This window comes from Larus michahellis, chromosome 6 (genome assembly GCF_964199755.1).
Source record: "Larus michahellis chromosome 6, bLarMic1.1, whole genome shotgun sequence".
Classification (NCBI taxonomy): domain Eukaryota; kingdom Metazoa; phylum Chordata; class Aves; order Charadriiformes; family Laridae; genus Larus; species Larus michahellis.
This window is the reverse complement of record NC_133901.1, coordinates 66499180-66571268: the sequence shown is the minus strand read 5'-3', so window position 1 is coordinate 66571268 and position 72089 is coordinate 66499180. Positions and strand designations below refer to the sequence as shown.

The window sequence follows — 72089 nt, the reverse complement described above, 5'->3', positions numbered from 1 at the left end:
TACGTTGGGGCAAAATACCTACAGATGAACTAACATATCTTTAAGTCAAAAGAGATTCAAGAAAATACAGAAAAGTACAGTTCTCCTCTTGGGTTGAAGGGGATAAAAAGACGTAACAGGCTGTGTGAACCTCTTCACTTGATGATGAAAAAAGGAAAAAAAAAAGTGCCTCTTACTGAAAAAAAAATTGTTATGTTGTGATCCTTAAACCATCTCCTGGTCAAGTTAATGTGACACTAGACATTCACGGCTTCCCTGCCTGCTTGCTTTATAGTCTCTACCCTTTACTCACAACAAAATGGATGACAGTTTCATTACAGAACGGCATCACTTGTCAAACTTTGAATTACTGATCGTAAAAATATCAGTTATTCTTTGAAGGATTGTTTGAGCACTCTTTTTTTTTTTATCAGCATTACTGTTTAGTGCAACGTACACAAGGGGTTGAGGGGGGAAGCGATGGTGGAAAGAAATCAAACCTGGCTGAAGAGCTATGAGTTTGCAATACCCTACCCATACAAACAAGCTTCTATCGCAGTCATAGACAGCAGAAATAAAAGGGAGCTTTTTGGCTCACAGCTATAAAAAAAAAAATTATCATAGTGATGAAGTTCCTCAGCCATCAACAGAGCTGTGATAACGCTGTTTGATGATGATTTTCCCATGAATGTTAAACAGCCGCCACTGCGGAGGAAAAGGAGCTTATCTGCACCTAATACTGATCTCTAATTCCTGCCCTTCTTGAACCATCCATTTTCTAACAGCATTAACTGGCAAATTTACATCCCATCTTAATGCTGCTAAAGAGGACAGGAGATGAAGAGTAAATGACAGCAGTGTAATGAGGATGGCTTTTTTCTCCTTTCTCTTTAATGGCTGAAGATTTACACAATTGTCTGTAAGCTTATATAGAGAGCTTACCTGAACCTTTTGCCAGCATGGATTCAACTTACAGGAGCTTTTGTTAACTAAATACACATAAATATTTTTAAGGAGGTTTAATATTGTGACTTCAAAGAAAGCTAAAAGACAGGATGAGAAAAAATATTTTTTAGCATTTTGATTATGGATAAAAATTGCTAATATTTCTTTCTTAAGCAGATGCAGTTGTACTTCCAAAATACAAAAATCAGATTTTAATAAAAATTCTTTTTCTGCTAAAAAATACTTTTCTTTTTTTTTATCATGTAGAAGAAGAATCTGTTTTCAGGTTACAGAATTTTAGCGAAGAATTATCTCCAAAACTCAGAAATCAATGGTTATCCAAACACATTATGTAGAGCTGTGTTTCACATGTCACCCACAATATGGATTGCTTTCTGATCATGTAGCTTCCATCAGAATAGAAGGCGCTACACTGCATGGCAGAAGGGAGAGTAAGAATGGAATGTTCTAATATAGGAAACCACAGCAACAATACTTGGCCAGATTCAGTCAAAGTATTTCTATACATCCAGATGATAATTTCAATGGAAATTAGAACCACTTCAAGATGTGCCGTTGATATTCAAAAGGCTCTTGGTCTGGCTCAGGCTTTAGCTCAGATACAAACGACTAAATTAAATTAGCAAGAATTTTTTTTTAAGATAGCTTTTTTTTTTCCCCCAATTCTTAATTTATTTCATATATATTACTTCTCCAGGGTGTGTTAGAAAGGCTGTAGCTGAAAGGGAAAACACAAAATATTGTTTAGAAATGCAAGGGTGGAGCAACTCCCGCTCCATGAGTATAACCCAGGGCAGCATGTCTGAAAGAAACGCAAGACAGGCGACTTGCTGTTTTTCAAAGACTTTTGTTATAATCTATTACATTTACTCTTCAGAAATTTCAGTGTTTCTTTAATACACATTGCCACTATTTCCATATCAGGCGTGTCACAAGTATTTAATACATACAGTCATACACATATGTAAGTATAATATTGTATCAAATGCATATGACAAAAATAAACATCTAGCATAATAAAATATTAAAAATTAATTTTTATTCTTCTTCCAGCAACATTGGTGTATGCTTCCCCTCCCTTTCTCAATGGGAAAACTGTAAATGTACCTTGAGAAGAGGTTCTCAGCAGTGTCCTGCATGTCTGCCCGTACACCTATCATTGCTCCTCTAATGAAGGTTCAAGAGCCCTGACCCATTGTTGTTTTAGAAATTGAGAAAAGACAGCAGTCCCAGGCCAATGACTATCACTATGCTGACCGTGGCAACATATATTCTTGGAAGCACATGTATCTCACAATACAAACTTTCTTTATGCTTCAGATAACATTTGGCATTTACATTTATAAAACATACTCGTCGAAGAATCCAGGGCCTAGATTTTAAAAGACGTGTAGGTTTCTAAACTGCTTTACTACCTTGGATTATTTAGGGTTATATTTTAAGGACATTAGGACATGCTGTAGGTAGAACCCAAGATATGCAACACACAACGTACAGGATGATATACTTTGCCATTAGGTATAAATGGAAATTCGGGTGGTTGTCTTCTGTTCCTCTACATTAATCTCTTAGTCCTAAAAGGCTGATAATATAAAGTAAGTTATTTCGTAATCTGTCATTACTGTCCAAAATAACTTAAACGATTTGTGCTTCAATTCGATCTACTCAGCCTCAACCACAATGAATTGTCCATAACTTTCTTCTAACCTCTTAAAGACACTTTAATTACTTGCTATAACTGGATCTCAGAGGGTAAAATAAAAGCAATCATGCCCAGAATCGTATGAGTGCTTCTGTTTATTGATCAATTCCCACCACAAAACAGACTTTTTTGCTAATGATAACCGGTTTTAAGTAGTATCTTGCCATGACTCAACACTACTTAGATTCCAGAATCACTAATGAAGTTGTCACATAGAAGTCTCCACAGAAGAAACAGAGAAGCCTGCATTTTGTGATGTAGAGATCAGACCAGTTTCATAGGCTAGGAAGGTCTGTATAATCCCGTTTTATTTTTTTCCTTTGAGCATCATCCAAGCCTTCACTACGGTTGGCTTTTTGGCAGACAGAAGTGTCCTGTCACAGACTAGTTTGCCTCTTCCAAATAGGTCCCAAATTGAATCACTTTGCCCACCTTTCAGATCTGAAATAACCACATGCTTATTAATCCAGCTATCTGCATGACATATTAGTGCTCTCCAATCTAACTTTCCTGGCAGCTCATTCTTCTACATTGCATGCAACTTCGTCAAAGAACAAGGACACAAAGGAAGAGGCCTGAGCTCAGAAGAAAATTGAGAATATTAATACACAGCAGGATATAGATGTAGAGGACATCATTGGAAAATAATCTATGAAAAACAACTGGTATCCATGTCTCACTGTCTCTCCAGGGCTGTAATCCTGAAAGTATCTCACTACAGCTAGGTGAGAATTTTTTACAGAATGCTATTTCCAGGAAAAAAGTGCTCTTTTCATAAGAATCAAAACATTACCATTTTCTTATAAAAATGGAATTAAATATATCCATCAGGCGGAAACTCCCTTTGAAATAACTGGAAAAAGTCTGGGGTTTCCTTTTTTTTTTTTAAATTAAATTGAAACTGATTCATTTAAAACATTAAATTATACTTCCCATGAATCACTGCAGTACATTACGAAGGAAAACACAGTTCAGTGTTAAACTATGCCATAGAAAACATCTGCGTGGTCTAACTAACAAAAATGAAACATTTTAACATTTTTAAATTGTTTCTATAACTACCCATTACACTGAAAAATCAGTCTGAAATAATGAATCTAGAAACATCAAAACTTTGGCATAGAAATTATTTTTGTTTTCAGCCAATTCTTCCATACATGCACACAAACTTAGATCTACATTTAAAATTGGTTTACAGTTGGCTGCATGGTGAGAAGGCAAAACCCGAGGTCAGCATGGCAGTGTTGCCATTGCAACGAATACCCCGTTTTCATTTTGCTGCCCACCATAAATAAATATAACAATATGAAAGAAAGAAAAGTAGGGAAGCAACAGTAGAGGTCCACCTGCATTGCACACTTGAAATGAGATTAAAAGATGAAATCTAATTAAAATATCATCACAAATTTTCATTGTCTCCTCATGTTGCAGCATGTACTGTCAGAATCACTGTTGGTAATGCAGCATGGCAAGCGTACCAAAACTGTACCTTACTAGAAATTGCATATTTTTTGTGTGTATATAACAAACATTTTAGCATAACAGGACATAGTAAAGATGCACCTCCAACTGTACTTTGCAAAATATTTTCTCCTGGGCTGCATATTTGGGAAGAGAGGGGACAAGGAAATAATGGGAGAAAAACTATAGACAGAAATTAGGGTTTATAAAGAAAGTGCAGACACACTTTTAAAACAACAACAAAAAAGCTTTAAATCCCATCCAAATTGCTTGAATACATCATGATGCCCCAGATTCTGTTAACACTAAGCCTTACAAAGAGAGATGGGAAATATGATGTGGCATAACTCTGCATTTAATCAAGGTGAATCCCTCTCTGCTGATTATCAAGTGAGGATAGATTTCCTGCTCCGCTCTCTATCCTTACACATGAAGAAAGATACTGTGACCGATAACATCTAAAACCATAATAAGAAAAAGAGATTATGTTAACTGTTGCTTAAGAAGTTTCTTTGTACCAGAGAAACAAACAAATTGAAGGCTTTAAAAATCAAAGGGCAATTTAATGTTGCAGTTCTACATGAACACAAAAGGACTAATAAAGAGCTGCCGCCTCTTGTTGCAGGTAGATCACAGAACTCTCACTGTTTCGAGCATGTCAGCAGTGGCTTCCTACTACCACCACCTTATACCAACCCTGGCTGGCTAGCTTAATCTTCAAAACTGGATTATAGGCTGCCTATGCTAGTTTTATTATTGTAACTGAGAGAAGAAAAATACAAGGCGGCTATCCTTCTGGGAAGAACAGTCAATGTACCTCAATAGGCGAGGTCTCTTTTTCAGATGTGATATGGCTCTTTGTGCCCCACCACCTATCCGGAATATCGAGTCAGAGTTCCCTCCCAGACTACAATGATACTAGATTGTATAATGGAAATGGATTTTATTTAACAGAAAAAAATAAACTAAATACAGAATGAACAGTCTGCATCCGAGACCCCTAAATCGGGATCCAGAGCAATAAAAATCCCAATAAACTGGACTGAACCAAAAATCCCTTCTCACATAGAGACTGTTCTGGGGAATGTCTGAAGCTATAATATTGCATGCTTGAGAAAGACAGTGACCAACCGTATCCTGCTGTAGTAAGAAACATATCTGACTCCAACAAAGCAAGGAAGCGATTTGCAGTTGAGAGATAACAGTGACCTGTAGTCCCACAAGACATTGCAAGGACATCGCAAGATTATCCTGAGCAAAGTGTGCAGTTCATCTCAGGTCATCTCCCTGATCTTTGTCTCTCTCTCCCTTCCACACACTGGCTCACAGATGAGGATGTGGATGTCCAGAAAGTTCAGTACCGTCAGCTTTACTGTTTGTTATTTGATACAGCCCTAGTATGCCCTAGAACTCTTCGTGATCCTCATATGGCCACCCTTACTTGTACAGTATGTTAAGATATGTGCCTGGCCTTAATTTGCAAACCCATATATTCATTTCAGTCAATGTGATTAGGAAATCAAAGAAAAAAGAAGAGGGAGTCATGCCAAGGAGTGACTTTATATCTAACCACTCAATAGTGGGCATCCAGACTTGATCAAACAGATGGAAGCTGTAAGCAGTAAGCACAACAAAAGAGAGGAGTAAATATTAAACAACCGCAGTTGATGTTTTTCACACAAAAACCATAGTGTTTTGCTGCAGACTTAAATTCATTTTTGTGAATGTGTCAAATTATGATGCTTAAAATGCAGTATTGTGAATTCAGCCTGTGCAAAATATCACCAATGACATTTTTAAGTGGTCCAGTTTGAAAATATGACCCTTAGAGACTTGATGAATAAAATTAGTCAACTCCGTAACTTTAAAATAGCTCTTTTCTAATTAAAGTGTGATGAAGCTTTCAGCCTATCTAGCTTGGGATGCAGAGTGCACGAGCAAGCCAATTAGAGATAGTAGCAAAAACAAAATGGTGTCACAAAAAGATTTACCACATCAGTCCCTCCAGTAGCTGTACCATTTCTGCTGATAAAGGTGAAACAACAGCTACTGCTGCAGCTAAGGCTGAAGCTAATGTTAAGCTGACAAATCAACTTTTAGAGTCTTGGGAGATTCAGCAGAGCTATCAAGAGGCACAAAGGCTACTAATGCTTATGTCATACTTCTCAACTCTCACATTTTACCCAGGAGACGCCAGATTTTTTTGGCTTAAATTTTTTTTGATTTTTGTATTCTCCTGGGCAAAAAATCAAAGAGGCCCATTAATTCAATGAGAATTTCACATATCTCGCTGCTTGATTATTTTTTTTTTTCCACAAGTCTCACACTGTTTGAGGTTGAGAAGTATGCTCTACTTTGATAATGACACCCTGAAGGATAGCACTGGTAGAAAGATGAACATGCAACAAAATCCCAGCTGCTGCTATTCAATGCAAACATTCAGTACACGTTGATGCTTGCATTCAGGTGGAGAGACCACCATATATCATTACATTGCCGTTCAGGGAAGCCTACATAATAAGAAACAAAGACCAATTCAGCTCGCATTTGAACCTGCATAGCACAGAAAAGAGAACAGACTGGTCTGACTCTTGTAAGCAAGCGAACAGCTAGTAATAATCTGTCAAACATTTGCACGCCTTGTGGTAATCTGGTTCACCACTTCTTAGAGGACGTGATTACATGCTTACTTGAACAAATCTCCCTGGCTGTCTAGTGGTGAGCATTAGTAGAAATGGGAAGAGACAAACAGATATGATGCTGCAAAAAGAAAAAGCAATGATTGTTACGATTTTCCTCCTGTTGTTCCAATCTTTCATATCTTAAAGTGCTGTGGGGGAAAAAAATCAAATTTTTGCAGAACTTAAACTTCTAGACAAAAGCTAAAAGCAAAGCAAGTGTTAGAGGACAGACCAAGGTCTTGCAAGTAAAGTATTTCTCATGTTACATTCAAATTATAGTCAAAAAACCAAGAATACGGCTCCTTTGGGGTCAAAAGCACATGTGTTCGGGCACCTGAGGGCAGAATTACTAGCTCTTCTGCATACTCTGTGTTACCAAAACAACCCAGTGTACTCTGTATTTACATTCAATCATATTCCATAGGACAGAATCTTAGTAGCATAAGATGTGTGGTAAAGACCTAGGAAAAGTATGTAGCTCAGATTTTGAAAATCTATATCCAGCTTCAAAAAAATCTGTTCTCCTTTGCTTCAGCTGCTTATAATTTTGTAAAGAAACAATATGTGCCTAATACATATATTATGCAGAAATTAAGTAGAGCTATAAAATAGAAGTACAGATGCAAAGTTTCAGGACTCAGTATCTCAGTGTAATTCACCTGTAAAATTCAGATCTGAAACTGAACTCAAATTGTGTGTGTGTGGCTCTTCAAAGCCATAGATTTAATTCAAGCTTAGCTGCAACATTATTATTATGAAGAAATAGTAATTAGAAGACTAAGTTAGCCAGAGGAATTGGGAAAAAATGTAAGGCAAAGCATAATTTTAAGATGTAGTTAAACACGGAAGAATGATGTCTAGTTAATTACATGCAGAAAAATGGAAATAATACGAGTTAGGAGCATGATATTATTGAAGGTAATAACACCCAGTAATACATCATAGATTATATGAGATAAATTGAAGAACAGTAGACTCTTTACAGGTGCAATCAGAAAAGGTTACAAGTAAGTAACCACCGTAGAGTCTGCCATCTATGGATGTGATGTGAAAACTGGCCGTACTTCAGGAAATAGCACAGGGATGGTGGCTGAAAACCTACATGATCACCACGCAGTTTTTCAGAGGAGGCAGAACAAAATCTGACAGAAGATTTTCTGAATCATTGGATTAGGAATACTTGCAAAACAGTGAAAACATCTGCATTTGACATAAAATGATGTCATCATTGTGGAGGGGTCCTTTGGAAACAGGGAACCATACAATGGACTTGGTGCTGGTAACAGGAACTAGAGGGGAGAGTTCCTAAACTCTTAAAAACTCAGAAAAAGTGATAAATTCCTCAAATTAAGATTTGATTTTCAGTCTGCAAGTAGCAGAGGAAAGATGCCAGAAGAAATATTACTAAGCGTCCAACAGAAATACATTTCTAATTGACTGAGGCCATTCTGCCTTTATAATGCTGATACCTGTATTTCTGATTTTGTCTTACCAAAGATGTTCTCTAAAACTGTCAGTTTAAGCAGCACGCGCAAAATACAATCTGGTTTTTTTTCCTGGGGCCAGCATTTTTTTTTCAGAGCTCTGAAAGCATAGCTCTGATACAAATCTACATCTATGTGTGCCTGCTGCATTAGTGATCATACGCAATGGCCTGTCTGCTGTGCGAGATTATGGGGATACTGCAGGCAGGGGGCAAAGGATCAGCCAGGATGTGTACAAACTTCAAATTGCTGGCTACACCCCTGACTGAAGTCTACATAAATTATGTCCACCACGTTCCCATCATTTATTTCTTTTGTCATTCCTTCAAAGAACTCGGTCGTATTCTGTCTGACAGGATTTATTCATGGTAAAACCATTGCTGATCTTCTTTTAATAACCCTTTCTCCTATAAATACCCAGCGCTTTCATCCCTAATGATTGATTCTCATATCTTAACTTTCAGCAATATATCTGAGGATAGCTATTGAAAAGCAAGTTTCATCTGCCAAGGCAAGTATAAGATGAACTCAGGTGGCTCTATGCTTAAATGTCTATGTATCTATTTATCATCTGCTAAGGTACAAACAGCTCACCATTACAACAACAACCACTGAAGATGAAGATGATATCCTTCACTCAGTCAATTCTAAATCAGGAATCCAGTGTCTGGAAATAACAGTTTAACTTTTTTGAACATGAAACGGAAAAAACAATCCTTTATCACAGGCATTTTTACGTCAGAAAACCATTTCCCACCCTTTCCATCAATCCATCATTTCCCACTGTCTCCATCAATACACGTCTACTACAGCTAACACATACGTACTAAAAAATGTAATTAGTTTGTTCTAATACAGACTCCTAACTTTTACAGTTTCAAGCTCCAAAATATACTGGTTTACCCTATGTGGTGAGATTTTATGATAAAATTGCAGATAACAGTTAAGGCTGTCATATATTGTAGTATTCATATTCAGCTAGTTACCGAGTGGTTTATTTCCTCCTGTTTTAAAACACAGAGAAAAAAACATGGTACCTGCTCTTAGCTAATAGAAGTTTGCATGCCTGTGTCCACTCTAGAACTAGCTAATGCAATTCCATGTCAGCATTTTGTAGGTCTTACTATTGCACTGATGAAGAAACTTCAGCTAGTCTGGAACTCAGCTGCTGAAATTTTGACTGACACCATGCATGAAAATCACATTACCCTGGTTGTAAAAAACCTTCTCTGGCTACCTGTAAAGTACAGGATTATGTGTAAAGTCCTAGTTATTAACTTACAAGTCCTTAAATTGACTTGGGTTTGAATACCTCAGAGACATTCTGGAACCATACATCCCCAGTCGTTTTCTTTGGTCTCAGTCAATTGGATTAGTTCTTTTTGGCTGAAGACATTGAGCTACAGGGCATTTTTAGTGTTTGCTCGCTCCTCATGGAATTCATTAACCATGGAGGTCAGACTAGCTGACTCTCTAACATGCTCTAAATCTGAACTTAAGGTATACATTTGCTGATTGCTTATTAGGATGTATAAAAGTCATATAATTCTTTCTATTAGGTTTCTATAGTCTTTTCACATACCACTGAGCGTCAGTATTTCAGAGCTAGAATTAGTCTTGTCTCAGGGTTATTTCTCCCCTATGCACTGCAAGAAAAAAACACTATTTTATTGCAATGTTTCCGAATAACTTTGCAAGGATCCGCACAGAAGAGACTTGGCAGATGGAAATCCAATGCATAGACAAGACATTCCTATTTTTTAAAGCACATTTGACAACATGATCTAGATCAATATTTCCAGGAAGCACAGCAGGCAAAATAGAGAGCAACTCTCTTTTTAAGTTTTTTGAAGCCTTTCATTCAAATATTATGAGTATTTGCTTTTAAGATATTTATAACTGTCTTGCTTTTTCTCACCAGTACACATCCAAAGAAGCTCACTTGGTTTTAGCTGGTGTGCACCACGGTAGACAAGCACTGAATTCAGGCATTAGATCAAATTAAGTTCTGATCTAAATAATTAATAAGACTAGATCAGATCATCATTTTACTTTATTAACAGGCATTCTTATGAAACCCTGTGTGGTGTGATGATACTTACATTCCACAGTGGTACTGCAGGTGGACGTACTCTAAATTATAAAAGCATAACAAACTCAAAAGGTTGACTAATGAGATGCACAGCCTAAGGGTATTTGATTTGGCCCTCCTCCTGTGTCCTAGGCAGAAGTCTTAACTAGCTACTCGGAAGATGATGCAACCAAAAAAGGGAGCCATGGCTGCATCTAATCCATGAATGTGCTCCCTATATTGGTATGTCATATAAAGAACAATTCCCTATCAGCAGTGTATGAATAACTGTGTCTTGAGCTTGCATGCCAACAGTTATGGGTAGATGTCATCACTTTAAAAAATAAAAGCTGTTTCTATAGACATGCAAGACAGATTGGTGAATTTGCCTGGTTTAAATTAGGCTGAGTGGTTCATGATGGTGTAAGGAGGGGAAAGATATTTTAATAAAACCAGCCAAATCAAACCTTCCCTGCCCAATCGACTTTTCACAGAACAGGTTGACAGGGTATTAAAAGCTGTTCCATTGCATTCTGCATGTGAAAAGGGTGCCTAAGCATCTAGATTTAATAGAGCCCTAAATAGCTATAGATAATTTATTCTAGTTATAGCTTTAAGTTCTGTTTTTCAGAGAATATGAGTCTTACAAAAATGGTTTCCATGCAAATCAAAACCAGCTGAAAGCTTGCCAAGGCCAAGATGTAATTTAAGATGGCATTTAAGCTGCTCTGTCTTTTCTGTCTCTAGAGATATCATCATAAAATAAAAGAATTCATCAGGTAATGTTTTCTTCATTATTCAACTGCACAATTCTGAAGTGAAAAAGATAATTAGACATACAGTGCTGTCGACACATAGTTTATGAGGAGATTCTGATTAATTAGCTATGGTAAAAGGTTTTTATATAGTCATAATTAATTTATATTTCAAGAAAAAAGGCAAACAGACAGTACACAGATTTTAATATTTCTTTCCTCTGACAGATTTATCAAAGTAATTCTGAAGTTCTGTTGAACCTACTGCACTTCATTGTTACTTTATAAAGCAGGAAACAGACATCTAACAGCACAACTAATATTGACTTTCCTGGGAGTCAGACAGCTTAACACTCTTACACCACTTCGAAAAACGCACTTTTTCTCTGCTGAACCAGCAAGTGAAACCACTGCGAACTGCTCGCCAAGACACACCTTGGTCTGGAATACATTGAATCAGTAATGCAAAATTTGGATGTAACACACAAGTTGCCTTCTAAGTTCTATCATACTTCTACTGAATAGACATGATTTATAGTAGGACTGAGGTCAAAAGGTGATTATTCCATATTTCTTTTACTTTTGCATATTGAGTATTAGCTAAAAGAGTTAGACGCATTGTCTTCATATATGTCCTGGTTGCCATGTTAGCTCTAGACTCGTGCTCACACTCAAATCTAAACTCCCCCAACTGACCTCACAGGCTACACATTGATTTACGCTTTGTTTAACACCGGCGTGAGCCAACCAGCGCTGCAGGCCAAGAGAAGGATGACGCAAACTCGAGCAAATTCAAGTGTGTAGAAGAAATGCAACTTGTTCAAACCATATGGTACAGAAATAGTGAGCCTATACTCAGGCACACATAACAAAGACAAAGCCACAGAGACTAACTTGTGGACCTTCAGGGTAAATTACTGGCAGGGATTAATTTAATCCAAATAAGAGAGATGAAAACCTCACTGATCTTTGAGACAAACTTTAAACTTCATCACTGTGTGTTCAGGTATATTAGCCATAGCACCTATGTAGTATGACTTAAAGTTTCATTTTTTCTCAAACAAACACATTATGAATTCATGTTTGGATGAGGCTAAAGGTACAAGCAATCACCAGATCAGGGATTGCTTTTCACTTCTTTTAGTCACTTATTCTGAGAGAGACTTAGAGGTAAAGTCTCCTCTTGGGACACTCATCAACAACCACTGGAGACAGCAGCAGTCTTTCCAATATAATTTGGCTCGGTCCTTTGAAAATGCTCAGGTGGCACTTCAGCTACTGGCAGAATTAGAGAGACTGCCAAAAAACCTGATTCTTCTCTTGTTTCAGCAAGAACCTTAGTGATAAAAAGTAGCTTAAAAATCCTAAACTGCAAGATCCCAAGTAATGTCCATTCAATTGCTGGTTAAGCTTATTTGATGCAGTATATTACTCAGAATGATTTGGAGCTATAAAAAATGCTACAATAGGGAAGATTCCTGAATAAATAATTCTCAATTAAGTGTTAGCACCTAATTATATTAACTTACAGTAATTACTGATTCAATTATGAAATTGAAGATTAACCTGAAAATGCAGACTGGCTAATTTATTTTTATGATAGCTATACACTAATAGCACATGTAGTTGGGCTTCTCTAGGCACAAGCAAGGTGAGGGTTATTTTAACATTCGTTTAGGAAGCTAGATTATCTTGCAACACTTGAAGAAGATCTGACTAGAATACCTACCCACCGAATTGTGTCTGACACAATGTTGCATTTTATTATTCTATAGTCTCATGTACCTTGCACAGAAACAGGGGAAGAAATAGACCTTGATATTTATCATCTCTGTTTATGATTTTTATTTTTTCCAGTCAAAATTTGCACGGGGCGTTTCATGTCAGAACCTGGCTTTTATAATACATAAAAGAAGCAAACATATTTCCTAACACACTTGTGTTTGGATTTCGTCTCAGCAACAGGAAAGTTAGAGAATGCTCTATGATTCAAAATTGGGTAGAGGGGAGAATAGGTTCGACTGTTGGTCCGAATTATTTTAGTTAAGTATTTAGGGAAAGCTCTTGACTATGAAGAACAGTGAGATAGAGTGAGGTGAAGATGACACAGGTAAAGCTTCATTTGGCTCAGGAAAGATGGACTAGATGAACTCCCGAGGTTCCTTCCAGACCTCAGATTTTAAGAAGGTCTATAAAATAAGACTTTTGGTATTTCGGTCTCCCATGTAATCTCATGATTATAATTTTTCAAAAATGCAGTAAAATAAAAGACATCATTGAAAAAAAATTATAATTTTAGTATAATTAGCGTAGCAGAATAATGGCTAACCTTCCATACTGTGTGTGACTAAGGACAAAGTTTTGCCACAGATTTCGACTTTAAAACCACATGACTAGGAAAATAACAGCATGCCTTGGAATCTTAAACAGGTAATTTCTTCCAAGTCAAATTTTCAGTGATGATTTACTTATTGTGCTACTTACAATAAATATCATGATTCTCAACTACAAAGATAACAAGCTGTATTTGTCAGCGGTGCATGTCGCATATTTAAGAAGTAACAAAGCAGTAAAGATTACTTCACGTGTACAGATTATGTATTATTTGTTAGTGTGTCACTTCCAGTACTCTTTCTTTTCCAAGCGAAAGTATAAAAAACATGTGATTAGCTATGACACTTTATGTGTTAGCTTTTACCCAGATAAATGTCAGATTTAGATAATCCTATGGGATCTATGCTTCAAATGCATAGAAACATGACTCTGGAAGTTTAAGAAAATATATACATACATATTATTGAGATTAGTATACCAAATAGTACAGTCCTGCAATAATAATGTATGGGGCAGGATTGAGTTTAGCAACCATCTCCAAACATTTCCTATGTGAATTAGTGGAAACCAAGCATATGGTAAAGGGGAGTGGATTATTCAGTAAAGACGACTGTTAAATATATCATTTCTCCCTAATCCATCTCCGTCCTAGCATGTTTTTTAACATTTCAATCTCAAGTACATTTGTAACTTTCAGGAAGATAAAATATAGTATATATGGTTTCCAAAAGTGTCTGCTGTGGATAATTCTTTTTATTCTAATGCATGGGCTTTTACACATAATTGGTTTTTCCTCTACCATTCCTTCTTGTTTATATTTTTCCCATTTTAAATACCAAATATCTATAGAGTTGTCAGACAAATAAGCACCAGTACAAATACCGCTGCTGCAAAGGCAAAAGATTTTTCTGTTGTAAGAGGAGTTCCTTCAACTGATCAACTTTTTGGGCTCATCTTAGGCTAAATATCTGTTAATATTCTGCAAACCTTCTGAAGTATCGTATTTATTAGCCAAGACATTCTTGGGAACTGAACCTTGCAGGAAAATTTTGTAATTAATTCTCAGGCATCAAAATTCTTTTCAAAAATTAATTTTTCTTTTGAATTTTGACTTTTAAGATGCAGCCAAAGTCAAGTGCACTATAATGCAACCTGAAAGGGAGAATTTATGTCTTGCAGAGCATCTCAGAGATACAAATAGTTCTAAGTGCATACTTACTGAGAGGGCTGCTGTATACCTAGAACTTACTTCTTTCTCACATACCATGTAGCTATACAAGAAAGCAGAAAATACCAGGCCCTGGCAATTTGTTCTTTTGACTTGCTTTCCCCATCAGAGTCTCAAACTGGAAAAATATAAAGAATTTAAAGATAACAATAATAAAAAAGAATTTAAATTCTTTGTACAATTTCATTTGAGTGTTGGCGAAAGTCAGACTTTTTTCATGCTTAAACAGAAACCTGTCGCTACCTAACATAACGTAAACAAGTTATATAGGAGCTCGCTGTCTCAGCATCACTTTCATTCTTTCCACTTCACGACTCATTTGCTGCATATTTCAGTTACTTCCAAGATACACTGTATTACTCTACATTCTCATAAACACTAGATATTTTAAGAATTCTTTACTACTAAGAAATTCGCAACTTGAGTACATGAAAGGACCGTAGGAGAAGCAATGAAACCTTCCAATACAAAACAGAATTTGACACTAGATGTGTAGAAAAAAGAAGTGTAAACAGCAAGGTTAACCTTGTACTGGAGTCTTTCCTTTCCCATTTCTGTTAAAATCTATTTCTTGCTCACAAATGCAAAAATTACACACTTGTCTGACAACTACGCACAGCTGCATAGATCTTGCTGCTGATCCAACCATCGGCAAAATGCAGCACCCAGTTAATGAAGAAATCCATAGCACTCTTAGGAAGCAATACCTAATTTGCGCAGTGCTGCCTGCAACTCACGAGAGGCATCCATTCTTTGGGATTCTTCATTTGTTAATGGATTGTTGATGGATTTGTTAATGTTGTACTGGATTCCATTTGGGACCCTAAATGGACAAGTCAGCCAGTTTTAGTATTTCTAAGTTTCATCAAGGGCCTGATACAAACCGGACTGGTTTTGATTCATACACCAAAACAGGCTAGAAGAATCAATCTCGCTGATATCTATCCATAATAAAACCATGGGCAGCAGGGAAGGTGCAAACCTTAAAAAACAACTACCCAGAGATCCACATCAGATAGACTTCTGCTGTGCACACACAGTTCAATATATAGAAAATATGCGATTGGGGCTTTCTGATGGTTTGAAACATATGTAACTGGATATACTAAGAATTTAGAATGGGAACACTAAATTTAGAATTTAGAGTACTCAGCACTGATTTAATTGGGCCCTTATCAAAACATTCATTTCCTCAGCAAAAAAAAAAAAAAAGAAACAGACCAATGTTGTGCAGTTTTGAAGAGAAAAGGGATGAAGAAAATATACTGGGTACTTACAATACAAATGACTGGCTGTTAAGGGATAAGGGATGATATAGACAATGTCTCCATATGTTAAACTATATCCTTGTCTTGAAAACCAGCTCTGTGTAAACTGCAAATAGGCAAGACAACTTTTAATGAGAAAAGAATAGGATTCTGTGTACCGTAAGTATCACACCTAATTTTTAAGAACATCCCAAACCCAAACCTTTTGGAAAATTATTGTTGAAAAATAGTAAGACACAATAAAACTATGGTTAAAATGTGCTAAATTATGATGATCTGTCTGACACTATGTAGAACTAAGAAGAAACATTTTCCAAAATGCGTGTTGATTTACAGCCATTAATTCCTCTTTTATTTAAACAAATAATTCCTCCTGAAGTGTTTCTTTCTAATCAAAGGCCTTTTAAGATATTTTTAAAAAATTAAATAGCACCCACTTAACAATGTGTGTTCAGTAGACTTTTTCATCCCCCAAAATATACACACCAATTACCTTACCTTTTGCACAGACTATGCTATCCCAAAGAATCCCAACGTGCTTTGCAAATATAATTAACAACATGGCATGTCAGCTTCCACTGCTGATACACATCATTATTTCCAAAACTGTCAGCACTTGGCAATACTGTCTAAATGCTTAAAACAAAAGTGAAGAATCGGTCATCTGTCTACAGGACCAAATATAACCACTTAACTTGGAATCTAATCAGGATTAAGCACTGGGGTTTACAGCCCAGCTTCTATTATTACATTCCCATGGTATCTTGACGGTTAGCATCCTTTAGCTGCATAATGGATGACAATGCTTGATTGGGGGTCTGCATCAGAGTGAAGAGTGCTACTCAATGAATAAGCCTGGATTTTGTTTTGGGTTTTTTGTTGGTTTTTTTTTCTTTTTTTTTTTTTTCCCTAAGAGAGTTCAAACCTTCTTCTCCAAAATACACATTTGGTATAGTTAAAAGGAACGCAATTTTGGGGTAGAGGTATGTAGGCTGATGCAGCAACTATAGCATCTAGAAGCTGCTCACACTATGTCCTTTCTGATTTCAGCTTTCAAGAGATTATCAGGCAGCTAGCTACAGGCAGTCCTCTGGGTATCACCTGGCCTATTCCTGACATACTGCCAACAGTAAAATGAGTTGACTATTGTAGCTACAGAGACCCAGCACATTGGAAGAAGCTCAAGCTGGTCACTTAGGCTGTCCATACGGTCTGATACCATGGTAGCCCAACAAAGGCTATCACAGGCTATACTAACACTTGTAAACACAGCACAAGGCGTTACAGCTAGAATACATAATGATTTTATGGTTCATGAATTTTGTTTTATGAAACAATAAATTGTGTTTACTTTCCCTGGTTATAAAGGAGGATGTGAGAATTCCTGGGTTGTTCCAAAAATGTAAAGCAGGATCAGCAGTAAAAGATGTTGAAGCAGCAGCGTTTCCCTGAGAAGCAGCCAACTTAGAAGTGGAATATGGATTAGTGTCATCAGGAGCAGCAGCAAGAGCTGCACAGGCAGTCTGATGGGGCACTTTCCTCGCACATCATTCTGCGGCTCTACAGCTGAGCCACTCAGAAAATCACAGCTGAAAAATTTTGTCCAGAACTATCAAGCAGATTTGCACCCTCTCTACACTCTGAATTTTACAGGTTACTGAATAAAGATGAATGAATATCTTATGTAGCAGGTGTAATTTTGATCTCCGGAAACGAAAAGAGTAGCTCCACTACTGTACGCAGTAATGGCATGAACTAGAGTTTGATGTGCCATACAGTATCTTTGCAGAAGTCTGTAATCTCTTGTCGGATGAGGAAAATAAATGTTATTTTTAAACAATTCAGTCAATCTCTTATTCAAACTTTGTTTTATTTGCAAAAAATGTAGCTGGGAAATCTCTCAACAAGGAAACAGTCAATGAATTTTCTTCTTTAACGTCATTACCTACTCATTAATTATAAACTAACATAAAATATGCTAGAAATCAGTCTCCCACATTAATTCAGTGGCAGCATTAATTTCAGTCTCTATCTTTAACTGGCTATGGTCAACAAACCTGCAGGGAGTTTCTGTATCTACTCTCTTAGTTGAAACTGGCCAGCAAGTTAAAAAAGTATGAGGTCGTTGATTATTGAATGACTGAAAGTCTGACTGCAAACACCATTGTTCTTTGGAAATACAAAAGACCAACCAATATTTATACTGCAAAGTTTTTCAAGTGGCAAAAGATATTTAAATTTAAGCTGCAGGAGTTCAATAATGTATTTCGTCAATTTTAAAACACCCGGAGTTACTATAGGGCAAATTCACATCACTGTACTTGGCTCAGTTAAAAAAATAATATTCTGGAAGTCTGGGTTTACCTTTTAAGATGTCTCCAGGCAGGCATCCGAAATTGCAAGTACCAAAAGTGACAGCACACTTTTTAAAACATAAGCTTCTATTTCCAAAGCACAAAATGTTATTATTCTTACTGACTTTCAGACACAAAAAAGCCTTAGTTATTCACTGCATATACTCATAACCACGTCTAGTTTCTTTGGTCTTGTCTGGATTGAGTTGGTTTCTCAGAGTGTCTTTATTTCTGTCATTTGAGTTTGCTCCTAGATATCTTTTTGTGTTCTTATTAACAGTCTAAAAATTTGAAGAATTCAAAGTAATAAGTGAGTTTTGCAATATGACTATGTATGGTATTTACCATTATAACATTAGCTTCAGAAGACCTTCATGCTACCTAAAGAGCTGGTAATTCTTTGTTTTGCAAAGACTTCTGAACATGAAGACTCTTGTGCTCTCCTCCTGCTCAAGGGGAAATAGCTTTGACCATGTAGAACATAGCTCTGCAAGATTTCAAGGTAAAGATACAGTATGAAATACCTCTTTATTCATAGAATGACCATTCCATGGTATGACATAATTACATGGCTTTTACTACCTAGCGCATCCTGGGAGTAGGTGAAAAATAAGACAATTCCTAATTTTAATACTAAAGAACCACTCTGACCAGAGAGTTCCTTTACCCCAACGGGTTATTCCTTTGTGTCACCAGGAGGCAAGTCAAACTTTTTATCCCCATCCTACAGATGGGAACACTGAGGGAGCAAGACCAAATGACCTATCAAATCTGTGGGTGGTATCAGTACCCCAAGCAGGAGCTCAGAACTTCCAAACCAGTTCTTGGGCTACTGGCCAGTAGCGTCAAATTGTGATCATGGGCCCTTGCTATGCATTTAAACTAGCCAATTTGTTATTATAATTACAAGTTTAATCTGAATTCTGTGCCTGTAATAAAATTTAGAACGACCCCAAATATGTTTCTCATAGTAGACTGCAATTCTTAATTTCCTGACACTCTGCAGATGTCAGAGAAGGGTTACTGCGATCCCTATGTCTTTTAATATGCCCTAAAGATAAGTAAATCAAGATGAAAAAATCCATGAACCACAGGCAACCTCATTATCCATACTCTCTGTGCTGTTCATTTCCTAAGGACTGTTCTATGTGAGGGAAATTATCTATATTCTATGTATACTACAGCAGAATAGATATATTTTCCATCTGCTACATTTTCCCCCCTCTAAACTGTACTCCCCCTGTTGGATAATCAAATGATGGCCGCTTGTCTTCAAAGAGAAAATTATAATAAACATCTAAATTTGTATATTCCATCCTATATTTTTCGCAAAATACACAAAAAATCATGATAATTGTTATATACTCTTAAAAATGAAATAGGCCTTAACAGTTAGCTAGCTCATTTTGCTCTAAAATTCAACAAACTCTGAGAAAATCTCTTTTTATACAATCTTTTGGATATGTCATTTGCCATTTATATTTGATGGCCTTAAGGAAAAAAAAAGTTACAAAAAGGTATTAATGCAAGTAGATAATAAAGCTGCATTCTATAAATCTATAGCAGCTTACAGTAATCATTAAAGCATGCAAAACTCTTTCATCTATTCAAAAATATGCAGTGCACAGAATGCCTGCTAAGGTGCATGACAAGTCAGAGTTAAATATATATTAATAAATGAATTAGCTTCATAAATAATAGCCATAATGACATTTTAGGAGACAATAAGTCTGAGGATTGTCAGAAAATGGTTGATGTATGAGCTTCACGTCTCAGTGATTCTTCAAAATGAATAGGCTTTGCGAGATAGTTCAGACCCACGACCAGCCTATTTCCTTGAATAATTTACTTGTTGTCAATTTGTACAGCCACATTACACATGCAAATTGTGCTGCCTGTGCAAACACCACTTGGAGATGATAAAAACAAATTTACGAAGGCTATAGAGGAAGGATTTATTTCACTTTCTCGCCCAGGTCAAGCAATACATGTATCTGACGATTGTGTGTACCCAATTTTGTTGTAATTATATCAGCAAATTATTCTTTATAATCTTATTATTTTTAGCAGTCTCCTTGTGCTTGGGATAATTAGCTTTCTTCACTCAGTGTAAAAACAATTCAACTTGCCAGCTAGGCAGGGCACAGCTCCATTATCTGTTTTGGGTTTAAATTTATTCCCTATATTCTTGGACACTTTGTGTAAATTAAAAATTTCATAGTCCCTAATACTGTACACGCTGTTCATTCAGTGATGAATTAAGGTCCCTAAACCTCTACGTTTGCTATTAGATATCTCACCCACTTTATATGTTAATCTGTGCTAATGAATTCCACAACCCCTAGCCACAGCGAGATGACTAAAATTATTACCACTTACAGAGATATGCCTTTTTCATTTAAAGTTCAATTCAAATTGCTCCCATAAACAGTCTGCCACACAAAGATACCTCCTTTAAAGAAGAGTTACTTACCTGTAAGTAGAGTTCTCTGAAGGTAGCATTATCTTTGGATACACATTCCTCAGCCACGTGACCTCTGGTTTGTGGCAGGGGGGAGTGGATCCATCCCTTGATAGTTAAGACTTTTTCCTCAAGGCACTTCATTACCTCTGCGGCTCCTGTGCCTCAAGGGTTATTTATGCCACAGCCTGTCAACACAACTGCCCCTCACTTTCTGAGGTAGGCCCTGGACCAGGCTGAAGAGCCGAGAGGCTCCTTAGAGAGAAAGGTGGCCGTTGTGTGGACAGAACATCTACACAGCAGCTTTGTACTGAACGAGTCTCAGGTAAGTGTCTTCTTCCCTCTCAAGACACCTACCTATGAGCCTGTCATTCACGGCAAGAATAGCAAATCCAGTGAAACAAAAAACACGCCGAAGGCAACGAAAAAGCTGGCACGGTATTATGTCTGTAGCACAACAACAGTCACCCAGATGTCGGCTTGCCCATGGTGCAGCTACTTGGACTTCACAGACAGCCCAGACACACAACCAAAATTCTACCACTCTCAAAGGAAAATAATTTAAATATTATAGTTTCTTCAATAAAGGAGAACAGCAATACCCTCTGCTAAGCAATTGTGTTTCAAACCAGTAGAGGGCATTGGTATACATAGAGACTAAATAGGTTCATTACAGTAGCTTGAAAAATCAGCTGTTATTTATATAAATGAAACAATAGCACATTTCAAATATGGTACAGAGTATCAAAACTAGCCCTTCAAAGTTAAATCAACACAAAATTAAACTAAAAAGATCGAGATTCTTATAGGACTTTCAAATTACATAGACCTTTATTTCAGTACAAATACTAAACTAATTAATTTTATGTAATATCCTTGAAAAGTACTTAAAATAGTGGTGTTTGTTTCACAAACTAAACCAAGGAGAGGTTAAGTGCTTTGCCCTAGCTCTGTATCTGAGTGCTACATGAAGGAACCCCTAGCTGTAAAGTTCACTATTGTGCTTCTAAATAATGCCAATTAATACACAAAGAAAAACTCTCAGAGAGGTTAAGAAAACTGCTTTCTGACTCTTCTTGTGTAAAAATAGTCAGATGATATTTCATTTAGTGATACGGCAGAGGGGCGTTTCTCTGCTATTTCCAGAGCAGAGGAAATGTATACAAGATCCCAATCCAGTATATGGACTATGTCCATTACAACAAAATTGGGACTGATGTACTTGGAATCCTGAAATTTGTCCTATACTAGGCGAAGACCCTAGATAGGCGTGATGTCTACATTGCAGTGAATTATATGGCTGCAGGTCCCATAAAACGTATCCTATACTCAAAGTAGCAAACGTAGTTGTGGCAACGCAGGGGCCAGGTCAGCAAGGACAACAGCCATCAGGTCTTAAGTACCCAAATACATGCTATGGCACTTAACGAGAAGTGAACTTCATAGCCTTGTTGCCCTACCATTGCTGGTATCCAAGCAAGTTAGGTTAAGTTTGGTATGAGTACATCTACAACAGCTCAGTTACACTTTTGCCTTCTGCAAAAACTTGTAAGAACCCAAATCATCAGCACCTTTAAGCGCTAACACTTTTTTTTGCAGATCTACCCCACAAGATTAATTAGTCTAATTGTTATTTGTTCCTTGGCTTGACATAATATCTAAAATCTGTCACAGACCTTCAGTGGCCATTTAAAATTAGTTGGCTAAAACTTCTCTACCTGTTTGTGCTCATTCCCCTCTTCCCTACCCACACCCACAGTATCACCACTCTTAGAGTAAAATCTTATCTGCTTTTCAATCAGTTCCTAATTTGCCATACTATTCAACGGTCATAATCAGAATTAATCCACACAAAATACAGGACGGAAAGCTGTGGTGGTTTAATAATTTGACCAGATATCCCAAACTAAGGGGAAGGTAACATTTGTTATGAAGGCTGACCCTTTGAAAGCTGGCCTGACAGCTTTAGCCATCCAATGCAGCCCTTGCCAGGGTCTGTCAATGCCCTGAACAGTCCAAATGGGATCAAAACCCATTGCAACAGACAAGGATGATGTAAATTCTTTCTATCTGTGAGCTACTGAAGTTGAAAATACGTTGCTCATTGCTCACAGGAAGCCTGTGGTAAGAATGATAACTGAGCGCAGATCTTCCAAGTTTCAATCAGGAATTTTGAACAAAAGGTCTTACGACCTCCCTGAATACTAACTGTGTGCTAATACTTTAGAGATGCCTTTTTAAAAAAATTAGACAAAGCAACTTCCTCATGCGCTGCTGATGCTTAGAACTACAGACATTTATTTCTGTATCTACGTACAGAATTTTCATCAAAATGCAAACCTCAGAGGAACAAGGACATAGTAAATGACAGTATGACAATCTTAGTAAAAGCTCAGGGCTTGATCCTACGTTGTTCAGTTACGTAGTGCTGTCAAACAAGCAAATTCAGAAGCATCTGAGCAGACCTGCTCTGGTGCTGCACAACAAAGAGCCCTGTGGACTGACCGTGGAGCTCTTCTTGGTTAGTAGCAGTACAAGGAGTGAGAAGAGAGCACATAGACAAGCTTCCCAACTGTAGATTATAACTGGGGATTATACTCAAGCCCATTTTTCTTCAGAAAACTATTCTTTGTTACATCCCTTTACATTTTTTTGCTTAGTGCCCTTGAGAACACAAGGGGACCCGAGACGTAGACCAACTGACAGAAGAAAATCTCTGGTATATAAACGGACTGTGTGCACACGCGATCAAGTTGTGTTGCAGTGTAAACAGCTCTGCGCTCTCTGCTGCGCACTCTTGGCCTAATCCTAACCTAAATGAAGCCAATGGAAATCTTTCCACTGACTTTAATGGGCTTTCGATCAGGGCTCAGACAATGGCCTGCCTGGATTAAAGTCTTTGAATGAGGTAAAGAGAGCTCATGTTACAAAACATCGTTACTACTTACAATATATACTATAGAATATTTACTAATATACTTTAATGTACAGTCTTAGATAATGTTCTTTGGAGATTTCCATTAATTGTCTCTATGATGGTTCTTGTAATGTTTGTTTAGCAAGAATTAATTTGGTTCTTATATGGCACAGTACGTGGAAAAAAACCCCTCTGTAATCCTTTTAACTGACTTTAAATACTCATTTGAATATAATTATTTTAAAGGATTAATAAAAAGTATTTTTTAAGTTAGCAACAAATTAAAAGTTTAGGAAAAAAACAGAGGTTATTTTATTGTCTTTACATCTCTCTTTAAAATCATATTAATTTTCCTTTCCAACACTATTTTATTGTATTAAAATATAATCATGCTAGAAAAATTTCTCATTATGTTAGCAAAAATGAATACAAGGTAGATAGTATACTAACACAATGACTGTAATCTGCTAATACAATAAGGCCTTCCTATTATGTTTAAACAAGAATTCAGTTCTTGATCATTTCGACATATTTCCAAAACACTGTCTCAAAAGGATAAAATGTAGCATATTTCCATGCTTAAGAAAAAATTTCTGATGTCCTCTTTTACTGCTAAAAACCAAGAAACAGCTAATGATGCGCAATTTATGTTGTAGTCAACTCCATTTCTGCACTAGCAAACTATGTATATTTTGTAGAAATAAGAATGTACATGATTGTTTATGATTAGCTAAACTTGGCTTCAAGCATGTGTCTGATGAAATAGTTCAGGCCTCCACCATGTCCTGAAGCCCAACAATCTAAACCTCAAGCCAGTCTGAAGAAGAGAATTGCCCAGTGAGAACCTGCCATGGGGATCAGGCATATGCACAGGTGTTAGCTTTTCTGGATATCATATAAAATTTGACCACTTCTGTTACGGTGACTCATTAAGAGACTGTTTCCAAAAGAACCCAAGCAATGCTGAGTTTTGTAGATCATAATCAATGTTTTTTACCCAGAAACTAGCAGCACACCTTCTTTCAGTGCTGCTACATGAAAACAAGCAAAGGTGTGGAAAAATTGATACAGTGCACACTGCCAAATGTGGTGGTGGTGTGAAGAGGCCATCCTAAACAGTACCATGAGTAGAAATAGCACCAGAAGCACAGATCGGTTACCCAAATGAATACAAGATATCCTCTTCTCAATGAGACTTGCTTAAGACTACCTCAGGACAGCATGTACGAGAAGTACCATAGCACTATACACTAATACTCGGTTACTCTACAGTAACAATAGAAAAACCAACCCCTAGAGCTGCTCTTTTCAATTCCTGAGCAGACCATGTGTTCAGCTGTACAGAGATTCCCGTAGCAGGAACCTCGTATTCCTGTTGCCACATGACAATACATCTGACAAAGTAAACTAAAACAACTGGGACTCAAAGTATTATCTGGAAATATCCGATAGCAGAAGGTAAAGGTAGGGAACAGTGACATAGAGAAAATCACCTAGAACCCTAGAACTCATAGAGATCCTGAAAGATCCAAACTAAACTTGATGTTACATGTCATTGCAGTAGGCCTTCCTTCTAAAGTTCAAGTAGTTTTTAATAATAGCATCAAAAATATCTAACCTGTAATTACTGTGTTGCACTAGTTTGATGTTCCATGGGAATCTCAGAGGCATGACTCTCTTCTTTTGTAAGAGTCATTGTTTGGCAGGTCTCCAGAACAGGAATTCAAGTGAGAAAGGAAGTTAGATCAGTTGACCAAAAGGAAATAAATCAGATTATTTGAATATTTGCTTAACGGGGAACAGAAAATGGGCATGAGAAGAATTTGACACTGAATCAAGTTTTAGACAACAGCAGCCCTCACAGATTTGATGTAGGGACATCAGTGTTGGTCACAAGGGTGTGCTGCCTTCTCCCTTCTTCTCCAGATAAGAAGACTCCACACATTGTTTCAACAAGAAAACAGTAAGTTACAAATTCTGTTACGTAGCCAGCAATCTCTTTTGTAGCTTCAGCTATCCTTTTGAATACAAATGCTTCTGGATTGCTGAAAGCCAGGGAGGAGCTCTTTCTACCCTTCTTCCTCACGGAAGGGATTTCTCTGTGAGAAGTCAGAATTCATTGCAGGAAAACTGGAGATTATCCTGAAATTCGGCTTTTTAAATTACAAGTATAATAAATTTGTAATTATGAAATGAAATGCAGGTGAACATTTGAGTACGTCATTTGGGTGAACTAGCAGTGCCAATTAGTGCCACAAATTGGCTTGTGGATACTAAATAAGGAATGCAACATTTGGATACAAATTGTGTCATGAAATTAAACGTGTCCTCTGAAAATGTATCCCTACCAAACATGTAAATTTACGGGTCATAAAGATGTCACATATCTTTCAACTTTTGGATGTTCTCAAATCAGCTCACATTAAGAAAATATCACGCAGCCTAATGGTCTAACATTTTGCTAGAACAAACAGCAATGAATATCCAGTATCAATACATTTATCAATTACCACTTATCTGTATACCAAATACAATCAATTATTAAATGTAAATAAAATAAATCTCTTAAAAATTGATTTCCCAGATGAGAGGAAAAACTAGTTAGCAAGCTGAGTGTGAAATTTACATGTAGTTCATGAAAAAGTGATTACTTACGGAATTAATTGATTTTAGAAATGAACCTGAGGATGTAAAATTATGGCATAAGAAGGAAATTAATCTGAAGGTCTGCTTTATGTCCATGAGAAAGGTGTTTCTTTTTTCCTTCCATGCACAGCCAATCCCAGAAGCTGTGATCCATTGAGATATCCCTACTCAAAGCCATATTCTCTGTTATCCACCTTCATACCACTTAAACTCTTGCCCCTTTCTCATTCCCCCCATGGCTAAACTGTTTGTCCACAATTGGGTTGTGTCCTGATTTGGTGCCAGCAATTCCTTTCTCAGAAGTCTTGATACTGAGATTTAGTTCTCAACCTGTCAAATCATCACTCAAAAATGCATCTTCTTACAAATTATTTCAATCACCAAAACTCCCATCTTTCAGACATGCTTCAGTGCTAGCGATGTCAGCCTTATCCCTTCCCCTTTTTCTTGCACTTTTTCTGTGTCTCTTTTCCTGATGCTTCTTATATGCAAGATGCTCTTGCTGAATCATATTCAGGCTGCTCCTAAATACTTGTTTCATCTGTCTCACCTATGAAAGCTGGAAGGACAAGAAGGTGTAAGAGAATCCTCCAAACAAACAAGAACTTTACCGAGTGCTCTGAATTGACTCACTGTTCACCTTTGAAGCACCTAGCACAGTGCTATCTGGCTCAGAATTCCCAATGAGTTTTCTAAGGGCTTTTCCAGATTCCTGGAGCAGTTTAAGAAAAATGCAAGCTTTGATGCTGGAAGACAATCCACAACGAACAACCTCGCGACATCTGGGACTAGTGTTTTTGAAGTTTTCTCGTTACCACATGAATCCAAGACACTAGTGGGAACTTTAAGAGGATTTTTCCATCCTTGAAGAGTAAGGTTGCTGACCCCAGTCGTTCTGTCCCAGCATAAACACTTAGGCATTGTATAAATTACAATGTTTACTTTTTGAATAGACGCCATACTCCTTTATGGCAACTAGGACTGCTGTAAAAACTTGTCACCTGCCTTTCTGTCAGAGCACTGCTGTTAATTCCGACAAAACCACCTCACTTGCACATGTTGGGCCGGCAGACCCTCCTGGAGCCCTCCCGGCTGCGAGGTGGTTGCTCTGGTCCCCCAGAGCGGCCCCACTGCGAGGAGGAGACCTTTGCCCCCACGCGAGAACCCCCTGCCCGGGAAGGCAACACCTCTACCCCCGGGGCCGGGGCTGGGGCCGGGGCCCGGGCCGGGGCCGGTCCCTCACCCCCAGCCCCAGCCCCAGCCCCAGCCCCAGCCCCAGCCCCAGCCCCAGCCCCAGCCCCAGCCCCAGCCCAGGCCGCCCCGCCCGGCAGGGCCGCCAGCCCCGCCCGGTTGTCATGGAGACCAGAGAGGCCGGGCCTAAGGCAGCAAAGCGCCCGTTGATTGGCTGCGGGGCAGAGTCCAATCGGCGGGCGGGGTGTTCCGGCGGTGCCAAGATGGCGGCCAGGTAAACAGGGCCGGGGGGGACATTGGTGCCGGGGTTGTGGTGAGGGGAGGTGGGGGGTGTTTGGGCTGTTCGTGGGGATGCAGGGACGGAGGGCTGGGGGGTGCCGGCTGCCTGCCCCGGCCCTGGTCCAGAGCTCTGTTCCGCTGCGCCCGGAGTGGGCTGCCCTCGCCTCGCCGGCCTGCCGCCTCCCCCGGGCGGACGCTTCGTCCGTCCTGTCCCCGGGGGCCGGCGGAGCTCGGCCGTGCTCGGCGGCCGGCCGTTGCGCTGCCCCGGGAAGCCGTCGCCTGGAAGGGCTGGACGTGCTCCCCCGCTGCCCCTGGGAGAGCGGCCATATCGCCCTTAAACTGAAAGCAGTGATAAACAAATGGGAAGTGGCAAAACTTTACGGAACAAAGAATAATAAAAAAAGAATTAATAGCTTCAGCCTGTGTACCTAAGTCTTCTACTTCTCTCTGAAATAGTAAGTATTAGAAGCTTTAGAATGTGCTTGTCTAAAACATCTAATGACAGTTACTTTTCTCAAGAGAAACTAAAGCATTTCTGATGATGTGTGTTGCTATTTTTGCTTCTCTCTTATGCAGGCTAATTATGTTTTTATCTCAGAATGGGTCAGCTCGCATAACTCTGGTGACTTTGCAGTGACTTGAAGTGGCTTGGGCGTGTTTAAACTGGAAGATGTGGAGTGGGCTTTTGCCTCCAGGACTGAGTGAAAGTGATGTTGACTTAAGTTCTGATGATGGAGATGAATCGCATGGTTCCTTATCAAAGGAAGATGCAAAAGAAGATATTGAAAGGGTGCAACTTTCTGAATTCCAGGAGAAGAGACCCGAAAGTGATGCCATCAGTGAATCCACTGCGATACCAGTGAGAGGTGGAGAAAACGAATCTCAAACATGCCCTTCTGGAATTTCTGTAAATATGTGGAATGTGGGTATTGTTACAGGTCTTCAAATGTCCAGAGCATAAACACAGCATACTCAAGGTCGAATGGCTAATTTTTGAATTAGAATAACTCAATGTTGAATATTAAGTATACAAATATGAAATGAAATTAAATATGATCAAAGTGCAGTCACTGTAATATACCTTAGATTCTTCCAAGCAGGGTAAGCAGGAATTCAGATAGGAAATGAATGTAAGTTCCCCCTCCCCGTGCAGTGGTGATCGAAAGCCAGCAGGGAGATGTTTGGATAACTGTACAGTTGTATAAGAACTTCTGTTTCGGTAGTGTATGGGCTCTGAGCTTCTTTGTAACTGCTTTCTGCATTAGTAAGGATGTACAGCTAAATATATCAGCCACTGTACTGGTGATGCCTATCTGCAAAGTACGGGTGTAGCCTTCTGCTTTCTGTAGGGCTTAATTGCAGGCATGCAGGCTCATAGTTGCTTATAACCTCTTGAGTTTCCTCTTGCATGTAAAGAGTGGAAAAAAAAATATAAACAAAGCAATCTGTGTTGTAGGCTTTTTAGCCAAAATAAGAATTGGCAAAATGTAGTTACTCTTGTCCATCTATTGATCCTGCTGTGCAAGGACTACGCTGTCAGAAATACTTGGATTACAGACTACCAGCTAGGCAGTAAACATCACGGAATCAGGAGCGCACAACCAGCATAACTATATCTATTGTCACATCCCATGAGAAATCTGTCGGGTTTGAATAGTCCTGGGATTTAAGGAGGGCAAAAGTCAGACAGAGGTGATGGAAAGATTAGAGCCAGTTCCAGTTTAACACCATCAGAGTTAGACGTTCTCAATTCATAAATTTTAATGTCATAGCTATAACAAGGTATTGTGGATAAATATTGTGACAACACTTCTCAGCATATTAGGCAATTTTTTAAAAAATGGTGGGGGAAAAAAAGTTAAAAATACTGATTTGCCTTTTCTTAATCTTGTAGAAATTTTTGGAGCTTCAGAAGAAAAACCGTGAAATGAAAACCCAAGCAAATCAGGGAAACAAAAGCCGAAAAAGAAAGCGCCACAGAAAAGGTGTTTTATGTAATTACAGAATTTATTTTCTCAAAATGGAATTAGTGTCAATTACATTGGAAATGGGATTTGCTGGGCTTGGTATGGGGTTTTTTGTTGCTTGTGTTTTGGGGTTTTTTTGTGAGTAGGTTGTTTTGTTTTGGTCACTTTGTTTGTTTTGGTTTTGTTTTTTAAATTCAAAGAATTGAATGCCTGAGTAGATGTAGATAGTAGTAGATGGTTGTAAATTGCTACGTAAAGTTCAAGTAATACATTTGTTCCCTTTTTAAAAAGGAGGTGGAACTTACTCAGTTAATACTGATTTATAATTGCTAAGTTTATTTCAGTAATTCTATAAAACATACTTTTGTGTATTCTGGCTAAAGCTTTTTCACAGATATTGTAGGAGTTTCTTTGTATGAAAAGTCTTACAGCTGAATGGTTTAAATTCACATGATCATTGGGCAAAAATCCTACTGTGTTATTTTTTCAGAGGAAATGTGACCAATTAGAGTTCTGTTAAGTTCATTGGATGCTGTAAGGTATTACTGTGTAATGTTGGTTTTTTTTTTTTTCCCCCCCTAGAAAAACAGAAAAACAAAGATGAAGTGACTAAGAGGTATAACCAGGTCAATGTAATTATTTAAGCTCTGTTTAAAATGTAAAAAGCTTGACCGCACGCATGGCCAAAGCCTGGCCTTGAACATCATGTCAAATATCTGCTGAAGTTGTTCAGTGTCTCTGTTGGGCAGGCTGAATTTGATACCAGTGATTGCTTGATGGGATTTATTGCTTGATTTTAAAAATCCACACAAATGTATTATTTAATGTAACTTAAAGTAGAATTAATGTTATTCCTAATGATGTTTTGCATATGATTGCATACAAGCTGCTGTTCAGCCTGCTCCTCCTCCTCTTCTTTTTCCTCTTTGGAAGTGTTATAATTACGTCTGGACTCAATGACCTTAAAGGTCTTGTCCAACCTAAATGTTTCTATGATTCTATAAGTTTGATTTCAAGATTGTGGAATTTCACTTACAGAGGGGAAAGAATAATTAATTTCACTTCCATTAAAAACTGTGAATGGGTGAAAAGAGCATGTCTGCCAAATGGAAGAATTTCTTTTAGCTTTGAAAAGAATATTACAATTTGTGGAAAGGGAACTGGTTATATTAATGACTTTTGTTTGTTTGTCTTTAGTTGTCAACAGTTGGAAAATGAAGATAAATGGAAAGAACTTACACAGTACTTTGGAATCAATGATAGATTTGAATCACCTGTAGCTAGCAGGGCTCCACAAAAGGTGACTGTTGCTACAAAAGCAATGTCAGCTTGTACTTGGCAGTAAAAGAACCCAGCCTTAACTGAGATAGGAATAAAACTCAAACTATTTGAAAGTGAGTAAATGATCAAGTCACTCTGAGGAAGGATTTTTAATTAATTTCCTTTTAGATATCACATCAGTTGTACTGGGATTGAAAGGTTGCCGTGCTTTCTTTTGAGACAGTATCCATGCCTGTTTCCTGTCTGGTTTTGTTTTCTATTATTATGAGAGACAGAACATTTCATATGCATTGTTTGACTTTTTCTTTTCTTTTTTTTTTAGTTATGTTTTACCTTTAAAATGTGTCACACGAATCCTGTAGTTGACACCAGTGGCTATAGGAATTAGAGGGCCAAACCTGTCCTGCAGTTTTAGTGGATTTATAATGCATTCTGTTCATAAATACTATTGTGTAACTAGTCGTATTTGAAATAACTGGTACAACATGATGGGAAATTTGAGAAACTCGTAATATAATGAGTTCCTCATAGCATGGTTTGTTTTGTTGTTTTTCTAGTAAAGGCCCGTATATGACATCATGTTCTATGACATCAAATGTTCAGTTAGCCTTCTTCATGATAAATTTCGTAGTTTTCATTTGCCTAAAGTGAGCTTCTGCATGCAAGTCATGAGACATTGTTCGTGTTCTTACTTTAGGTGGGTATTTAGTTGTCATTAAATTGCTCAGGATAGATCTGGAATGAGGCCCAAAGTGTTAAAATGCAGATGCTTTCCATGTAAGTTCAGAGACTTTATCACTAGTGGAACATCTCATTAATTTCAGAAAAAACATCCAACAGAATTGGCTATCACTGCAACTTCCAGTTGTGCACTTTTTTCTCTTTTCCATTTCCACCTGAATAATTCAAGCTTTTCTCAAGAATTCTATTTGCTATTTTGCTTTTATTTTTTAAAAAAGTACATATTATGAAACTGTCAAATGTGTTTTCTGTAGCATTACTAATATTTAAAACTAGTGAGGCTGTAAATTGTCCCTTGTTATGAAAGAGTGAGTTTTTTGTGAAATTCTGAAGTCGGTGCCTACTGCTGTGCTACCCTTCTGTAGTCCTTCAGAAGCTTCCAACTATAATTTCCAGTAAATATTTACTTTTCGTTGTTACATTATTGGTAAATGTTGTTGTTAAACGAGTTATGTTATATTGATCGTAAAAGTCATTTTGGTATTTTTAGAGGTTAAATTCTGAAGCTTTTTCATTGTTCTCCATAGGACTGCTAGAATTTTTAATTTATTAGCACAGTGGAGTGGCACCGTGCCAGAACTCAGTTTTTGGATAAAGATAAGATCTTAGAACTGTAACGATACAGTGGTAATTGCCATTCTTCATGTTACCTGACACATATATTTCACATTTTGTTTAGAAAGCTCCAGGGATGGAGGAGATAAGCCAGATCTTCAGATGAAATTTTATTGTGACAGGCATAAACTAGTCCGTGTAATTTTTTTAACCTACAGTATTATCCTGCACATAAGGTGGAACTAATGCAATGATTTGTGCTCAGGCAGCCTTTCAGTGAATTCTTAATTATACTGTCCATTACAATACATAGACAAAGTGATTTGTGTTACATAGAAATTACAGGTTTATGCAGTGTCTTAAAATAAAGAGTTTTATGAAAGAAGTATTTTTAGAAAGGAGATGCTTCCTTTAAACATGTTATTTCTTTTTGTCCTCAAGATATTTGCTTTTCTTTTTCTAGTCTGGCCTTGAACTTAGCATAGAGAAGTCTGTGGCTGAAGGTGACATTGATAAGGCTGAGGAGCTGAGTGATAGATTAGCCATTCGCGAGGTAAGTGGGATATTAATAAAAGCTCTTAGGAAATATTTATTCCTTGTACATCTGTACAAAAAGTGTCTTAAATAACATTCAAGACTGTTTGGGGCATCTTTCCTGTTTTCTAAGCAGATTTCTTTCAGTGATTGAAAGATTTTGCTTCTGATCTAGTAATGCTTGGACAGCTGTATAAGAATTGAAAATATGACCATGAATGATCCCAAGTAACCTGGCTTTAAAGCCTTCATGCTGACTCCACGAGTCAGATGAGTCAGTAACTAGTCCTCTATGTTGAGCTGTTGATTTTTCTGCATGTTCCGAGCCAAGAAAACAGGAGTAGGATGCTCCCTGTGCCTCAGATTTTTCTTTGCATTCCCTTACAGGCCTGAAGAAAGGTTTAGAGCAAAACATGCCCAAATACAGACAGATATACTCACACTTGTGCATTAGTGCTTCTTTCCTGTGTATTCCTGTGATAATGAGTTGATAGCTGGAAGAATTCTGAAGAAGAATGGGAGTAGATGGATGTCAAACGTGTTACTGTGGCCTTAGAATGATGTTTATAGAATTAATGGATTTTGTTTCTTCTCCTTGTCGTCATTTTCAGTATATAAATGCATATCTAAAAAAAAAAAATTCAGGTGAGAAACTCCATTTTTCAAGATGTCGTCATGTTAGTTGGTGTATCTGAGTAATTTTATGAAGGCTATGCTGCTTTTTGCTACAAAAAGTGGACCTTTTAAATATGTGTGTAGTGCTGAGTGAATATTTAAACTGATGAGGAATCTACCAGATACCTCTGGTAATTACAGTTTCATATAAGTAGTAGTTGGTAGGTATGTATAGTAGGTGGTAGGAGCTGAAGTGTGTAGTTGAAATCCATGAAGGCTGTTGTGCCCACTGCTGTTTGTGTGCAGGGGAGAAAATGCAAGGAAGAAAATTAGGATAAAAGGATAGTTAGAATAGTTTTGAAGCCAGGTAAAAAAACAAAACAAAACAAAAAAAACTAAATAAGTACTATTTGAGGTGAGTGGAGAAGCTCTCAATTTTAAGTCGTCTGATTTATACAGTTGAAACTCTAAATATTCCAAACTTGTTTTAGAAATTAATTATACATTTTTGCTTTCATTCTTCTGTGTTGTATACTCTATCTTCACAACGTTAATGGGAATTTTCTGTCCACTGTATATACCAGCAAAATTCAAAGGTATTAGAAAAGCATTAAGACAGACAAATTCTGAATACTTCTCATTCTCATACAAATATTTGAAATGTTTCCGAAGTATAGCATTTCAAGCTAAGCCAAAATCACAGATTTAAATCTCTTTAATGCAGTATAATACAATATTGTGATGGCTTTAAAAACAGATGGCTTTTGCAATAGGAAATACAGTTCTGTAAATAAGGTTAGGTAGAACTTAACTGTTCCTCAGCATGTGTTCTTATACAATCATTAAACTGCTACATTTAGTCACTCAGAGCAGGTTCTCATGACTGGACTCTTATCTACCTTTTCACCAGTGATCTCAAAACTTCAATCTACAAAGGTAACAGCTATGGACAGGGATAGGAATGTGTTCTGACTTCCCCTTTAAGCCTGACCAGCTTCTCACAGCGATGCTGTTGTATTACTTTCCATGGGTACAACATGTTGTACTTGCTGTTCTCCTTCACAAATGTCATTATCCCATCTAGTCTAAAGTGGTTAGAGTATCATAATCAATAAAACATACTGAGGTTCTAGTGCAAATTGTTTGACTATAAAAACAAATTAATGTAAGAAGTTTTAAGGTTTTGTAATATTTATGATAAGCTGTTATCTGATTTCAGTAGCCATGGGATTGTACAACATCTAGCATATCCCAGGTGCTACAGCAATGTATTATTATTTGTGGAACATTAGCTCCAAATTGTTGACTTTCAAATATTAGCATGTTGTAATTCTGAAAACAAAATGCTTGAAACGTTATTAGTATTCACAGCCTTGACTTGGTTTTGGTTAAGTGGGTTTATCTGAATAAATAGTATGTTGAAAGAAGGAAAACTCAAATGACTCTGGCTTGATCTCATGAGGAGCTCTGTCGAGGCAGAAGCCATGTGAATTCACTGGGGTTCTCTACTGTTGTTAAGATGTGCTACTGCAAGATCCATTTTTCACATCCTTGTGATTTTAAGAAGCTGTATTTTTTTTTTAAACGGGCCTTTTAAAACACTCTTTATTCTAAGGAAATCATTCTAACAGTGACTAATTCTGATTCAGTGAAGAACTATGGCAAAGGATTTGATTATGGAAGAGGTGGAGTCAAAAATCATTGTTTTGTATACAAGTACAATTAGTATTCCTTTCTTATTGTACAGTTTTGTTCAATTGCTACTTTCTTTATCTTTGCAATTTAAAGAAATGTCCATTTTAAAACTCATTTTACATAAAACATCTTAGAAGTGAGTTAGTTTTTAAGGTATGTGGCTATTTATATCCCTCTAACTTTCAAATGCAACACAAACCTGTGAGGAAGTCAGGCATGGCGCTATGCTATGACCGTATTGAAGTACGCCCCTTCTGAAGTCTAGTGAAATAAGTGGATGAATTATTGTTCTTTTATCTCGACTCCATCTTTTTATGTATAGTTTTCATTTTTCTTGAGCAGTGTTGCAGGGCTGGGGGCAGGGAGTGGGTGAGAAACAGCTGCCTTCTGTTTGGGGTACAGCCCCCCTTGCAGCCATGTGAAGAGTGTTCAGTGGGTAGGTGTTCTTTTTGAAATCAGGTGTATGGGGTTTTAATCGGCACCATTTTCTTTTGCAAGAAGCAGTGACTGGAACCTGCTGATAAAGCTTTTGCTTTGAGGCACAGATCCCAGAGTTCTTAAAGCCGTTTCCTGCCTTAATAAGTGAAACTAATTTTTGATGTATAACATTTATAAGCCTGTGAAACTGATAGGGCAGCTTCAGTATTTAGAAAAATGAAGCCAAAAATAAACAGATGATGAGAATAAGCGGTAAAAACATGTCCTAAAAAGCAAAGGAATGCCAAAATGATGCTGTCAATATGCTATCATGACACAGTGAGAAAAGGTTTTTAAAAACCAGATTCCTTAAAAATCAATGATGATTTAGTCAATATGCATAATCTAGCAGCTGTGAGTGGATCACTGAAATTTACATCCTAAAAGCCTAAATGATACTACTTCAAGGTTTTGGGTCTTTTGGCTTCCATGTGGTACTTGTTGCGGGTTCTTAAAGGAAAATGTTATTGTACTGCTGGAAATGAGGCTTTGGGCAACATATTATTTGTTGCTTTCTTCTGCTCTGACAAATATGCACAAATGCTGATTTTAAAACTTCTCAATCCAGAATTATTCCAGATTTTAGACTGAGAGAAGTTAGAACTTGGATACCTTGCGCGTGAGGCTCTGTATTTACTAGGGACTGCGTGTGTGCATTCCTGTGTAGCTTTTGAGACTAGCTAAAAGTGCTTTATCCTGTTTTTATTGTCAGTTGCATTTCTAGTAAAAAAAAAATTCATTGTATTTATATGATGATGATATTCAGTCTAATCTCTTGGCCAACCTCACTATGAAGTATTACCCCTTGTATCCTGTTGTTATCCTAGTTTGTGGGCTAGAAAAGTGATTGCAGTTAGTTTGGGAATTACCAGGATGGCAGATCTCTAACTATGGCATCCTTGGCCATCCCCATAGCACGTTCTCTTCTGGGGTGTTCTGTTTCACTAAGAGTTCTAGTCATCCTGAAATTCTTGATTGCATTATTTTGTACATTAGTGAAATTATTCCTGAAAGAATACGGGCATGCCTGCATTATGTTGTACAGAATAATTTAGGCCATCAGTAACGCTGCTTCTTCAGCTAGACTGCTCTAGAACCTTGTCTAGCTCGAGCATCTCCTTGCTGTGTTGCAGTTACAATATGTAAGATCAGCAGTCCTGTGATGAATTTTTATTGAGCATCAACATAATGCAGGTGCCTCATACTGTTTAGTCTTAATTCACTGTGGATTTTTAAACACTCTATTAGACTGAATTACTTCTGTAATATCAAGAACATAGTACTATTAGTATTAAATAACTAGCAATTCCTTGTGCTGGTATAATATGTGCAATTAAGGTTTATTGTTGTGATCCAGTTGCTGTCTTTGTTATAATATTCCAGGGCTTTCAGCATTGGCAGGGAGTCTGTCATGTTTTTAAGTTCTTCTTTTCAAATGTAGAATGGCTTGCTTACACCTATTGTTCGAATACTGCATTTAATGATGACTCATTTAACTTGAGAGATGCCAACAGAAGTGTTACTATTGATGTGGGAGTTACCCCAAAAATTCCGATACTTTTAAGAGTGAAAGTTGTTTACACGGATGCTTAGCTGGGCTGAGATAAAACGGTTTTCTTGGTGATGCTCAAGATTAGGGTAGATGAGATTTAATGGTAGCAGGTACTTGGCGGTGTAGCTGGGAACAGACACTTGGAATTATGTCAGCTTTTCTAATGACTTCGAAAAACCTTTCTGGAATAATATCTTGAAATGTGCTTTAATCGTTCCTACTGTGTTTGTGGGAATCTGCCTAGGTTTTTTATAATAATAAATGTTGATAAATTAGAGCACTGTGACTGTGCATAGTTGGAGGTGTTTATCCTTTTGAATAAGGATGGTATGTGGAGGTACCTGGTAACTTCACTTTGCTGTAGAATAGTTAGGGTTTGGAGTGGTACTTGTAAAAGTTCTTTTCCTAATTAAACCAAATAATTTTAAAAGATCCCTAATATATATAAACCTAAAAATACTTTCCAAGCTTTTTTCCCTTAGAGAAAGAATTTTTCATAGTGCTTTTGTACTGAAATTGTGTGGTATCTCAGGAAGCAGAATGCAGATTTCTTATGGCTCTAATATTCAGAGACCTAATCTGGCTAAACCTCAAACTTCACATTATGCTTGTGGCTTTTGCCTTAACTGCCTGGTAGGTAGGTGCCACATTGTCTAAGAGTGTGTTAGCCTGAGGACTGTAACTTGAACACCATAAAACAATCTTGACCATATTAGACTTACCTGTCAAGAGGAACTTTTAAAATAGTTTGTAATTTAGTTTGCTAAATTACTTGAGTTGTTGTCAGTCTCTAAATAGCGCAGGCTTTTTGACAGCGCTGTTCCTAAGTGCTTAGCTTAGTGGCTTCTGGCATTTTGTGAAACATTTTTAAAAAGCTGCAATTTATAAGGAAACTATGGTATTATAATCAAGCTTAAATGAAAGATCTACATTGTAATCAATGAAATTAATTGGCTGTTCATTGGGATATCATTCTCATGTTAGAGCAAGATCAGTCCTGCTGTTGTCTTCAAAATTTGTTGCATCACTCTTGATCATTTTCTAATGATCAAATTAGTATCTGTTGTCTTTAAGTAACTTCTAGTCACATAATTTAGAATGGGAAGTACACGAGCAAGGTTGTATGTCATACCATTGAGAACCATTCTGGAAGCTGTTTTCCATTAGAAAATCTGGGTAGGATGTGATTGATCGCGAGGTCACACACACAGGACTGTTTCAGGTGGACGGGTTATAGTGCTTGATGGGTGCTATATGGTAAGAACTCCTTTTTTTTCTTATAGAGTTTCATTTCTAAATTCTGTGCAGCATTCACAATTGATCATAGTGCTTTGAGGTACCTGAAGAGATTGATGCAATTGTATGTGGAATGTAACCGAGCGCCAATTAACTGGGAAATCATGGCCATTGAAGGACCCGGGGCAGGGGGTTGGGGGAAAGAGTTTATTTTTTATCTCTGAAGGATTTTCTTTCTAACACTTAGCAGAGGTGCTTCCAAATATCTCTCTTCATTGAGGTTGTTTTCTTTTAACCTTTGGAACATGGCAGGGTTATCACCTAGAATTACATTCTTATGCTCCCTTAATTATGTATATCTTTTCCTTAACAAACCTTAAAAAAAGATTTCAGATGTTACAAGTCTAATTAAAGAGACAGACAAAGCACAGTTTATACTGTAGATTTTTTCTGCAGTTCAATTAATCAGCATGTTTTCTCTTTTAATTAAAACCATTTTAGTAAATTAAAGCCCACAGCAAAACACATATATAATTTGTTTGTAATTAGCTCTTAATTGGTGGTAGTTGAAGCTTAGCACCCTTGGTTTCTTTCTTCATGATTGCGATTTTATTAGCAGCCAGTCATTAATTAATCTTTTTTTCTAATTAGCTTATAAAACTGTTGATGGCACATTATTGTAAATGTGATTTTAAGTTCAAAGCTTGTTAATAAGCTTTCTTACTTAGAAGAACAGAGATAAAGAAATTGCTGAAAACAGTACTACAGTTCTTTTTTTAAAACTGCCTTTCTTATAAGGGGGCTGTGTAAAGCATCTAACAGCTTATAGTTAATTTTTTAATGCTGTGTTTTCTCATGAATGGAAGAAGTTACTTGCATTTAAATGTTTGAATCTGGCAAAGAGCTTAATATTAGAACAGTTTTCTGTCCTTGCTCCATTACTGTGTCATCCCAATATAATTTGATGTTGTAATACACAGCATAAAAATACAACAAAGATATTACAAAGTATTTTACAGTGGAAGTTGAGCACATCATTGAAAGGGGACAATTTTCACTGCAAAATCCGCTCGGTATTCTTGTTTGCTTTATATATTTTATATACGTCAGCAATGGATAACATTCCATAACATAAAAGGAGAAAATCATTGCTAAAGGCAAGCCTGAAATAACTAGATTCATATTTGATGAGAAACTGTAACACTGTATTAGAAGGCTGTTTGGCTTCTCTGGTATGATCATAGGATATTTCAGGACCTGTTTGAATATAGATGTTTCGTTAGAGCTTCTGTAGGTTTAGCATTTTTATGTATCGCACCAAATATTTCTGGAGCAGTTCTTGAATCTGTTGTCTCCTTACTTGTATCGTTCAGCACTGACATTGCACAGTGCGATCTTAATGAAGAGTCTTTGCTTTATGATATTTCATGTTAAATGTCTCGATTTTTCAAGGAAGTTTTCTGGAAGTTACAGTAAATTCTGTTGCAACTTAATAAAAATGTTTACTCTTCTGCCTGAACTTTACATACTATTTCAACTTCATCCATTTCTTTGCTTGTTTTAAAAGTGTTTTATGATGCTGTGCAAGAAACACTAGAAAGGGATAGCTGACAAGGAAAAAATTAAAAATTGGATAAAAAGTAAATGAATAATGTCATATTACTAAAAAGATGAGAGGCTAATTTGTGCCGACTTTTTGCTAATTTTGTTCAAGCCTCAAAATGAGGAGCTGTCACCCGTTCTGTGTAGCACTGATGACAGTGCCAATGATCCATGAAATAAGCTGCCGCTGGCTTTGTTCTGATAAGAATGAACAAATCTGCACAATGTACGGCTCCCAGAATCTCATTTTCATACTTGCATGCAGGCTAAAAGAAATAAGCTGTTTGCAGGCTTGATTAATCAGACATTTGAGGGTTTTTTGTCTCTTTGATCTCTTTCGTCTCCTAGGTAACTTGCTTGACATTAATGTTGAGCTTGAGTAAAGACAATCAGGAATTGTAGACCAAACTGATATAAAAATTAAAGACCTTAACACTTTAAGTACTCCAGTAATGGTTCCGCTTTACTTCAGAAAACATCTGTTTTCATTTAATTAAAGAACAAAAGAGAATGGCATAAATATTTTTCATAGAGACCTGTTATTCCATAAAAAGTTAAAGTATGATAATTGGTATTTTTAAATAAATGCCTTGAAACTGTTCAAAAAGAAGCAAAGCTTCAGAAATCTGTTACAAGGTAACAATTTCAGATGAGCAGAAAATTTATGAAAAATAACGGATAAGGAGTTTTCATTTTTGCTACATTAAACATCCAGAGTAAGATATTTGACATGATTAGTGGTCAACTTCAAAATGGAAAGGTCTTTGCCCTGCAGAAACTAAGTTGTTTTTTAAGTTTGTCTTAAAAATATATATATTGTGTTACAAGGATGAACCATTATATCAGCTGTACTACCCAATATGATTTACACACTTTAAACCTGTAAAATTGAAAGGAATTTAAAAAAAAAAAAATGTCGCAGTGCGTTTGCTTGAGGTTATGCAGACGCTTTTACAAATCTTCCAAGTGGCTGTAAAGATGAATGCCTCAAGGGTCTAGCCAGGGCCCTGCTTTTCCAACCAGCTAAAGCCCTTATCTTAAATCCAAGCAAAGTACCATTAATCTTTTTGAAAGACCTTTTATGGCTTTTAATATATCCCAAATTAGAACATTTTACACCCTTGGTTCCTGAAATATGGTGATAAAAAGCCTTTAGAGCTTAATTTTCCTTACTGCGTGCTCTGACCAATTTGCAGTTCTTTGTGATAATGTTTAGACACCTTAATTAAAATGCAGCAAAATATTGGATGTTCTATATGGAAAATGCTGATACTTTGACTACACAAGAAATTGTTGTATATATTTTTATTCATGCTTTCTTACTTCTTTTAAGATTGTATTTTATTGAGTTATCTGATGACCTGAAATGGTTTTTTTAAAATGTAAAACCCATTGACCAAGCTTTTATGGATTTCTTTGGGGGTGGAGAGGGGGGGAGTGAAGATGGATGTCTGGGCGTGGGTGGGAGCAGACAATTCTTAATCTGACTAAAATGTCTGTGTGTTTGTTTATATGCGACATATTTGTTTTCAAGTCTTGAAAATTTGACTCTAGCCTAGAAATGATAACATTAATGCTGCAATATGTTTCTCCTTCTAATTCTACATACATTGCAAAGGATCTTATTATCCCGTTTTTTCCGTACTTTTCAAAGATGGAAGAATTCATTCTGTCTTCCAAGAAATACAGATCAAAAGATTTTGTTCTGCAGCACTCGTGTAGACTTCACTTGTGTATATTTGTATGTGTGTTAAGTGTTCAATAGGCCACTAGAGTATATTTTAAGGAGATACTGTTATTCATCACATCATAGGAGTTTAATTTTGACGTATGTTAGGAGGTAAAATACAATTCAAAAATAAAGGCATGGTTCTGCAGATTGACTTGATCCATCAGATTGCTCTATTTTTTAAGCTAATTAGTCCTGTTTCAATTAACGAATAAGCATTTTTTTTAATAGGTGAGTTTTATCAAGTATTTTTATATTGCAAGTATATTACAGTTAATAGCTGTCCTTAAATATTAAGTGACCATGCAAATAAGAGAATGTTATGTTCTAGTCTTTTACTTGAGATTTGGCAGTTCAGATGTTGGTATTGAATTTCTGATTACGTAAAATGTTAACGCTCAGGGGAAAAATGATGTAGCTCATAATATAAAAGTTCTGAAATATATGGTCACATGGATTATTTTGTACCTCAGGCTGATTCCATAGGTACATATTAATGACCTTACAACATGTGTGAATAGCAGATGAAAAAGTTGTTCAGCACTTTTTTTTTGCGCGTTGTCTTTTTAAAATATTGTGCTTGCTTCTCAATTGTTTGTGTTGCCAGTGTTTAGAGCCTCAAATAAAGCACAAATTGAGGTTGTGCCTACTGCCTACTTGAATGGAGACTCCAGGCCTTCTGCAGAAAGGCTGCTTTCTTGATTCTTGTACCCTGAAAGGACCCTAAGGTAGAATAGCTGGTAGTGATGCTGTTTTGTTTCGCTTTGTTAAAACAATCAGGATATCAGCCTTCCCACGGGGGAGGTGTCTGATGGGAGAGTTGTAGAAGATGTGTCAGTGCCTCTACGCCTGAACACACATCTTGAGTTCTGTCTCATCTTAGCTGGATAAAATGTCTCTTAGGGTAAATAAGAATTGCCTGTATAGATGACGCAGATTATTGAAGCGTATTACCATTAATAATGGAACTTTAACCAAAGTGTTAAGGAGTGTTGTTTTACTTGGGTCTCCCATGCCTCTCTTGTGTGATGCTCCCATGACATTTTGGGAAAATTTAGAATATCCAGTCAGAAACATGTTATCTAACTTGAGTAGCTTTGGGCTGGGTAGGAGGAAAACCTTCTTGTCTGCATCACAGTTTGTAGCAGTTTAGGCTAAATGAATTGCTTGTTTGTCTTGGAGAAAAGCAGTAACCAAATTCTTCCATAATTCATAATTTAGTTGCAGATAATGTCAAATCACAACAGCAATCACAAAATGTAACTACAGTGAACAAGTTATGAATTCTGATTAAGGAAAATAATCTGGTCGTAGTTCACAGTACATTCTGCTATCTTTTATGCTTTATTCGGCCCCCCCCTCCCCGCCTCTGACATTCACTAAAGTGAACTTAATTCTGACAGTGTGAATAAGTTTGTGGAAGTAAAGAAGTATTCACCTATAGCCTATTACAACCCTATTTGAAAAGCATGCTTATTATCACACTAATAATCTAAAAGCTGGTAATGCGAAGACTGAATTCCAGATGGACTCAGAGGACGCTGCTTTATTTACTTCCTGGCAGTCTGATTAAAACATGACTACTGGTACGACTGGAGAATGTGTGGTAGTAGCAGCTCTCCGGTACAAAACTGTCTTTTTGGGTGGTTTTTTGTATTAGCAAGACCTGATACTATTGTGTTAGCGCAGCTGAGGTCACAGGCTGGTCTTAGTAATGGAAGCTGTGTGTGTATATCCGTGTCTATATATTAATTTAAAAAACAAACAAAGAAAAGGATCTAGTGGGCTATTGCCCTTTGCTTTTATTCTTGAAAATGAAGGATTTGGTGAAAAGGATTGCTTGCCTCAGGATCCTACTCCTCTGTATTTCTCTCAAGAGACATTCTTGCTTTTCTGATCTAATAGTACAGCATCAGCCTAATATTTGAAAGATGTTTTAATATCTGTTGACTTTTGAGAAACAATATCAGACCAAGTAATTTGTGAGGCTTAAATTTCATGTGAGCCGTTTGCATCTATTCAGTTTTCCTTTGTTCCTTTTTATGTCTTAGCTTGGTGTGAAAATTGCCAAAGCTGCTGCTTGCCGCAACTTTGTTAAAGCCAAGCAAGAAGCAGAGGCTGCCCAAGAAGCTCGAAAGAAAAAGAAGCTTGCTTGGGGGTAAGTCATTTGAGTATGGAATTAAACATTTGTGGTTTCATTGGCACTAACTGTATACAATACAATCTCAGTTAAATTTTTTTTTTTTTAGTTGAAATAGGCTTATGGTAATCTTATTTGTTTAGTTTAACCTTGTTGGGTTTGGAGTGGTTTTTTTTGTAGTTTTTTTTTTAGCCGTGTATGAGACTTAAGTACAGAATTAAAGTATTGATTATATGGCTACATTTGCTTTCATGTCTTTATCACAGTATTAAAAATAAGTTTTTATTTTTGTTGTTGTTAAGAATAGTATGCTTGAATACCTGAAACGCATATGCTTATGATTCTTAACATGGTTTTCGTGCTCTATTTCAGATTTGAAGCCAAGAAAAGATGGGAAACAAAAAGCAATATGGGATACATGTAATCCATCCTGTTTTCCTCAGGAGTCAAATACCTGATTTTGCCTGGAGGATCTTTGTTAGCGGCTTCTTAAATCTGAATACAAAATAAACCTCAAAAACGCAACAGACCAAATTCCTTCTGTTTCTCTTAATGCTGTTAGGTTACAATATTTTGTTTTGGCATGCATATAATGTAGCAAAAGTACTACGTAAACATCAATATTATGTTAAATATAGTATTTTTCTCCAAAATATTAAAATCTAAGATAATGCATTTGGAGTCTGGTAGTAGAGAACTTTCTGAAGTTGGAATAAAGTACTCTGTCCAAATGTGTTCTATGCTGCACTGCAGTTATAATGTGTGGGTATAAGGAGAGGGAGAAGCTTTCTTCCTAAGGTTATACCGTGCCACTTCTTGGATTGCTTGAAAGTTTGGGAAGGCACTAAATTAAGAAAAGCAAAACCACTCTACCTGTTTAAAAACATTATTATTTATGCATTTAAGGGCTTAGTAAATATACACGGAAGAAAAATTGGCCAAAAAAGTCCGTCCTCCCTTTCCTGGGAGGAGCTGGTACTATTCATCATGTCCTGGTGCCATGTGCTTCAGAATATTTCAAATTCCCATTTTCCTTTCCTTCCCAAGAACTCAAGTTTTTTAAGTGTCCTGGTTTCTTTGAGCAGATGAAGTACAGAAATATGTATCTCAAAAAATATCTGAAATGTGTGATGTTGTGCAGTTAGCTGCACCCAAGAAGCAAATGCAGATTTTACTCCCAAGTCAAATGTTTTACAGATCAATTAGGATTTGAATGTTTATGTTATAAGATTATAACAAGAATTGATGATAATGTTTCTTCAAAATTGTTCTCAGTGAAAAGTAAGGACACATTCAGAACTAATAACTTTTCTCCCTGAAGCTCTTGCATGTATGTTTAGTCACCACAATGCCTGAATTGAATTGGTAATGTAAATGTCAGTTATTGTTAACCAAGATTAATATGTTTCAGGCCAAAGGTATGGTATTAGCGTAATGGTGATTTACTGTGTAAGTACTTGAGGCTAAAACAACTTGCCAACAAATAGCAATTTGAAGTTTTACGGCACCAATTCGAAGAGTTTAGGTTTGCAGTCCAACATGGAATAGTGCATTTTTGTTCATTAGCCCTCAGGATGTTTGATTCTTTTTCTTTTTTAGCAGAGCATCGTATTTCTTTCGCAAAGATGAGAGTTTGCAATATGGTAATCTGCAGTTAGCTGTAATTAGTTACGATGACAGAGTTGAATACAATTGCCAGGATTGTAAATCAGGGGCTAAACAGGTTTCTGCAGTATAACATCATAAATCTCACACTACGGTTTACAAACTATATTAGCTTTAGAAACTTTGGTGTGGAAGGAAACAAATGATCTCTCTTTGTGATTAGAAAGGTAAATTGCATGTTTACTTGGATAAACAAACAGATTACACCATGAACCTTCATCAAGATTTTTCTCAGTTCCAAATGTTCCTGTCCAAAACTTCCAGGTTCTCTGCCCATAATTTCTGGGGTTTTTTAAACCGCTGGCAGATGAGTGTTAGACACAGTTGACCTTTCTGCCTCCTACGTACTGAAAAGCAGAATGATGCTGATAACTTTGTGCTGAAAACAGCAGCAGTATTCCATTAAATATTTAAAAGTAGTGTATGTTAAACAGATGTATACATTTTCTTGTAATAGTTGCTCTTAATAGTAACGGTATTTATTAGTCAAATAAAGATCTTTATCTAATTGTAAGGCTCTGTGCTGTTTGATATGAAAATGTGCTTTAAAAGAAATCCCAAACCCTTAAAAAGCAGCTATTGTCTTGACAGCTTGCCACATCTTGTCACAGCAGTGCATACCCAGCCACCTGTAGTAATTCTTACTTAAAATAACCAATTAGTTTAATGTTAGGCCATTAATAATGTAACTATTTAGGAAGTATGCAGAATACTGGGCATTGGGTTACTTGTGCCATGAACTTAAAAATGATCACATTTCAGGTATTTTGATCAACCTAAAGTATTCACTTAGAATATTAGCTAATTCCCTGAATTAGACCATGTTCAAAAAAAACCCCACCTGCTTAACAGGGAAAATACAAAAGCCCAATACAGCTTTATAGAGATCATCTGAATACGTAATAAAATGAATGCCTAACTGTACCTTTAATAAACATCCTTCTAAATTGCTGATCTGATTCTAAGAGGTCTTGCATTCCTGACACTTTTTTTTTTTTTGTAAAGTAGTTTTTCTTCTGTGCTGTGAATTTTGGCCAAACAAGTAAAACTGCATTCTGAGATTTAACTTTGCCTGTTTTTTAGCAGTTAGAACAATCCGAATGCCTGTTTCAGTTAACTGAAACCTTTTTAATCAGCTTAAATATATAATCTCTTATACTGAACTAAATTTGAGATGTAGTAATAATTCTTTTAGCAAATGAAGAGTTGGTACTATCTCCTCGTCTGACTGAAATTACGTATCTAGAGGAATGTACTTAAATTATTAATTTCAGTGCAAATCTGTTGTGAAGCCAAATATTTACTAGGAGCTTATTTGATGGTTGGGCAACAGTGAAAAGGCAGCCTTGTCTAATCACCTCCCTGCCCCTCAGAAGCCTTGAAAAACCTAAGTGCATGCACTAGTTTTGCTCCAATTTTTTCTCCACCACAATTTCATGTTTCTTCCTACTTATAGCCGTGGTACTCTCTTGGATATCCTCAGTAGTCTTAAGTCATTTGAGGAAAAAAAAGTCATACCTTCCCAAGTGCAGCTCTCTGGAGTAAATAGAAAAACTAAATTTGAAAAGGGGAATGTCCTCTCAGAATTATCCATCGTTCTTTGAACAAGGGTTGTATCTTGCGCTACCTGGCCCCATCACCGCTAGAGCTGTTACGGGCTGTTGTGTAAGGCCTCTTCACGAAGTTTATTACTCAGGCACTCTAACAGAGTGAGGTGGCTAGACTGGGCTAGATCGGGTTTGGTTTTACAATAGACTTGGTGGATGTCAAGTTGCTGGCTCTGTTTGACTAAGCAGTGTAGGCACTCCTCGTTGTAGGCTTCTCCCTCATGTCGGCGTCATACTTTTCCATTTCTGCTCCCCTCTGGGGATTGTCCAGACTTGTGTTTTTGCAATTCTATTGTGTTCTAAGGCCTACACAATCAATAAATAAATTGTTTATCAACTCCTGTGATAAAATACAGCCAGTTTGAAGTTTGACAACAGCATACTAATACAATTACTAGTATTTCTTAATACCGCATTCCTGAGCTCCTAAACCAGAGAGTGGCTGCAGGGACCGTTTGACAGATAAAAACATATATATAGTTGTTAGAGTTTTAATAGTTTTTTGCCTGCAACCATAATCTGTATCATTATTTTTTTTAGTTTAATTCTGTTGGACAAGTTTCAAAGATAAGTATGGTGTGTAATAAGCCTTTGCAACCTCTAATTTGTGAAGGAGTGTCTGTCCAGTTAATACTTGCTCATTGAAGCAAGGGGTTTTGAAATAGCTGAAGTACGAACTGTAATTACTGATGTCTGTTTCCTATTCACCGATGGCTCCTGGCATTTGATCAAAAAATGTAATGTATTGCTTAATCTCAGAGCATTCCCCACTTTCAAAAATATTTACTTCATGAGAAGTGTACAGCACTAAATGACCTCAGCAAAACCCGAGTAGATTTTTATTTGGCATTGATCATGTGTAGTTAATCCACCAACAGGTATTTTTCCTGTCTTTTTTGAATGTTGGTAATTTAGGTATGCATGTATTTATAACGTACATCTGGTGTTAGCTCAAAGCATTTAAAAAAGTTTTAAATATATTAATAGAGTGGGTTTTTACTTCTCAAATGGGGTGGCTAAAAAGAGGAATACAAAGGTGGAGCAAGTTATGCGAGGGCAAACTGCAACCTGGCAGCGAAGTGGCAAATGGAACCTCCTGGTTTGTGTGCAGTTTGTCATTGCTGGAAATGACATGGTGAAAGAAGTTGTGAACAAGTGCGAGGCAGGTGCCTAAATCTCTTTGAAAGCCATTGGGGATTGGGTACCTCATTACCATCTGTCCTGCTGAGAGGGTAAAAAACTGGGATATTGAATGCAGATGTTCCAAACATCACAAGAGTAAAGTGGAAGCCCTAATTTCATTTGAGAAAAGTTGTCATCTTTCTTGTTGAAAAATGTCTGCATTGCTTTGATCTGCCTCCAGCTGTGTTTATTATACCATCAAATCTTGTCTTCCCAGTTTCCTTGGGACTGTGTGTTAACAGAGTTGAGAGTTTTTCTATTTCTTTGCTTAGAATCAGACCTGGAATTTAACATTTTCTCCTCAAAAAAGTATGAGTTAAATAGATACTAAGAAGCACAAACAGCCAACTTAGTATATAAAATGAGCTCTACAGATTTTGCACATGATGGTTCTTATCGTGCTCATTCTTTTGGTTACGTTCATACATATGATGGGCATAATCTGAGAGAGGAGGAAGGTATTTGGAGTGAAAAGACAGGATCATGCCAAGATTCTGCTTGAGTTACAAATCAGAGAAGCATGTCAGTTCTTAAATCATCATCCTAACTTAAATAGTACATTCGTTTCTCTTGGACTTCCCCAGGTATGCCGACTGCTCGGCTCATACAGATGAAGTGACTTATGGTCAATATAAAATGACCACAGACTGAAATGAGCAGTTGTATTTCTTTGTTATCTACCTCAGAGTGAACTATCCTTGCGTAGCTTTTTTGCTGTAACTGAGTGCAAATTCATGTGATGTAAGAGGAGAAGATAGATATGGAAATAAGGATTATTACTCAAATGAGAACTAACTGCTTTCTATCTGATAGCAAAAGAGGGAGGAATTTCATTCATCCTTTTTGGCAACCTATCTGAAATGACCGGTATATCCATATACCCCAAACGGCAAATCTAGATACTGAATGAAGTGTAATGCTGCCTGTGGAATCTCTTATCTAGATAATATCCATGGTATTTTAAAGCTTTCTGTGTAGAGTCCTTGTGTGACTTTCCATAATACTGAAATGTTAGTTGGCCCCTACTGGTAGAGACCATTCATTCTGAACTAGTAGCGCCCTGAATTTACCAGAATTGCTCAAGGAGACAAGGAAAAATCATCACATCCTTTTGTTAACTGAAATGATTCCCAACATATTTGGGGTGGGGGGATTGAGGTGCTTTTCTTTCTTTAAACATTGATTCCTCATCTGTAGAATTTATTAAAATACCTTTCCCACAATTATATTCTAAGTATGTCACCAGCTCCCCCAACTACTCTCAGCAATAGCAGAGCTTTCTAAGAAAGCCCTAAATAAAACTAGGTATAATATTCTGGTAGTATAAACACCCAAAGAACATTGGAGCACTGGCGCGTTGCGTGATTCAGCTTCTCGTTGCCATCAAAGAATGTAGCATGGAGCTTTTATTTTTCCCGGAGTTAATGAAGAGACCGTTGCGAGCAGCCTGCTAGCAAGAGCTGCCCCCTCCGTTATCTGCTGAAGGAGTACACAAGCTGCAAAGGCTGGGGAGGGGGGGGTGCGTCAGCCAAACGGGCATTTCCAATTTGAATACTTTTCTCTTTATAGAAATATGTTTATAAAATGTCCTCCAGTCTCACCACAGCAATGCCAAGGGCCTTTCCCATAGAAATACCAACATCACAGAATACTCTTTGTTAAGAATTATTTCCTTTGCTTTCCTCGTTATGTTTTTGTTTGTTTGTTTGTTTATTCTAACAAATATAATTTTAAAATAAGCTTTGCTTTAGGTCACTAATATTTAAAGAACAGCCCAGAGAAGGGATTTAGGTGCACTTTGTCAAGCAACAGCACATTTTTCCGAGCTCCACGGGCCTCCTGTTTGACGTCGTACCTTTAGCAGGCTTTTTAAAGACCTGCGTCCCATCTCACACCCTGGCCTGGACTGCCTGCCTTTGGGATCAGGACTTCAGGTTTCCCATCTCTGGTGTGTTTGAGCAGTTGCTCCTTCCTTTCCCATCTCTTCTTCCTAAAGGAAAAAGTGTTTTATTTTTGAAGCAGTTCCTTTCACTGACCCAGTTTAAAGTGCAACTCCACGGGTGGTTGTGTAGGGCTAGCTGGGGGAGTGGCAGAATGGGGTAGGGAGGCAGGAGCAAAAAGGAGGATGAGGTTCCTTCCTATACAAGAGGAAGGAGAGAGGGAATAAACCTCTTCTACTGACATTATCTCAGGTCATACTGTACTCAAGGGCCCCGCACTCAGTTTTAGTCTGACAGCGCTCCCATTGGAATCAGCCTTCATCGATTTTCATAGCTGGTGTTAATGCTGGACGTTGTTGTTGTTAAATATAATTACGGATTTGAAGCACAGAATTATTTGAAGTAATTAATTTTCTTTTTTCCTGATTAGTTCAAAAAGCACATGCTCTAGGAATATGTTCCCAGACTCTTTCATCGTGAAAGTAGCACAATTTAGCCACAGACTGATCTCTGGGGATCATATTCTGCTGCTCTCAATCAAGAAGAGCCTTTACTCCAAAACTGGTTGCACTGAAACCAATAAGGATGACAAAATGTGTACGAAAACAAACTAGACTGGAGACATGGACCTGCATTTACTGAGGGAATGGATATTAGCTTCCGTTTCAGTGCTGAATGGAGAAGGGTGTATAAATCCTTACACTCTGAAGGCAACTGTTAGGTGGAGAAGACGAAGCAGGTACTGCTGTGTTTGGTGCTGCTAAACATAATCTAGCACTTAAACGCTGGCACAGCCTGTACAGAAGGAGCTCTTCTACATCTTAACTGTGTTGCAGGTGCCTGAGCTCTGTTCTTAGGCATTAATATTCATTGGTCCTAGCACCTGCATGTTGACAGAGTTCTATCAGATATTTACAGATTGTCCTCAAAACGTGATTCCTAGTGGATTTAATGGGCTCCATCAAAAGGTCTGCTCCTTAGCTCTGAGGTTTCTGGAATATTGGCTTTCTCGCAGCCTTGAGTAAAGTGAAGTGGAACAGATTGTGGAGGAGTTTTTAACTAATAGCCACAAGGGAGTGTTGTGAGATGTCCAGCCTTCAGACCCTACTTCTTTGATACAAGGAAAAGGGTATATTGAAGCTGGGGAAAAAAGGAACCTTAGGAAAGGAACTGAGAGCAGAAGAGGCTGGAGAAACAGAGAAAAAGGAAGGCAAATGGATGGTGGAAACTCTTCCAGCTCCACTGATGTCAATGGTGAGATAGCTTCTGTCTATTAAAAACCAGATGGCTGGTTTACGCAAGTTGAAGTGCGTGACTTGCTGTTATTTAGGTACAGGGAGGTGCTAAACAACTCGCTCAAGGCTGCCTGGATGTTTATATTTCGGCATGTGAGCTCTGTAAAATTCAACACAACTGCTGCTGTAACAACAGAAAAAACCTTCCCACAAATGTTTTTGTATTGTTCAGTGTGAGTTTATCACAACTGGCACGTCCGTTTCATTACCCTGACATAGATAACCAGACAGCTGCTGCCAGAGGTGTATGAATCATCATGGCTAATGCTGTAGACAGACTGGTAAGAACTGGAAAAACTATCAAATAGACCTTATACAACACATTTTTGGTGCCAGCTGGGAGTGTGCACACCTTCATCAACCAAGTTGCTTAGTTTAGAAGGAGGAAGTTCATGGATTATACAAACTGATCGGGTCATCAGTCAGTATAATCTAGTGAGACTGTTTCTGTAACCCCGAATGTCTTCTGAAAATGTCTCCCTGTGGTCATGCGATGTGGAAAATAAAGCTGTAGCGTAACCTCTGCTTGTCGTGTCTGAGCTCCCTCTGGTGTAGACAGAACATGTTGTGCTGTGAACAGATGTGAACAAAATACTGCTTGAGTTGTGTTGCCCCTTAGTCAAACGCTATTCATTTCTATCGCACAGACCGTGCACACAGCTCAGAGTTAGGACTGCAGATTCACAAGGGCCCAAGTGTAAGGGTAAATATACTCATTTTTTCCCCCAACAAGAGCACAGGCAGGTTAGGAAAGTTGGCCGAGGCTGTGGAGAATATGACTCACAGGATACAAAGACCTGATCTCACATTAATCTTAACCAAGCACAGGCAACCTGACATTTGACTTTTATACAGTGGGAACCTGGCAGCGACCTTTGTGATTCACAATCTGTTATAAGCACCTATTTTCCACTGCTCATAACCCTTAGGTCTTACATATTTTACCTTTGTCCCAGATTGAATATTTTCAATTGACTTAATTATTGTCAACATTAACTACGTATTTATGAGCCATAATCAGATCTAGGATGCAAATTTTTGTTGAAATAGTTTTTGGGGAATAATGGTTAGAAATTCACAATTCTCCCTGTGTTATTTATTTATTGTGGAATTCATCCGTTTTCATGACAGCTGTGTAGTCCCTGTTGCACTAATTTGCTAGTGCAATATGCCACGGACAAAAGATTTTCTGTACCAAGACTGAACAGAAGCTTTGTTTCAAACCTTTTTTTATAGCCCAGTGTTTCAGATTTAGCATAATGGTGTTGCAAATGTTAATGTACCTCAGTTGATATTTACAGCACTGCTCAGCAATGCAATTCACCATATAAGCACAGAATTTTGCTTCTAGAAAAAATAAGTGGAAGTGCTTAGATCACATAGACTCCATTAGAAATAGGATGTCCATCTAGTAATAGAAAAAATGTGTGAATTCATCCTGAGGATAAATGGGTACAGATCTATTGAAGCAAGTGGTCTTTTATATAAGTGGAGTTGCACATGTTTTCTCCAGGGATCGGTTCAGTCCACTTTGCCTTTGTAGTCTGTGCTGAAATTCTTCAAGATAGGAAAAACTTCCAGAGTATTTGCATGTACTAAGTGCCTGGCATAGATCAGAGTCTTTACTTTTCACTTTTGCTAGCAGTACAATCATTTAAAATTAAAGAAAAAATAAAACAAGTAATTAATCCTGTATGAATGTTCAAACATTCTGTTACTAAGAGTTATTTTCTCCCCCTAGACCTCGGACTTCCTCTGTGTATGATCCAAGAAGGCAAGTAAAAGTCCTTTCCAGGAAAATACAATTTTCAAGTACCCTGATTGTGCTATGATACTTGCTCTACCTGAATCTTTTTAGATAACAGGCATCATGCTGTCTTTGGTTTATTTATCTCTGATCGAAGAGCAGGGGAACACAGAAGTGGCAGTCAAGGAACATATTAGGGGCGTATACACAGTTTGTGATAGTAAGATCAAGCGGAACTTGTGAGAGGGAGAATTTGCTTCATCTAGAAATTCAGCTGTGTTTATAATAAGATCCATCCTCACAAAGAAAAAAGAACAATCTGGAAAAATCTTTCTCCACCACCCCCTTGAAAGGACGGTCTGATCTTGTTTTTAAGGTATGGATTGGGACTCTGGATATTTTTCCATGGTCTTTTGCAGGCCAGTCTAAGATCATCCTGTCCTCAATCCAAGCTGGCTAGCAACCAGCCAGCTCCAGTCCCAAATCTATGCAGCTCTACTAGTGCGGTGCTGTGTCCACTCTGTTAAACCTTCTGAGAGTCCCTAAGCCTTGTTTGCAAAAATCTGGATAGACATTCCTCAGAAGATCATAGTTCAATATCCAGCACTGGCACCATTTCACTGTGAGACCCTGGAAAAAGTGCTCCGAGCCAGATTTTTAAACATGCAGAGCCATCCCAGAGCCCACTGTTAAAATGCTACTGATCTTTTAAAAGACACTGCTCAGTTGCAGTCTCTGGTTTTGCCAGAGGGTATATATATAAAGCCACTCAAAATTTGACACTGCCTCACAGGGAGGCTGTGAATGAACTTGTGCATTAACCCCTAAGTACAGGCACTCTCTTTTTGATCCAGTGGAAATTTAATTATTGATTCAAACCAATGTGACGCTTTTAGGGAGGGTCAGTCGGCCCTGGGATATGCGATGCCTCGGTGGCTGGGATATTTCCTCAGCTGTGAGAAGGGTGTCCTCCAGACTCTACTCCAAATTTGATAGAAATAATAACATTAAAATCTTTAACTACTCTGATGACTACTTGGGTGAAAAGCTAGTCCCTGATGAGAGGGTGGTTGATATCTGTCCATCTTACAGCAGACGGGATGTGCAAAGCTCAGCTGCTACCTACAGGGAGAACCCTGACAACGAAGGACCTCCTGTCTGGTCTGAGGGAAGTGCCTGGTTTTAGGCTTATTTATATGATCTCAAGCTGCTGCCTCCCCAGTTCAGCTGTCAGGTCCTCCTTAAGCCATGGTGGGTGGGAAGCATGGGCACTATGGCAGGGAGAGGGTGTCCCTGCGCAGAGCAATCTCATCCTTCCAGGCTCAACCTTTCGGCGTCACAATACCTGAATTCTTTAGGGGATACAGTCATGATGTTCTCACTCTTGTTTTCTAATCAGGAAAAAAAGAATATTTCTGTTCTGTAACCCCTTGATTGTGTTATCCGCTCATAGTTAAGTTCTTTGCTGTGTTTGCTACTCTTTTGAGATCAGATAATAAATAGAAATCTGATCTTGACGGTGCCCTGTACTGCAGAGGGGAACAGCTTTCCTTTGTCATTGCTGCAGGGGAGAGAAAAGGAACAGGACTTCACACGGGTATGCGGGTGGTGGCTGATCCTGTGAAGGACTCTATGGAGGAGCCTCCATGGGCTGCAGGTTATCTTTGAGAATACCACAGCTCTAACCAATGCCTAAGCTCTCAACTCTTTCTGACCAAAAGTACTCCTGCTCAGAGCTCTCTGTTGTTAGAAGAATAAAGGCTTTCACCATCTGCCCATAGTTGCTTCTACCTCCTCCCACTGTACGATTCTTTTAGAGATTTTGTTGTTTGCTTTTTTTCCAGAATGGCTCTTTGGTGCTTTAAATCCAAACCATACAGCACAGTTCCTTTGGCAAACCATTTCTGTTTTATTGGTGCTTGTTACTGCTTTCTTTTCCCAGGACAGTAAGTGTTCTTCATCTTCTTTCTTTCAGGTTTTTCAAATAGTGGGTCAGCCTCACTTGTGTTTAGCATTCTGAAAACAACTATAAGGGGCTATAAGGCCAAAAGGGTAAAGAAACATGGCTAATTTTGCCATGATTTATATCAAGAAAGGAGGACATAATCTGTTTTACATGAGCAGGTAAGTAATGGTACATGAAAAACCCAACTTCCAAATCCTTTTTAAATGAGATCTAAGAAGACTACTTCTAAAAATCTGTCTTTTTATACCCTAACTTGCTAATTAGCATGAATTAAATTTTGGCTTTCCTCTTGTGGGAAGAATGAAGGTAAGGGTAAAGAGCAATTCAGTAACTTCTTGCATATCATCATGCAAGAAGTACCTCTGAAGAGGGCTGCAGCCAGTTCAAAAGAGGCATGCACTTGAGAGCTCGTGGGACATACTTCCAGTTTGTATTATGAGCTGGGTTTGAATTTTGTCCTAAGACAGGAAGACCAACAAGACAGAGACAATTGCAGGAGATATTTAGAAATATTTATCTGATCTCTTTATGCCTCTTTAGCAATAGATAGGCTTAAGGGATTGAAGAAGCCTGTGAAATGACCTGCTTTTGTGGAAGAAAGGAAATGCTACAATTTGGCTTTTCTTCCCCAGGGTGGCCATTGTCCTTTCTGAAGAACTCAACATTGCACAGTCAATAGCAGAGAGGTGTATGTATTACAGGCAGGGTGGGTGGGATGCAGAAGCAGCCAAATTTTCGCTTCAGCATAGCCTGGAAAGCTGCTATGAAATGAGAAACAAAGACTGTGGCTGGCCACACCTTTAGAGGATGGCAGCACCCACAGCAGACATGGCAAGCTCCAGCTCTCCCTCCTCCCTGCTCCCATACCAGCGCGGAGAATGGCTTGCCTGGCTTCCCCCAGCTCGCCGCAGCTCCGATATTGTAATTCTGCTGCAGTCGTGCATGCCATCTGAATTCATTTGTCATATTCTATGAACTAGAATCCATCAAAGCGTATTCACTGGCCTTTTAATTAGTGTTAGATTAGCATTTTAAGATATGGGTAAATTCCCAAGTCTAACTTTGTTTAAAGGTGCATATTCAATACAGTAGCCAGGAAATCATGTATTCTCATGTACTTATTACCTTAGTAATGTAATGCTGTGAGGGAAAAAGGCAGATAATACTTCCGACAAATATTAAATGTTATTTGTATAGCTACTGTCTGTGAATTTAAACAGAAAATCATTCCTCACGCCTTGCCATGAAACACACACAAATTTCTTTTGTGGCTTTCATGTTTCATTAAAGCTTTATATGTGGAGGAGAGGAAAATCTAAATTGCTACTTAATTAAAGGGATACTGTCAGATTAAATATATTTTGAAGAAATGAACTTTGCTTTTTACCTGGGTTGTCAGTAACACCTAGGATTATTAAAAATGAAATATTTTTTAACATCTAATATACTTCTCACCATTTATCAAGCTGGGTCTTTTCTTCTCCTTGGCTGGTGAAACTGAAACAGTCTCTTGCTTTTCCCTGTAGTCAGCTTCATTGTCTGGATCCTATTAACTAACCCAATATTGGAGGGCTTTAGGTTGTAAATACCAGGAGGTGAAGCTTACATCTAAACCAAAAAAAAGAAAATGTATGGCTCTTTCTTTATTCCATTAAAATATTTCTCTAAAGCTGGACATAATGTAATATATGCTCCTTTAATCATGTTTTCATCGCCACACAGCATGTGCAGTGCGGGTTAAATCCTGGAAAGTGCTGAGTTGGTTGTGTGTGCACCTTCCCCTCTTACCAATGGCCGAAGATGCTAAGGTTGCTCAATAGCAGGGAAAGGGCTCAGAGAGCCGTGCTGCAGTGCGCAGAAAGCAGAGCCCAGTCCCACCCAGCGAGCTCATTGCTGGTGTCCTTACAGGGAGCAGTAAAGATTGAAGTTAGGACCAGGGCAGTGTTTCAAAGTATGTGGGCATATCTGACAAGTGAAAATGAGAATTGTTTTTGAGCCCCTCCAGCACCTTCGCTTTCCCACAACGGCTGCATGGTCCTGCCTAGAAGGGAAGACAAAATCTTACCGAGGCAGGTGCCAGATGCAGCTGTAGAGAAGACTGGATTCTGCATGAGTGTAGATTTTTTTGTTGTTGATTTTACAGGAGCTGCAGAAAGAGGATAGAGAGGGTGGTTATTATGGGTTAATATTATTATACTTGGAAATAAGAATATGTTCAGCAATCCCAGAACTCTGCAATATCAGAAAGGGCATTATTTACAAAATGGCCCTATCTACGTACACCAGTGAAAGCTGGTTTTGGAGTTTCATATTAATGCACATTAGCATCCTGAGGAATCTATCTGATAATACTTATACAAGGAGACTTAAGCTCCTTAAGCAATGTTCACACCTCCATGAAAAATAATACAGTTAAGTTCTTCCTTTAAATAAACTTTCTGAGCAAGTCTATTAACAGTTATCTGCTATCTGCCACAAGGGGAAACATGTAGACAGTTCTGTAGTGTCTTATAAATCTTGGGCTGCTGAGTATTAGGTAGTAAATTAAATGAGAAGTGAGAGCTCCTTTCACTGGATCCTTCTACTTCATTTTACCACATGGGAATGTTTAAGTTGAGTCCTAAGGAAACAATCTGCATCCCCAAGGGATGTGTTCCTGTGTTCTGAAAAATAAACCTCCTATGTAAAAGGCGTTTTAGAATGCCTTTGTGGTAAAGATTTACCATGGCCTAGAAGTATAAAAGCCTGCCCTGGTGTCGTACAGTGTTGTATCATTTTAACACGGGTATGTGTATAGTGAGACCGCTCATAAAATCTGACTTCAAATATCTGGAGATGTCCACAGGCTCCCACAGCAAACAATAGCCTGTGGTTTGGCTCCTGCTAGAGAGAGTTGAGCAACTGGAACTCAATTCCCAGGTCGGCTGTTTCCTCTGACTGTGAGCAATTCACTTAATCATTCTCTGCTTCACAGTCCCCTCACGGAAGGGGTGGCGAGGGGAGTGAAGGAATACATTCCCACCCTTGCGATGGCAGGGGTGACCAGGGATCTCTGCGTTGGAAACCATATGAGTCACTTGGACAGAAGTTCCGGACAGGGCCGTGGAAGCTGATGGGAAATTCTGTCTGCTATGAAATACTATCAGATCATTGTAAAAACAAACTCTAAAGAAGGGGTGTCATTGTAAATTAAATTCCATAGACTTTTTGTTTTGTGTTAGATATATTTGTGTGAAATCTTACTATTTTCATCCCATTTGTTCCTGCATGGATTTTCCACAATGGCAGTGGAATTTCATTTGAATAAAAAATACACCCTCCAAATATTGAGGATTTGGATTCTAACCATAAAAGTTAAGCTAGCTGGATTTATAATATGCCATAATCAGGTAAAAATACATAAACAGGGAATCAGACATGTACAGGCAACACGGAACATAGATAATTCCTTTTAGGATTAAGCATATGGCCAGCAGCTGGCAGATCTCGGCAGATCTCTGTGAAACTAAATGATAACGTAGACATCCTTTGCTGCATGTTCCTGGGTGACAATAACTGGTAGGAAGAAAAAGACTGGCCATTCATAATCTTTATTTTATTTAGTGAGACTTTTATTTCTGTTTTGAAAAGGTGAAGGACGACATGTAAAGGCAGAAGCTTCCTGGAAAGTATAAGCCTGTATAAATGGCAGCAATGGGGAAAATAGGCTTTTATTTTCTTTCAAAGACATTAAATTAAACAGAATTTTCCAGCATATGTTAGTATTCATAGCTCTTGCAGATCATGCATCAGAACAGAATTGTGATGATTATTAGTCCTTTGTATTGCGGTAGGTCCTAGAGATCAGGGTGCTGTTATGCTAGTTGTTCATAATTAGAGATTGTGTACTCCCTGGAGTAGTGACTATCTCAATAAACAAGACAAAGGATGAGAAAAAGGAAGTAGTATTGTTCTTATTGTACAAACAGTGCACTGAGAAACTGGCAAATTATTTGCCCAAGTTCATGCAAGAAGTCTTTGTCAGAATTTGGTAGACAAAGCTTCTTGTTTTGTTTGCCTTCCAGGAAAATGACTACAATGTAGGTATTTAATAGATTGATCCCCCTCCAAAAATAGAAAGAAAATAGTGTTTTGAAAGTCAAAATAATTTCAGATTTTAAAAATAAATTATATTTGTCACACAAAATGCACATGGATGTCAGGTTTTTATTTTTGAAAATTTTGGTTTTCTTTTCAGTTTCCCCAGTTTATTTCCATACAACTTACCATTTAAAAGTAGGCCAGTAGGAAAATTAGGAAAGAGTTGAGAGACCTGGTAAAGAAAAACAATAAGCCAAAATTTTCATAAAAACCAACACAATCTCCCCACAGTTTCCAACTTCACTTAAAAAAAAAAAATCTGAAAATTTGTCAATATGGAAAAAAAGAGCTCCTTTTCAAGAGAGGCACAATTAATTTACTCTCTTATTTTATCCTCTTTTACCACACACATTCAAGTCCCCAAACCCAGAGTGAGATGAAGCCAGCAGAGATACCTGGCCGTACACCCGTGAGGCTGCGTGGGGAAGTCAGCCCAGGACACCCTGCCTGTTTCCATTACCGACAGTTCCTACTCATTTGGGCTGAGCTCCAGTGCTCCCCTGACCAAACTGTCAAGGTGGGACAAGTGCTGGAGCCAGGATGAAGCTGTAGCTCATCATTTGGAAATGGGAGAGGCTGTGCTATGGAACACGTGTAGGGTCAGGGGTAAGGTTAAGGAACCAAGGGCCTTCAGAGCTGGAACTTGCAGCACTGGGGACATTTCAGGAGGGCTGTTGTGAATAGCTTGTGACAATCTGTGATCCTGAGCTCTTGTCCGTTATGGGGTTTTAAGCCCATAATTCTGTCTCTTCCAAACCTGTAGCACAGGACCTCAAACAGGCTTCTTGGAACAATTTTCTGCCCTATCTGCACCAGTCTAAACCTGCCCTTTGGTTACAGAGCTTATTTCGCTCTTCCTGTTCTTCATGTGGTGTCAAGGGTCCATAATACCAGTAAAGATCCTGTTCTTGATGCTTTTCAACATGAACACATGAACAAGAGATGTTGCATGCACAACAGAAAGGTCCCTCCTTCCATCCCTTGATCTATCCTGTCTCGCCTTTAGTACATTGGAGGTAAATATGTAGTTTGCTTCTTTTTGTCCTTGTTTCAGTGCTAGGAACACTGTGGAATGACTCCTGCACTCGTACTGAGGCCAGGGTGTTCCCCCTAAAGGCAGGGATGGGGGTCCTTGGACATCATCCTGGAACGTCTTGCAACATAAACAAGTTTTAAATACATTCTAAGACCTCCAGTCATTTGAATGATAATGATGTAACATTTTTATGACACTAAACAACTTCAAAACTTGAAGGAAAAGCAACCAAATTAACAAAACAAAGCCCATTGCTAAAACTTAATACTTTTTAGAACACTAAGTTGCCATAACAACTTGATGCAAAAGTCTTTGGTGGCAACTTTGTACTCGGTCCTATTGAGGCTAAAATAACCTTACTCTTGTGTTAATACTTAGCCAGCATAGTAAATACTATTGGTTACAGAAAATTAAAACTTTTAAATAGTGAAACTACTTTTACTGAAGTAAAAGAAACCTCTTAAATCTAAGTGTTTTTCTTCTTTTAAAAAAAGCATAATTTGTCAGACATTAAAATAACAAAAGGTCTTTGAAAAAGGATTATGGTTTCTGATGTTTCACTACTAGAATGGATTTACTTTATATCCTACTGATGTTGTAATCTTGAATTCTGAGGTAATGTTTTAGCCCTTTCTTTTCACATAAATAAAGATTTCAATGATAGCACTTCATTTCTTCTGTAGAACTTTCCTTTATTTTTCAAACTACTCATTTTCTCTCGTTTAAACCATTTCATCAGAATAACATACAAATTGGATGCAGTGCTTATTAGGAGGAGGGGAACAGTTAGAAAGGCAAGGCATTTCAAATCAACACACTGCTGACTGCAAGGTAGATTTTAAATGTAGAATTTCCATATAGCTTATGTTTTCCTCCACAATGTACTTTAAAAAAAAAAAAAGTCTTACTTTTAAGATTTCCCTGTAAAACAAAAATGCATATTCTTTAGTATATCCTGGGTTTTTTTTGTATTTTAAAGTCACTTGAACCCATTGCTATATGATGCACAAACAATTGTTTTCCACCAGTGCCAAGGATTATATTTTAAGAATCAAAAAGCATATTTTAATGTGGTAATAAATCACTTGCTAATCTGACTGACTTCATCCCTCTTTGAGAAAGAGTGCCATATATCTCTTTGGGTTGCATAGATTTTAATTAACACTAAGTGTCTTTAAAAAGTCACAAATTCCCACCTTCTCTGAAATTAAATCCACTCTTTACACTCATTTGGGCTGCTTTTGGGGTTGTTTTTTGTAACCTGTAGGAGAGTGAGTGGTGGGGAGAGAGGAGCATCTTTAAAGGTTTATTGTTTACAACCAAGGGAACAAAGAGTGCTCTGCGTCCTTCCAGCTCAGGGAGACTCCACAAGAGATTTCCCTCCAGCAACTTCGCCATTATTAGCCTGCTTGCCAAGTAGGAACCATTCTCCTGACTCTCACCCTACACCCTGCCTTTGAAAGTATAGAAAAAGTGGTGTTTATAAACCAGATTTTTTTTTCGTTTTCTTTATTATGTATAGTGAAGTGCAGGCCAAAGCCTTTTCTGCTTCAGCAGAACCAGCAGGGAGGAAATACATGTAGTAATTACCTTAAACAAGGGGGCTATAAAGGCTGCCGCCTCTCAAGCCGTGCGGTTTAAGGACACGATGAAAGGTGGAGGTGTCAGCACTCATGGTACAGGACAACCGGCTGGGGACCCGGGGCGTCCCCATGCTCCTCGGCCTTCTCCCGTGGGCAGGGAGCGGAACCGGGGCCCGGGGCCCGGGGAGGGCTGTGCTGAGGTGAACTCTCCCTCCGACAGAAAGGGCCTCCTCAAGTGAGGGAAATCACTTATAAGAGGGACTTGGAGATATCCAAAGCACCAAGGAGGTTTCCCACTTGCAAACTAACAAGAGAGAAGACCAGGCCCAGAGCCCTTCTGGACAGGCGCCTTCTGGTGTCTCGTGAGGACCTGCATGGACGCCGCTGAGGCCGCTGCAGGTGAGATGGGGCTGTGCTGGAGGGGACAGGGACGGAGGCAGGCCGCTCCATGGGGCCTGGCCAGGCCTGGCCGTCATGACGGGGCCATCGTGGCAACCATTGCGATTGCCGTCATGGACCAGAGGCGGTGCAGGCCTGCGGCCCCTGAGGAGGCTCCGGAGTGTCCCAGGCAGGTGCCCTGCTCCAGCCTGCCATGGCAGGGCTGTCCCGCTGACAGGATTTGCCTTCCAGGCTCCCACCCCGCACAGCCAGATCTTCATTGCCCTCTTGAGATGTGGTGGCAGATTTATTTCTACTAATTTTTTAAGTACTGAGTGTATCTAGTGTACTTATTACTCCTAATTAATGTGAGAATAAAGAATCAAAGAGGGTATTCCTCCAATGAGTTGTTTTTGAAGAGTGACAAATTAATCCCCTTGGATATGGCTGAAGCCAGGGAAGATCTTTTTGTTCCTCTAACAAACTGCAGCAATTAGATGTTCAAAACTCTGCTCGTGATAAATAGATTTTAATAGCTATTTGTCTCTTTGTGTACGCCGGAATCCCAAGGCTTACGTCCTTCAGCCAAACATTCTCCCAGGTAACGGCAGACGAAGGAATGTGCTCTCGGCCGTCGGACCTGTGTGCACACACATGCGGGAGAAGCCGGCATCCATTTACCCACTCAATTTGTTAGACTTTTTCTTATGCTTTTGTGAGCTTCGGACCAAATCCTCAACGGCCCAATTTGCTTGCACGGTTACCTGCATTCACTTCCCATGAAAGTACATTTTGAGCAGGATAAGGAAAAACTTTATAGCTGAATTTTTTTGTATGGTTCTCCCTGTAAATGCATCATGACATTTCAAGGGGACACTTGTAATCTGCTTTAATAGGGATCAGGTGGCGTTTACCAGAACTCCCTCCGACTTCCCGTGTACAACTTTAAATCTTCACCTGCTCACGGAGTCTCAGGGCTTTGACAGCACTCGGGGGTGATAAACCAGAGATTAGATTTTGACCGCCCCCTTTCCCGATGGGTTCTGGAGATAAGTGACTGGGAGATTTCCAGTCTGAATTGTGTCTCCAGCTCCTGATGCTGGGCGAGGAACAAGGGCGACGGGGAAGGCGTGGAAGCCACCTTTGTGCTGAAGTGATCAAAGCGGGGGGGCTGAAGGCCACTTCAATGCTATCAGCCTCTAACAGGCCCCCCCGAGACTCCTGCACCTGCTGGCTGCCCCTCCTTTATCCTTGTGCTGCATCCTGCCTGACGGTCCCCTTACCCCGGGGTGACATAGAACCAACTGCGCCAGAGGGTCTTCTCTCACAAGAGGGTAATCCTCCCCTGTTTATTCAGGCGGCTCAGGGGGGGCAGCAGCTGCTGGTTTGCTGCGGAGGTGGGGAGGAGGCCAGGGGAAAGGATGGGCAGCTGTAGGCAGCCAGGCTCCAGCCGAGCGGGGCTGGAAGGTGGGTTTTCCCCCTCTGCACTGTTTCTGCTGCGGGCCTCACACAAAGCTCATGTCGCTGGATGAGGTATACGGAGCAAATGGAGCTTTCAATGTTTAAAAGTCTTTTCAGCAGTGCTGTAGAAGACCCCTGTGTTGCCCTAAAATTCGCAGTTAGCGAAATATAGTAAGCTTACAAAGTGTGGTATCCAAGGCAAAGTATGGCTCTTGCACACTCCAAGCAAGGAAGATGACGCTTCTATTTCACTGCAGCTATTCAAGATGAAATAAAATATAGTAAAATCCTTCTGCAGTGTTCTACTTCAGAAAAAGTAATGTTTTCACAGGCTTTTTTTTCTTTGATATCAGACCTTTTTCAAATGGAAGCAGGCTGTAAATAGCTGTGAAAATCATTTTTATGAAGCAGAGTTTATGCCACAGGATGCCACATGAATACAGACAAAGACATATAAGTTTGATGATTTTTATCTCACTAATACACTTCAAATGTCTTTTTTGGTACCCTCAATTAACAAGAAGTTGTAAAACTGAATTCCATAATGAAATTGTAGAGCTAGAACAGTTGTGATAGTTTAAGTTGAAGGTGTATCATACTCAGTGCTGTTTGAAAGCTATCGGGCCAAACCTGAGCTATTCAGCCCAGGAAACCATGGTAAATTTTGAGGCCAGGCTGGTGTGGTCATGGTTCTTTGAGTGTGAGGCTCACAAGCAATGTACTGCGCAAATGGGAACTTGAAAGGCCAGAAGGGAAGGAAACTGGTTTTCAAACCCAATGAATTGGTGAGGCACAGATGGAAGGTCTAGTGGTGTGTGTTACTGGGGGAGGAGTGAGAGAGACAGTGGGGACAGCCAGATGGTGAGACGCACACCAGAGACACACACATAAGCCCTTGTTCCATATTTAAAGAAAATAATTTGCAAGACTTTTGGAAGCGGATTTTTAAGTGAAACACCAAAATAACCAAACGTGCCATGCAGTCATGGAAGCAGAGAATGCTATGGTCCCTGGATCCAAGACCAAATGGAGCCAACTGTCATCTCCTCTTTGATTTCTCACTCTCGCTCGATTTTCACCCAGGTATTATATAGAGAGGGTCGCACAAATCAAGATATTTCTTTGCTTCTCTCTACTTCTTCCCACCTGTGGCTGCTGTAGTTCACACTGGCCTTGCCTTTCCCTCAGCACAAAATCTTGCTGCTGAAGAACATGGCTAGACTGCAGCGCAGACACTTATCACTTTATTTTCTCCTATGAGCAAGGAGTGGGAATGTCTCATCTGGTGTGTTGAACTCAGATCTAAGTGCTAAAATGTTTACTGCTTTCAATCCGCCCAGCAGGATACTCTGAGCAAAAGTGACGGTTGGCAGCCTACTGCTGATGGTACCATCCAACACCCAGGGCTTACAGCAAAACTCACGCAGAATCTCAAACATACGGCTTCTAATTATTTCAGGGGACTTGTTCCACAAGTACTTCAGATGGCTTTCTATTAACATTTGACAACATCTCAGCAATTGAAATATGTTTAGTGAGATTACAGCATTTAGATTGTGGTCTCAGAACTTCTGATCAAATTCTGCTTTCCCTAATTAATGCATTCTGGTACCTACTTAATGGCATTCATAGCAACAAATAATTTCTGTTGTTCTCTAATGATACGCACCATACTTTGGCACTAGAGTGCGGATAAATACATATATGTTTTTGTTATTTTAGAAGAAAAATCCATGTGCTGTGGTTAATGAACTGAAGGTTAAGTGACAATTTTTCTTTACAACCACTCATGTCTTACAGTCTGTGAACTGAAAACTGGATTAACCTTTAATTACCCCCCGTGATCTCTCAACCCTGAAACAACATTACCACTCCTCCTAGTGTTATTTGCATACAGCATTTAATGAGAGAAACATCTGTTTGCATATTTGATATCATTAATATTATGCAGATGAGCTGAGTTTTCATGTTGCAATGGGCAATTGTGCGGAAGTCTCCTTTTCTCTCATTTTTGGTCTATTTCCCTCCTCCTAACAGTTTGCTCTGACTTGTATTAATTAGAAAAAGAGCTCTCTGGTGCCACTAGCCTTGCATATGTAATGCACAGCTGCTATGTGATGTGAATGGCAGCACAGTAATATCCAGATGAATTTACAAAATACAGAATATCTGGCTTGATGCTATTAGGCAAACCTGTTGATATTTTCTGAGGCAAACATACTCTTTTAATGAAGTACATTGCTTTGGATGAAAATTATAGGAATACAAGTAAGACTGCTAACAGATTTTTTTCACAAGACTTTATTTATAAAAATTACTTCTGTCTAATAAGATAAAACATATTCAGTAGGTACCTGAACCAGCAGCCATTTGAATGACTGGAGTTTAGGTTAGAGCTTGATAATCTGTATCTGTTCTCTGCAGCAACCTGAAATGTTTCATATGGTCCTACAATGAAATCTTTACTCTGTACGGTGCCATGGCCATTTAAAACTGATGGGCCTCTGCTTTTAGTGAGTGCATAAACCTGAGGTCTGGCAGAAGCTGCTTCTTTTTCTTGAGAAATAAGGAGAATTTTCCCTTTTGTTTAGCTTGAAACCTGTTTTCTTGAAGGTGTTCCTTAGAAGAGCCTAAGCCATTGCTGACATTAAAAAAAAAAAAAAAAGAAAGAAAAAAAAAGAGGTGGGGGGATTGAACTGTGGAGAAGAATTGTAGGGGGAAACAGAATATTGATTTCTAGTTTGTTAGTTAAAATTCCTTAAGTTCCAGATGTCACCATTTGCTGAATGTTTAGTCAGCTTAAGATATGTATAATGTCCCAGATGTGTTCCCAGTAAACAAGGTCAAGTATCTTTAAAATCGGGATTTTAGAAGAGAAGCTGAGGATTTAGTTGGACATTGTTCCTGTGCTATTTTTGCCATTTTCTGAGGGAATTTCCGCTAATTCAAAGGTGGAAAATATTTTTCAAAGGTTGTAAAATATTTACAGAGAGATCTGCAGCATGCTTTCCATAGATTCTAAATTCATCTAACTCCTCACAAATTGCTTCAGTTTGCCCTTTTGTGCTTGAGTTGAACCGCTGAGCCAATGTCAGTGACCGCTGAAAGTTTGCAAAACTTCAAGTGATACTTTTTCTAGACTTCCATCTGGATAAAGATGAATCTGGAGCAGCAAAAAACCCTGAAACTGCCATGTGCTGCTGCTGCCCATCTGAGTCCCTGATTCTTAGCTGCCGCTTGTCAGCATCACCCCTCCTTCCTCCGAGCTGTCGGGGACCTGCCTGGTTTAGCAAAAGACAAATCAGGTTGACTTTTTCTATACGGAGACAACTGATGGTCCAAATTGGCAAAGGCTGGCTAACTTTCAGTGACGAATAAAACAGAAACTTGAAAAACCTATTGGTTTATGTGTATACCAAAAAGTCAGTCTGTTATGGATAGATGGGATTGTTCTGTAAGATGGGTGTTTATATCAGGATGGCTTCCAAAGAATTTGTGGTGATCCAGGCCTCAGTAGTCCAGAAGAGATACCATAGAAAATACATGGCCTGTGACTAAATGAAGGTTAAAAAAAAAAAAAAAAAGGATCAGTGTAATTTTTTTTTTTTTACTGATTCTGCTGCAAATTAATAATATGCCTCACTTCAAATTCATGACATAAATTTTATAAGAGAAATTTGTGGAGTGTTGTGTTTTGTGATGTGAATTATATTCATGATCAGTTACACATTTTGTGAGAACATGTGTTCCTCTAAAGCAGATTTTCGTAGTTTAAGAGCTGCTTTTTAGAAGTCAAGCTTGTTTATCTAAAGGTCTGACTTGCAGGTAGGATTATTGTGCTTTTGTACACAAGTCATTGCTTTGGCATCTACCAAACCTTTTATGCAAAAAAATTCCTTAATGTATGCAAACTGTCGTGCATGCAAATTATAGTCCTGTGTGTGGAATTTAGGCATGCGAGTGAGCACAATACTTCCCACATGTAATTGCCCGACTCCTCTGCAAATCGTCTGACTCCTGAGTACCTGCAGTGGATTGGCCAGTTTATGAAGCCAAGCATCACTTTGGAATTTGGATTTATTTGGGTAAACAGATTGTGTTAATGGCGATCGAGATTTATGTTGGCATAACACTTTATTTCGTAAGTCCTTTCATTTCAGGAACTACTCTGTATAAGGAAGAGTATCTCCAGTGGTCAGACAGAGACCCGGAGAGGTAAAGGAAAACTGGGGCAAGGTCATATGAAATCTTGACAGAGTTTGAGAATGAGAGTATTGCTATTCCAAAGCTGTGTTTTGTATTTCAGCTACATAAACAAATTCTATTGCCAAAAATTTTGGGATAAAAAAGATTTGATCCTATCATGGCAAGCTTTGTTTATGTGGTGTTTTTTAGATATTTCAGATATAAAGCAGATGGTCTTAATTCATGACAGCGTGGATTTCATGGGTGAGGACTGTCTTTGGGACCTTGGAGATGATTTAGGAAAGAAAAGCAGCCTTTTTTTCATTTGCCACAAACTCCTTATGCATCCCAAGATTCTGACGCTTCCAAGGCAGGGTTTCCTCTTACCGCTGAATGCAATCCAGTGGCTTCTCAAGTGAAGTTAAAGTTGTTGGTTGAGCTAGTTAAGAAATAATCTCCTTGATTATTCAAGGGCTTTTGTCAACACAAGATCAAATAAATTTTTGTTGGCATGGCTGTATTTTTACACATTGTGACCAAGAAAACCAAAACCCGTAAAAGGTGCGGTGCTCAGCACTGGCCAAACTATTGTTGCTAAAATCAGTGGCTTTTGTGCCAGAATTAACTGAATACTGGGTACTTTTAGTGGATTTTTCTTTGTTGGCATTTGATACATGGGTGCACTTTCCTGCCAGTTTATGAACGCAGTTTCCCTGTTTGTCCTTGGAGCAGTGATATCACACGCATATCAGTTCTTTAATGTGAATGAGATTATTTTAGAATCAGTGAAACACTTCACCAGTGAAACACGTTTTTTACTTTACCATTCAACTGTTTGTCTGAAAAGCTTGCCTCCATGAAGTAGCTCTGCGGGCTCTGTTTGCTTGTGTTGAGAAAGTCACTAAACAAGAAAAACAAGAATAATATCAGTTTCGTAACTGAGTTTAAATGCACTGCAATTTGTGTTAATAGTGGTTTTTATAGGCACTATTATATAGTAAATTAAGTTATATCTTTATTCTTGTATCTAAGTTAAACAGTAAGTATGCAATATATCAGTAATAGAAAACACTTGCATTTAAGAAAGAATTGTGCTTTAATGTAAGGACGTTTTCATACCTCAGTAATAAATTAACATTTCAAAAGTACTTTAGCCTGCTGAGATGGATCATTCTATGAGTATGGGTAACACCATGGACTCCAATAATTAGTGTAAATTGCCTTTGAATAATACAGAGCTGGGAACAACTTTCAGTGCTTAATGCCCCTTGCAGTACATGATGAAGAGTCCTTAATGGAGCTTGGAAAAACAAGTAATACCTATAAATCAAAGAAGAAAGGCCGTTTTTGATGCATTTGTCTGAGAGTGTGAGTTTTAAACCAAATTGTTAACACTCCTCCCTGCTGAGGGTCATGGATTAGCTAGGGTGGGAGTTTCTTATAGGATCTTTCACACTAACCAGCAGAGGTAGGGGGTTTCAAATACAAGTGTTTTCTTAACCCTAATCCCTGCCTCCCTGACCAGTAGAGCTCTGAATTTCTCTCTAATTAGGTGGAGAATTAGTAGGTGGATAAATGTGTTAGTGGATGAGGATGAAGTGATTAACTTGCCCCAGACTATGATAGTGAGTTCAAGGCGCTACTGAATTCATTTTGTTTCTAATAACTTTCTCTCCATATTCTAGCGGCACCATGGCAGAGTACTTGAATTTATATCTCTGTAATCTTACAGTAGTATATTCTGTTGCCTCTTTCCCGTGGCTTTATCTGCTATATTTAAGCAGCAGTGCAGTGTATTTCCCAATGTGCCAGTTCACATTTATGTATACTATTTAATTATCTGAACAGCCTTGTAACCTAATCGAGATATATTGATGTTACGGTAAGACTGTATATATGAGGGAAACACAAATTTTATTACAAGATAACGAGACAGGAATACTTTCTCCAAGTATTTGGTAGCTGTGCTTTAAAAACAAACAAATATCTGCTGCTTTGCTGTTGCTGCCTGCTTGCCGCTCTTTGTTCGGTGTGGGGCTCTGCTGTCCTAGAGGAAATGCAGTTTCACAGCACTGTAGCCACTCGGAGTAGTGGTGGCATTTTCTGTCTCCTTGCTGACGTGTCCCTGTTGGCCAGGTAGGGAAGGATTTGTCGTGGCAGACGGCAGGATCTGCTCCCTGCCATCTCACCCTTGTCAGCCTCTGGCACAGGACAGGCTCTGACTTCACCTTGGGAACTCGGTGGGAACCTCTGCCCTTTCACAGCGAAGCTGAACCATTCCCAGTCACTGTCAGAACATTTTTTATTCTTACTCATGCCCACAGCAGTGTCTCAGCTACCCCTGCACGCTGCTGTCCCTGTAGTCTCTCAGCCTGCTCAGACTTGTGAATTCATTTGGCCCCAAAGACTGAAGTGTGCTACTTGCAAAACAGGCAGACCCAGCAGCAAAGGGACAAGTTTCCCAAGCTGGCTCAGTGCTGTGACTCAGACAAGCTGGGGTACCGAGAAGACCTTGCCTGGAATAAAAGTCAATGAGTTTTTCAGGTGTATTCAGAACAAGGGAGGATGCAGATCATAAATGTACAATTGCTGAGAAAAAAGACTGACATCTACAACTCATGACACTGGATACCGATCTTAACTAATTACTAAAATTATTTTCTTTCAGAAAAAGATCTGGTGTTCCTCAGCTTTACATGTTGAAGGGAAGTAAAAATGCCTTGTGGAAATGCCAACCACTGTTGTTGGTTTACTAATCAGAAGAAGAGGCTGTAGGACACAAGAAGGCAATAAAGCCTCATCTGAAGTAGCATCTTCAGAGACATGTTGAAAACTTCAAAAAAGGTGGAGAGGGAGAAAAGGAGCCTAAATCATCGGGAATCCAGAAAAAATGACTGTAGAAATAATGTTGAAGAAAAGGGAAAGGTTCTGGTTAGCCTGTGTTAGAAGGCAAATATGGCTACTTATGTGAGCATGAATGTGAAATGCAGAGGTATGTGCGTGTAAGGAGATAGCTAGTAACTTATCCTCCAGGACCATAGCGCATATGACAAGGATGTTTCAGATAAACCAGGGAAGACTTAGTTTAGAGAGTAACTGAAACTTGCTAATAATAGGAGGATAATTAAGTATTGGACTAATATGCCTATCTAGGATGGAAAGACAAAAAAAAAAAGAGACTTTCAAACTGACAGTGGTTTAAAGTCTCATGTGACATTTTAGATGATGGTTATTCTCTTTGAAAGCCTGGAGTGAGCTCTACCATTGCAAACCACACTCTGTCAGAAGGCAGGTCAGGCTGCTGCGCCAGGCTCTGTGGGTCAGCCTGGGTAGCTCGGCTTGCATGGTCGAGTCATTAGACCAGGTATTGTGTGCGTATCCAATAACTCAGGCAGGCAGGAAATTTAAAGGGAAGTATATTTTCTATGCAGCGCAATCAAAGTTGATTTTGTCCTTATCTCAGCTGTTTGCTTCAGTGAGCATCAAATGCCTGAGGAGAGCATGGTTGCTGGGAGATCTGTGGTCTAAAGGGGACGTGGGGGTGGTGCCAGGGTTAGCAAAAACTAGCCCTGGTGGCTGCCAGGTACAGTCCTATCCCTGTGGCTGGTGGGTGCTGGTTCCTTGGTAAGTCAAAGAATCTGGGCACTGCACAGACACTGTAAGGTTGACCTTTAGAGTGAGAACTCAGTTATCTCAATCCCATGTGCCTGCAGACTCCCTGGACTGCGTAACACCCGGGGTATGTCAAAAGCAGCATTAGCTTCAGAGAACATTAGCAACAAATCTTGTCTTGAATGGGCTGCTCTTCTTTCGTGCTTCTCTTTCCTCCTGTCCTTTTTGCCTTTAGAAGTCTCTGCCTACGTCTCTGACTAATAAAACTCAAACGGACACATTTAGGAAGCGAAACCTTTTGTTTTGATGTGTTCATGACAGTGCTTTGCAAATGGTGCTGTGAGAGTTTTGAGTAGTGGACAATGATGGGAGCTGTAAGATGCCAACACAC

The 72089-nt window shown here is 38.5% G+C and overlaps 1 protein-coding gene across 4 annotated transcripts; it reads left to right on the top strand.

Annotated features, from left to right (window-relative positions):
- Nucleotides 1-27714: 27714 nt before the first annotated feature.
- On the top strand, nt 27715-46080 carry FAM204A (family with sequence similarity 204 member A). 4 transcript variants are annotated; one of them, XM_074591232.1, is made up of 8 exons: nt 27715-27772; nt 28354-28699; nt 29672-29762; nt 30327-30360; nt 30942-31044; nt 32785-32874; nt 43813-43919; nt 44274-46080. In XM_074591232.1, the coding sequence occupies exons 2-8, from the start codon at nt 28448-28450 to the stop codon at nt 44323-44325; spliced, it is 729 nt and encodes a 242-aa protein (XP_074447333.1). In that variant the 5' UTR covers nt 27715-27772; nt 28354-28447; the 3' UTR covers nt 44326-46080. The 4 variants fall into 4 exon arrangements, with proteins under 4 accessions (XP_074447333.1, XP_074447336.1, XP_074447335.1 ...); XM_074591235.1 differs by having other exon boundaries at nt 27730-27772; nt 28354-28684; XM_074591234.1 differs by having other exon boundaries at nt 27733-27772; nt 28376-28699.
- The last annotated feature ends 26009 nt before the right edge of the window (nt 46081-72089 follow it).

Bases quoted from the DNA above. Each gene is read 5' to 3' on its own strand.
- FAM204A (XM_074591232.1), top strand. From the start codon at position 28,448: ATGTGGAGTGGGCTTTTGCCTCCAGGACTGAGTGAAAGTGATGTTGAC. The intron at 31,045-32,784 runs GTGACTGTTGCT...TTCTTTTTCTAG, and splicing joins CTAGCAGGGCTCCACAAAAG to TCTGGCCTTGAACTTAGCAT. The intron at 32,875-43,812 runs GTAAGTGGGATA...TTTATGTCTTAG, and splicing joins ATAGATTAGCCATTCGCGAG to CTTGGTGTGAAAATTGCCAA.